This window comes from Pinus tabuliformis, chromosome 3_2, assembly GCF_031772625.1.
Source record: "Pinus tabuliformis cultivar Carrire ecotype Pingquan chromosome 3_2, CPIR1, whole genome shotgun sequence".
NCBI classification, from domain to species: Eukaryota; Viridiplantae; Streptophyta; class Pinopsida; order Pinales; family Pinaceae; genus Pinus; species Pinus tabuliformis.
The window spans coordinates 935,993,791-936,065,879 of record NC_142302.1 but is presented as its reverse complement, the minus strand read 5'-3'; the positions used below and the strand labels follow the sequence as shown (position 1 = coordinate 936,065,879).

The 72,089-nt window shown below is 40.7% G+C and overlaps 1 protein-coding gene across 1 annotated transcript; it reads right to left on the bottom strand.

Annotated features, from left to right (window-relative positions):
* Positions 1-25,486: 25,486 nt before the first annotated feature.
* LOC149183720 (type III polyketide synthase A-like) lies at positions 25,487-26,675 on the bottom strand. Its single transcript, XM_089418788.1, has one exon. It carries the CDS (start codon positions 26,646-26,648, stop codon positions 25,707-25,709), a length of 942 nt encoding a protein of 313 aa, XP_089274914.1. The 5' UTR covers positions 26,649-26,675; the 3' UTR covers positions 25,487-25,706.
* Positions 26,676-72,089: the final 45,414 nt, after the last annotated feature.

Sequence of the window (72,089 nt, the reverse complement as noted above, 5' to 3'; positions counted from 1 at the left end):
TTTATATGTTGATGCCGTGTCATTCAGATGACAAGGAAATGTTGATGGTTGTGCCAACATGTATATTAACTAATAATTGGAATCCTTGATTGCAAGATTGAGTATGTACTCCACTTAGCGTTACGTTGATCAATGATACCGTAAGGGAGTTCGGTGGAGTAGAGAAGCTCTGATGATAATATATTTGATAAATCCATGACGCTTGTTGGTTGATCATCGCGAAACATAATTCTAATGATAACACAACTGAGAAACCCATGAGGCTTGCTGGCTGATAATCACAGAGCAAGCTCAAGTGATAACCTAGTTGAGAAACCCAAGAGGCCATTTGGTTGATAGTCACTAAGCAGTGGTTGTGCCTTATGGGGCTGATAAATACACTAGAGACTATGTTGGTTGTCAATTTTTGAGGTTGAGGCACCCAAGACTAGTGGGTTGATAACACCTTATGGTAGTTCCATGGGGTTCGGTTGAGAACACAGGTGGTAGTTCCATTAAGAAGTTGCTAGACAGTGCACTCTTATTCCTTCGGGAGTAACACAACTGATAAAACCTCTTCACTATTAACTATATATCTCTCTCCAAGGTTGAACTAAGTCTCTCTATGCTCTACATGAACCACTGCAACAACGAGGAGCCATTGTGGTGTAATAATGAGGAGTTGTTGAGAACGCTTGATATATGGACTTTGTTAAAGACATGTGTGTGAATGGCTAAGTAATGATCCAAACTTAAACAGGAACACAACAACTGACATGTATAATAATAAACACAGAGATGCAACAGAAAAAGTCTTCATTTCATTAATAGAAAAATATTGAACTATGCTTACAAACAAAATGGAAATAAGATAGCTCGATCGATGGTAGCTTATATCTGAGAAGAGATGTGGCGGCTATATGCCTATGAACTATGTTACAATTAGGCTCAAGGGCCTATTTATTATTGGAAAACATGAGAAAACCCTAAACAACCAAAACCCTAACCCTAAGAGATGTAACACCAAGAGTTTGTGGGCCCCGTTGGGGTTAGTTGGGCAACCAACTTCTCAGGGTCTTAACTTGGTCATATTATCTCTATTTGGCACGCACGATACCTTGTTGGAAAGGTCTCACCAAGTACTATAGGTTTTTCCGCAAGCACCTGCCTATGGCCACGGGCTTGTTGTGGACCCCAAAAAATGTCATTTAGGGGGGTCAAAATTGCTCCGGAAGTTCAGGACACGAAAAACTGCTAAAAATAGTAAATACTGAAATGAACAAGGATACAGATGAAATTGACTAGGGGGTATAGGTGGAATAGGCGGGTGGCCACCAATATCCACCTAGATCATTCCTCCCCCCTTAGGAAGTAATGGTTCCCATTACGTGTAGAGCCTCCATGAGGTGAGGAAATTTTTGTTGAACCTAGTCCCTGGTGAAGGAGTTGGCCTGCTTTGACAACTTGATATAACTGCATCCTCTGTTGGCGAGTGTTCTTAATTTGTGTGTCCATGATCTTATCAGTTGTGGCATGTTCCATGCAGTTCGAGTTGAGCTTTATTGGTGTGAGTTGTTCTGCAATGTCATATGTGTCCAACAATGGTGGAAAGTATGGTCGAAGGTGATCTACATTGAACACTGGGTGGATACCAAGGAATGGTGGGATGATGAGCTCGAAGACATTGTCACCGATGGCTTTGGTGATGGTGTATGGCCCATATTAGAGTGGGCCAAGCTTGCGGTGGGGTCTAGCAAGGTGCTCCTTCTACAGATGTAGCCAAACTTTTCTGCCCACCTAGAACTTGTGCGATACTCGATGTTGATCATGGCGCTGCTTGTACTTAGCATTGGCTTTGTCCAATATATCATGGACCTATTGGCAGATGTGTTGAATGCACTCAATGAAGTTGTTAGCCCTTTCAGCTTTGGACTAAACATGAGCCGAATCTACTTGAGTGGATGCAAATGGTATGGCCACATCAATGGGGCATAATGGTTGAAATCCTAGCCCTACCTGAAAGGGGCTATGGCCTGTTGAGTTGTGGAGAGCTATATTGTAGTTGTGTTGGACATAGGGGAGAATTTCATCCCATGTGCATGGATGCTTCGAGTTGTACATGTGCAGAATGTGTACGATCATCCTATTGACAACCTCTATTTGGCCATCAGTTTGGGGATGGAAAGTCGTGGACTTAGTAAGTTTTGTATCCAACATTGACCAGAGACTTGACCAAAATGCACTCAGGAATTTGTTGTCCCAATCTAAGACAATGGACTGTGGGATCCCAAAGTGTACCCACACTCGCTCAAAGAAGATCTTAGTAGCGAACTCTACTGTGATACTCTTCTTGCAGGCCGTCATGATGGCCATCTTAGAGAATCTGTTGACGACCATAAAAACACAATCGTTGTCATGGTCAGTATAAGGAAGGCCCGACATGTAATCCATGTAGATAGATTCCCAAGGCTGGCTAGGAGTAGGTAGAGGAGTATACAGGCCTTACTTCTTGATGGTTGGTTTGGCAATGGCATAGGTGGTGCAGGATCTAATGGACTTCCCAACATCATGATGAAGTTTCGGCCAATAAAAATACTTCTGCAATACTGCCACTGTTTTCTCTACTCCAAAATGTCCATTGTCCAACAACCCGACTATAGTGCGCCTCCCAAATCATCTTGGCATGCTCACTTGAAGGAACACATATGTGTCCCAGGTGGCATAATAGTGCATCCTAAAGGTGAAAACTTGGAACTTCCTTCCCTTCTAGGAGTGTCTAGTATATGATGTCGAATTTTGGATCGCCCATGTAAAGATGTGGCCAGCTTGATGTCTCGTGCCCACAGGAGTTGAGCACAATGATCAGCGCCATGACCGGCGATCGGCTAAGGAAATCAACAATGTTGTTGGTGTTTCCCTTCTTATACTTAATGTTCAAATGGAACTATTGTAGATAGGTGGACCATTTCTGATGGTGATCGTTCTGCAACTTCCTTTATGTTTGTATGAACTGTAGAGGTCATTGGTTTGTGTGGATGACCATTTCCTTCCTCAGAATGTAATGCTTCCATTGATGGCAGGGCTGCACAATGGAATACATTTCTTTGTCATAAGTGGGGTACTTTCAAACTATGTCTAAAAGTGTCTCACTATGGTAAGCCACTGGATTGCCATGTTGAGTAAGAACCCACCAATATCATAGCTGAAGGAATTTGTCTCAATCTCAAATGGTTGTTGCTGGTCTGATAATGTGAGAATTAGTGCAGAATAGAAGCGATTCTTTAACTTGGAGAACGTTTTTTGTTGGGTTTCCAACCAAAAAAAAATTGTTTTCTCTCCACCCTTGGTGACTTGAGTTAAAGGCCAAGTGATATGAGAGAACCCCAACACGAACCTATGGTAGAAATTGGCAAGACCTAAAAAGTTGCGGAGCTCTGTTAGAATGCTTGGGGCTGGCCAATCCCGAAGGACTTGTATCTTGGATGGATCCACATGTACACCCTGCTCATCAATTATGTATCCCATATATTGAACTTGGGTTAGGCCAAAGATGCATTTCTCCAAGTTAGCACACAACTTGTGTTGTCGCAGGGTTTGAAGCACTTGTCGAATATGGTGGAGGTGCTCTTCCCAACTCTGGTTGAAGATCAAGATGTCATATAAATACACCACCACGAATGCATTGGTGAAGGGCCGCAAGATGTCATCCATCAGTCCCATGAAGGTTGTAGGCACAGTCGTCAATCCGAACGACATGACCGACCATTCGAAAAGGCCCTCCTTGGATTTGAAGGCAATCTTCCACACATTGGAGGGTTCGATAGGCACCTGGTGATAACCTGACTTCAAGTCAATCTTGCTGAAATATTTGGCCCATTTGAGCTGGTCTAGAAGGACATTAATCTGCGGGATTGTCTACCTATTCCAAACAATGATATTGTTTAGCGCCTGATAGTCAATATAGAGCGTCCAAGTCTCATCCTTCTTTTGTACCAATAAAATTAGGCTCCCACAAGGTGATGAGCTTGGCCTGATGTGCCCTTTCTGCAATAGTTCTTGAATATGCCTCTTGATCTCATCGTTCTCTAGATCAGAGCGTCGATAGATTGGTCCATTAGGCAGCAACGTGCCCGGGGTCAGATCGATGGAGTGCTTGACCTGATAGTGTAGAGGTACGCCTATGGGTGAGGCGAAAATGTCTCTGTACTCCTCTACGACCTTGTCCATCTGTTGTTTTTGTGCAGAGAAGCCTTGCCTGGACGTTGTGGCCACAACCTTCTTCTTTCCTTGGGGCCAAATCATAAGGAAAACAAAGTTCCTGGTCTGGGAAATGATCTTACTGCATTGCTTTGGCAGTGATCAAAGAGATGGCGGTAGGCACGGCTACCTCTGGTATCCTGTACAACTTATTAGCTAAAGTAATAATCACAGAGTGAGGTCTATACTCATATACAACATGTCGCTTCCACAAGTATGGTTGTCTTAAAAATACATCACAATCTTCAAGAGGAGCAACGTCACACAATACCTAATCCATGAAGGGCTTAATGATGTAGGGAAGGCAGCACTGCTGGTTGACATGAAGATCTTGTCCTTGGTGAAGCAACCCGACGATGTATGACTGTGGATGTGCTATAGTATTTAGGCCCAGCCCCTTCATGACCTCTACTGAAATGAGGTTCTTTTGGCTCCCACTATCAATAATGAACTACAACAGAGAACCCTTCACACACATTTGTGAGTGGAAGAGGTGTTCCCCCTCCTATGGATATTCAAGCTCAATCTTCTGGATCTTGGTGGTGGCCACGGTGGCACTGGGCTCCGCATCAATGATTTTCTTCCCTTTGTTAGTTCCCTTATTGGGTTCTGATTCAGAGTCGAGACCTGCGTATGATTCGGAAGCCTTCAACTCGGCCACCAATGACTGCTTGGCCCAACACTCACTTGTATTGTGAGTGGAGCTCTTACGGAACTCACACCATTTTCTCATGTCCTTCCTCATCTTCAGGGTGTTGTTTCTTTGCTTGCGACTTCAACAAGCTAGACTGAGTAGCATCGCCTTTGCTTGGTCCTTTGTTATGTGGTTTGGGGGCACCTTTTCCTTACTTTGGATTCATTGATCCAAATTCTCTCTTCTTATGTTTAAACTTTTGCTCAATCTTAACAGCATACCAATACGCTATGCCAAGTGAGGAAATGTCTAAGAACTTCATCTCGTCCTGGATGTACTTGTGTAGACAGTTGTGGTACTTGAGCACCAAATTCCGCTCAGTATCCTTGATACCCAGCTTTGTGCGAAAGGTATGCAAAATATTTGTGAACTCTGGCACATCTTGGTCCCTTCCCTGCCGTAGGGTGGTCCACTTTATGTATTTGTTTTCATAGCTCTCGACAGGGTAATGCTGGTCCTTGATAGCATCTCAGAAATAATTCCAAGTGGGTGCGGCTGAAAACATTGAGGGTTCACTCTCGTCCTTTTGTTCACAGTAGGTTTCCCACCTATCCTTGACATGTGGGTCGACTTTAAGAAGTGAAAAGGTAATATTTTCCCAATTGGAAAATTCATGAACTGAAAAATATCCTTCCAATAGATTTAACCATTTATCTATGGTGTCTACATCTATCAGGCCTTCGAATATGGGAATATCAAATTTAACTTATACCTTAAAAGGAGTGGCACCTCCAGAGTGGCTGCTGGATGAAGATGCCTTGCATGTGGGTAGTTGTCAAAGGATCTGGGCAAAGTTATCCATCATCGCATCCCTCTATCGCTTGAGGGATTCCTCGAGCAACATTTTGAAAGGATCTCTTGCTCCCTCATCTTTATTTTCTTCTTCCATGGGAGGTCATCGGGTTTTGTGAGGTTGATTTTGCAATGGTTCAACCAGATCAAGCCCTAACTCCTTATACCATGACCTCGTTGGGGACATGCAAAGAAAAACAGAGAAAGAGAAGACCGCTCTGATACCACTGATCCAAACTTAAACATGAATGCAACAACTTACAGATATAATCATAAACACAAAGATGCAATAGAAAAACACTTCATTTCATTAATAGAAAAATATTGAACTATGCTTACAAACAGAATGGAAATAAGATAGCTTGGGCGATGGTAGCTTATCTCTGAGAAGAGATGTGGCGGCTACATGCCTCTGAACTGTGTTACAATGAGGCTAAAGGGCCTATTTATTATTGGAAAACATGTGAAAACCATAAACAACCAAAACCGTAACCCCAAGAGATGTAACACCAAGAGTTTGTGGGCCCCATTGGGGTTAGTTGGGTAGCCAACTTCCCGAGGTCATAACTTGGTCATATTATCTCCATTTGGTGCGTATAATACCTTGTTGGAAAGGTCTCGCCGAGTACTACAAGTTTCGCCATATGCCCTTACCTGTCAGGCCAGGGTAACTCCAGCAATTAATGAGCGCAAGACAGAACTGGTGATTTTATTCATTAGACAAATATTATTTATACAAATACAAAACGGATCAGTTCATCTTCTAGATGACTGTCCAGCTTCACCTCATCCGTTTCGGATTAGGTGTCAACATTCCCCCCCTTAATCTGAAGGGATGTTGGTGAGTCCAAGCATCGTTCTGAATCTTTCAAGCTTTTCTCTTCCAAGCGCTTTGGTGAAGATGTCTGCAATTTGCTCATTTGTGGAACAATGACGGAGATGGATTGTTTTGGCCTCAACATGATGTCGGATCAGATGATATTTAGTATTGATGTGCTTAGTACGATCATGGAACTTTGGATTCTTGGCCAACTTTATTGCAGATGTGTTATCAATCATGAGTGGAGTAGATTGTATTTGTTTTACTTGCAAATCTTCAAGAATTTTCCTGAGCCACACAATTTCTTTTGTTGCTTCAGCTGCTGCCACGTATTCTGCTTCTGTTGTGGAATCTGCTGGTACTGATTGTTTGCGTGATCTCCAGGAGACAACTCCTGATCCAAGACTCATAGCATATCCTGAAGTAGATACCCCAGTTTCTTTGTCTCCATCGAAGTCTGAATCAGAGTATCCAATCAAGTTGAAGTCGTCCACCTGTGTATACTTGATTCCAAGGTCTTGAGTTCCCTTCAAGTACCTTAGAATTATTTTTGCAGCAGACCAATGTCCCTCACAAGGCTTTTGCATAAACCTGGAGAGGATTCCAACAGCAAATGAAATGTCTGGTCTGGTAGTAGTGAGGTAGATGAGACTTCCTACAAGCTGTCTATACTTTGTTGCATCCTCAAATTCCTTTCCTTCAATAGATGTGAGCTTCAAGTTTTGTTCCATTGGAGTAGAAAGGGGATTGCACTCTGTCATGCCAAATCTGTTTAACAAATCTCCAATGTATTTCTTTTGAGAAAGAAATATGGACTTTGGATGTTGGGTTATTTCAATGCCAAGACAGTAATGAACATAGCCCAAATCAGTCATTTCAAAAAATTTTCCTAATTCTTTCTTTATGGATGCAATATAGCTTTCATTGTTCCATGTCATTAAAAGATCATCTACATATACCACAAGATATACAACTATTTTGCCAACTTTCTTGACAAATAAAGTTGCATCATCAAGATCAAAATGTTTGAAGTTGAGTTTCAGAAGATGCTCAGTTAGTTTTTCATACCAGGCTCGTGGTGCTTGTTTGAGGCCATACAAGGACTTCACAAGTTTGCATACTTTATTTTCATGTCCTTTCACAGCAAATCCTTCAGGCTGGGACATAAAAACATTCTCTTTTAGATCTCCATTCAAGAATGCAGTTTTTACATCCATTTGATGGACTTTCCAACCGTTCTGAGCAGCTAGTGCAAAGAGTGTCCGGATGGTGGCCCATTTTGCTGTGGGAGCAAAAGTTTCCTCATAATCGACCCCTTCCTTCTGTGCAAAACCTTTTGCCACAAGCCTAGCTTTGTGCTTGTCAAGTGAGCCATCAGCTTTGTACTTGTTCTTGTAGACCCACTTGCAGCCAATTGGTTTGGTTCCAAATGGAGGATCAACCAGCTTCCAAGTGCCATTCTTTATGAGGGCATCATACTCCTTCTGCATCGCTTCTTTCCATTCATCACGAGAAGCAACTTCTTTGAAGGAAGTTGGTTCAAAATCTATAGACAAGTTCAATTCACAATCATAAGTAATATCCATATCAATAGGTGAATTAGAGTTATCTACATCACCTCCATCTTGTCGGTTTGTATTTTTGGTTCCTGTTTTTCCAATTTCATCAGGATGAACACTTTCAAGTGTCTTTGTGAGCCACTTTGGGGGACCTTTCTGAGATGGTCCAGGTTGTTCTGTTGATTGAGTTGGGACTGAATCAAGATTAAGTCTCCCAATTCTATCAATTACATCACTTAAAGCATCATCCGTTGTTGGAGTGTCATGCAGGGGAGATTGTTCTTCAGAAGGAGATTCCACATGTTGATCTAGTATAGGAATCCCCCCTTCAAGATGTGGAATCTGATTATCAAACTCTTGGAATGATTTCGGTTTTGTGAATCTATCCAAGCGATCAAGTTGCCGCTCAACAACACTGTCAGATTTGGATGATTCAAGAAAAATGACATCTCTAGATAAAACAAACTTTTTATTTACTTCATCATAAAGGCGGTATGCTTTAGATGTGTTTGAATACCCCAGGAAGATACACTTACAACTTCTAGCACCAAGTTTGTTTCTATGTACCTTTGGTATTAAAGCATAACAGGTGGAACCAAATATCCTGAGATGTTTTACCGAAGGAACATGTCCATACCACAATTCATAAGGAGTCTTGTTTCTTATATCACTAGATGGACATCTATTCTTTATATATGAAGCACATAGAACAACATCAGCCCAAAACATTGTCTTTACATTTTTGAAGAAAAGCATGGATCGTACCATATTCAAAATTGTTCTGTTCATTCTTTCAGCTACACCATTCTGTTGAGGATTATAAGGCACAATTGTTTGATGTTTAATCCCATGTTGGCGAAGATAGTTTTCAAATTCATTTGATGTATATTCTTTTCCATTATCAGTGCGAATAGACCCAATATGAGATTGTGCATCATTTTCAATCCACTTATGAAAATTCTTGAATGTTTGAAAAGCATCAGATTTGTTCTTCAATAAGTAAACCCAACACATTCTGGTGTAATCATCAATAAATGTCATGATATATTTATTTCCATTTGCAGAAGGAACAGGCATTGGACCGCATAAATATGAATGAATAAGTTCAAGCTTCCTATGTGCTCTTGAATGTGAATCATGAAAAGACTGTTTGCTATGCTTTCCTAGAATGCAAGCATCACATTGTTTATGTTTTCTAGGAATTGTATGCAAACCAGCAACACCATTTTTCTTCAACAAGCGGAGACTATCATAGTTTAAATGTCCAAATCTAGCATGCCATAATAAACTTGATGGAAGTGCACCTTCTTCATGATGAGAAATATATGAGAAATGTTGTGCATGAGCAGAGGTTCCTTGCAGTTTAAGGAGTCTTTCTTCTTCTATACCCCTCATGACAAGTGAGTGGTCAGATGCCTTTCTTACCTCAAGCTTGCCATCAAACATGTGAATGGAGTGACCTTGCTGGCGGATGTGGACCAGGGACAGCAAGTTTCTCTTCAGCTGTGGGAGATATAGAACATGATCTAGAAGAAAGTCTGGAAGACCAGGCAGTTTAAGCCTGATTGTGCCAAGCCCTGATGGCTTGATTTTTGACTGATCTGCAAAGTATAATGCTCCATCAACATTGTTAGTGAAATCTTCAAAGAAATCTCTCCTATGAGTCATATGACAGGTTGCTCCTGAATCAAGCAACCAGTCATTTTTCGAAGAAGCAAGTGAAGCATTAAACAAATCTTCATTTACTCCAATGTTACATTGTGCCTCAATATAGTGAGCGGATTCAGGTGCTTTACCTTTTTCTGTGTCATCAGTTTTACCTTTCTGCTGATTTCTTCTCTGCTTAACCTTGTCCCATGGTAGCTTGCATGTAGAAGCATCATGTGATCCATTTCGTTTGCAGCGAATGCAATGCAGATCTGCCTTTTCTGCTTGAGGATGTCTGCCCCCCCTGCCTCTGAAGTATCTTCCTCTTCCTCTTTGTCCACCTCTTCCTCTTGTAGAATCTTGAGCAGGATGCTTTTCTTTATGAGCAAGGCAAACAGTCTCTTCAGAAGATTCAGGGACTGTTTTCTTTCCAAAGGCTTTCTCTCTTTCAGCAAACTTTTTCACAAGAGTGTCAAAGGTTATATCTTTAAGATTTCCATTTGCTTGTAAAGACTCAAGATAATTAGAGTAGGTAGGATAGAGTGCTTTGAGAAAGGCAATAAGAGAGATATCCAGCTCAACCTTAGTGGATTTAATATCATGCACTATAGACTTTATTTCAGATGCAAGAGTAAGAGGATCATTATTTTTCAGTTCAAGAGTGAAGAGTTTAATCATGAGCTGAACAACTTCAAGTGCAGAATGTGTATCATAGAGTTCTTTCAGCTTTTGTAAAGCTTCAAAGGCAGTGGAATAGGATGAAATATGACGACTTACTTCCTCATTTACAGATGCTGCGATCAATGCAAAGGCTTTGCTGTTCTTGTTTTCCCAAATGGCGAGTTCTTTGTCTGATGTGGGCTGCACAGGGTCTTTGTCTTCTTCTCCGACACACACTCCTTTCCACAGCTCATTGTAGATAAGGGTGTGTTTTACCATTCGAGACCATTCTGAATAGTTCTCCTTGCCAGTGAGAACTATTCCTACCATAGAAATGATTGAATGCATTCTGTAAAAAAAAATATCTCTGCCAAAAACTTCTGTTAAAAAAAATCCTTATATCATAGCCTTATGCATCAGCATCACCATTTCTTATATCACTGCCACACTACTGTGTTTTGAGAGAAAAAAAAAGGCGCTAAGGGATCTCTTCAACATATATCACTTCAATATATATCAATGCATATCATGTAATACTACAGATGCTTTAGACCCAAAACTGCTCAACCACAAACTGCTATCATCACATAAAACTGCTCAATCAAAAAAGGCTGTGGAATATTTAAAGGCTGGTGCTGCCAAATCAACAACTCATAAAAAAACTTCAACGCTTACATATACTGATGACAATACTCTGCTCATGTCATAGCAATTCCATGGAAAACGCAGTGATACCAAGCAGCGATACCACAGTCTTTACAAGCAGCGCTTCAATAGAATCTTATATAAAAAAATGCAGCGATACCACAGTCTTTACAAGCAGCGATACCAATATAGCTTTATGGATGCAATACAAGCATGCCCTCTGATACCACCGTTCTACATTAAAAAGCAAAATTCAACCATTTATAATGCACAGACGATAGAAGACAAAGTAGTGAAGGATCGAGCACGAGGGAGTGCGTACAATATGCGGACTCATTCAATAGACAGGTATTCAGAGTGGAAGCGTTGTCAATGTTGCAGTTAGACTCGTGGAATTGTGTGGGTTTGACTCAGAAGCCCACTTGCGTCACCCATTCTCGCGTCAGAAACTTCACTGCCCCGGAGGATATCAATCTCATTAGAAAAACAGATCATCTGCATGCGACCGACTTGGGCACTATTACAGAGGGTTTTCACCTTCGGCGGATGCCTCTAAAGACCGTGCTCCAAAAAAAACGCAGTCACACATTTACCAAAAAACGCAGTCATCAAAAAATGTTATAGAGGCAATTCGGCATAGCGTTATTGGTAATCAGCTGTATAAGAAATGATATTACGATGGGGCAAACGAAAAACCCTGGTTTTCAATACAAAGACAAAATATTCGAGCTTTCAGAATGTGAGCTCAATGCTCCTTCTTCACATGCTCTCGCAATAGCAATAGATGCTGCTCAAGGCCGAGGCAATGGCAGTCACAGTATCGGTCACTGTCTCAGCCTCGCAGGAAGAACCAGAAGTGGAACAAGAGCAGAGGCGTTGTGTGCGCAGTGGCGTTTTCGAATGCAAATGGGTTGATGCGTTGGAATATGGACAGAACCATGTCAGGTCAAGTCAGAACCATGACAGATCAGAGGCAGCGCTGGTGCGCCAGAGAGCAGAGGCAGGAGTTACCTGAATGAAACGCATGATAGAGGCAGCGTATTCAGGCAAAAATGCGCAGTCTCTCAGAGAAAACGGATGCCCAGTTTCTCAGGACAGAGGTTTCATGAGGCAGCAGAAACCTGGCAGAGGCAGGAGTTATTTCTGGGACCTGTGCTCTGATACCATGTCAGGCCAGGGTAACTCCAACAATTAATGAGCGCAAGACAGAACTGGTGATTTTATTCATTAGACAAATATTATTTATACAAATACAAAACGGATCAGTTCATCTTCTAGATGACTGTCCAGCTTCACCTCATCCGTTTCGGATTAGGTATGGCCACGGGCTTGCCGCGAACCCCCAAGAAACGCCATTTTGGGGGTCTAAACTGCTTCAAAAGTTCAGGACCCGAAAAACTGCTAAAAATAGTAAATGTTGAAATGAACAAGGAAACAAATGAAACTGACTGGGGGGTCTAGGTGGAATAGGAGGGTGGCCACCAATATCCACCTAGATCAAGTAACCATTCAAAGGACAAGACAATAGGTATAATTTATTTTTTGCAAATTATTAATGATGAATCTCATGAGAGATTGTTGCCATGTTACAGGAACACATGGGAATTTCCCAATCTGGGTGAATGGAGCTGACTAGAAGGAGTACTACAACAACTTGAAGATATCAAAGTGCGTGAAAAAAACACCAAGAAGACTGTAAAGGAGCCACAAAAAGTGGTTGATCCAAGGATAACTTTCATGTTTATTTAAGTTGTTGGGTAAGCAATTGTATATGTGAACTGCAATTATAATTGAGTTGTAATATAAAACTCCAAATCATTTATGCTTGGGTTAAGCATGTTTTCTTTGTGTTTGGGAATGAGAACACCAAGGACGGTGTTCCTCTAAAGGGGTGGGGATTGTGACATACCCTGCGAGTTAATTCCCCTTATAAAACACTTTCTTTTTAATTATGCAATTATAAAAATTAAAATTGTCGAGAGAGGGACACAGATTCCATTGTTTGAGGAGGGAGATTGCTTGAGGAATGGGTTGTTTTAAATAATAGTCTTGGTTGGCTGAGTCGTTTTAAATGGGTGAATATGCAATAAATTTAATTGAAAATAAGAGGACAGGTCCAGGTATCCTTTAAGCACCAATAACAAGCAAGAAAATGACAAAATATTAAAGGCAGCATGGGCTACCCTGTCTAAGGCATTTTGATTGCGTGGAGCATTGGAAAGAGACAAACGGTTGTTTTGTGGGTAGGAAAGGAAAAAAAAAGTCTATGAGAGGGAGAACTCATTCACATTTGCGTAGTGGAGAGGAGAAAACCCACTCTCACACATACACAAACAAAGAGAGTTAGCAGAGCAATAATTAAAAATCACAGTGATAGAGCTATGGAGAAAGTGAACCAAATGAGAAACCTTTAAAGATGTTGGGTGCGGGATCCCCCAAGGGTAGTCTTGGGGCTAAAAGCCCATATTTTGGTCAAATTTTGTAATCCAAGTGTAAAGACTCCGCATTTTGTGGTCGCGGAGCACGTAGGTGTTAAAGAGTCATAGGGTTGTCTGCCCTTATTTTGGAAATGTAATTTCGGTTGTAAAAGATCTACCCATGGACTGCGGACCATGGGATTGTATAAATAGAGCTAAGTTCTAAGTAGTTAGAATAAGGAAGCAAGGATTGAGTCATAGCTTTAGGACAAAACTCTAAGTTTAGGTCGTAGCATAGGTAGAGGCTCTATAAGTTGAGTGTGCAGAGGCCTAGAAGTCCGCAGCTGAGTGCACGGACCCCTACAGCTGAGTGCGCAGGGCGCGTCGAGTCTGTAATTGTCCAGAATTGCCAATAAAGAGAAATATTCTACAATTTTTGCGTCTTTATTTCCTGTTTTTGCATCTTGTTATGTTGGGTACGAATTTCACTTATAATGCTTATATGATGCGTGAATATATGTAAATGTGTTGGTTAAGTGAATGCAAGTAAGAACATCTGTTTACGCGAAGCTAACTAAGATTGGTTAATAAGATAAGTAAAACACTTAGCCTAGTTTGGGGGATATCGCATTTCGCTGCCCTAGCAGTGCGAAAGTCCTTGAGCCGCAGGTTAGGGTTGCGCGAAAACCAATTGTATCCTTTTGCGAAGTACTGAAGGGTGGAACAGAGGCTTAATCAACCTGCGCGGAGGTAGGTATAGCTGGAATAAATAGACATCACAACCATCTCAAGGGTGCGGAAACTTGGTTCCAGCATTCCCCCATACTGCTTCGGGTGAGACTTCAGTCTGTGCTTCGCGGGCTGATGCTGAAAGGGCCAATAGTGCAGGGATTTGTTTGGCTAACTAACGCTGAACCTGGGTAAGGCCCCCTCAAGCCAACAAATGGTTTTGTTGCCAGGATCGGAATCTGCATAAGAGATGTGTGATATCGTATCACTGGAATCCAACTGAGAAAGAAATCAAAGGCTGGTTGGACAAAAGGATCCACGAGATTGCGGCACAAGAGAACAGAAACCCGCGACTGTCAAAAGAATAATGGCTGGACTGATACCTGTATATGGAGATCCACAAAATCTTTTTCGCCTCCTTTCCTACTGAGCTATACGAGTGGATTGCCAAGCTAGCAGATAGCCAAGGAAGGTGGAAACTTGATGGTCTTATTGTTTGGACCCCAGAGCTAGTGCGAAGGTTGGAAGCATCAAAGAATAAGATCACCTACGTTATCGATCATTGGATCGATCGTGTCATAGGAGGATTTGTGATTGAATTTGTTGTCGACACCTCAGTCAGCTATAGTGAGGCGGAGCGATGCTTTTTCAAAGTACCGTGAGGTAAGTACGTAAAATATTTGAATACTTGGATTAGAATGTTGTTGTGCGAAAAAAATGGGTTATGCAGCTACATTGATGTTTGGGACTACGCTAAACGAAAATTTTTATAGAAATGAAGGAAATAAGGGTTTGGATGATAGCTCCTTGATTTCACCTCTGCGAAGGGACGAAGTAGCGATAGCGAAGGTTTCTCTGTGAAGCACTATTCAATTAGTAAGACAAGGATTCCCACGAATACCACCTTTGCCCACACCATCTCCGACTTCACCACCATCGCCTCCAACTTCACCCATACCACCTCCACCTCCACTGCGATTCAATATGGCAAATACAATGAAGTTTCCTTTGTTCAAAGGCTTGGGAAATGAGGACCCGGACCAATTATGGTTCATTGTGAGGGCTGTATGGGAAGCTTAATGTGTTACAGATGATCACATAAAAAAAGGCGACACTGGTTAGTGCTCTGCAAGATCGCGCGCTAACCTGGTATATTAAGTACCCCAACGATAACTCGAATGCTAGAGTAGGGAATTTAGCAGGCCTAAATTTGAAGCGTAGTTGATTGTGGGATTCAAAGAGATCTCGATGCAACCAGGCGAGACGCCTTGGGAACTGGATCAGAGGCTGAAATGTACAATTCATGAAGCTAACATGAACTTGACTGATGGACAACATCATGAGTGGTTTGTGGCTTCGCTACTACCACACTTAAGGAGTACATTGTTGCAGCAAAAGATAACAACTCAGGCAGAGGCCTTGGAGATTGCCATGAGACTGCATGAGATTCCAATGCAAGATCCTAACGTAGGAGTCCAACAGATCCATGCGCAACTGAAGAATCTGTGCCTTGAGATGCAAAGTCTGAAGCAGGACGAGACGGTTCGGCCAGAGGTACGCGAGGAGGTATGGTGCTTAAAATGCAAGAGTCAAGGTCATGACAAAGACCATTGCCCGGTCTTTACAAATTGCTTGTAGGAGGAGGACCGATGCCTTTAAGGTCAGAAACTCAAGCAGGACCTAGCGCGGCGCCTGCTTTATGGTGCGCTATCTGTCAGGTAGCTAAAAAACATGCCACAAATAACTGTCACTTGCTACAGAAGTATGTGCAAGCATCGCAACAATTATTCTGTAACTTTTGTAGGTCGATCGGGCATGATGAGTGTACTTGCAGGAGCTACGAATTGATGATGGATTGAACTCCCGCCTACCAGGTTCAAGCCGAAACGCGACCCCTTGACCAAATTGTAGGGATGGCGCAGACATGATTTTAGCGGCGCGGATGAGGTCGAGGCAAAGGAGGACCTGATAGAGGTCAAGGACAGTTGATTTTCTACAATTGCAGAGGACCAGGACACTATGCCCGCGATTTCACTAATCCAACGTGTCCGTCGTGCAAGTATTGCACATTATTTGATCATGAAACAGAAGATTGTCCTACGCTGATAGCTATGATACGTGACAAAGGGGCACTACCGCCTCCCTTGACTCGGAACCTGCAGATGATGAGCTCTGAGTTGCGCGAGGAAGATCCAGATGTAAATATAGTGCTCCAGAGTGGAATCGCAATGGGAGATGACAAGGGGAAACATCCAGAAGATAGTACATGGGTACGCAAGGCCCCGACAAAAGAGGATGAGTTTTATTTGGAGTGCGCTCAGGAAGCCTTCATGTAAACTAAGAAGAGCTTCGCTGAGGCCTCTACCTTAGGAAGCAAGAATAATCCTAAGCCAGAGATGGACCCTTCTATGCTCACAACTTTCCTGGAAACCTATATGAAGTTACTGTGTGACAATAAGGTTGTGAAAGGATTACAGAAACTCATCAATAGATATGTTGGGACCATGCCAGGTGAGCCGCGTGTAGTACAAAAAATTGGCAAGCATAAAATGAGGATGGGACGGGAGATGAGATTGACCGCACAAATAGGAGAGTATGAAATGGATCGAGTCATTTTAGACCTAGGGTTAGATGAAAATGTCCTACCAAAGCAGACTTGGGAGCGAATGGGGAGACCTGCGCTGCAATGGTCTCTGATTCAGGTAAGGATGGTGAATCAATAGAAAATCATACCTATGGGGTAGCTGTAGGGGGTGACCATGGATATTGAGGAAGCGAGCGCACTGGCAGATTTTGAAATAATAGAGATAATAGATGATAACAATCCCTACCCTGCACTCGTGGGAATTGAATAAGCTACTGATATGAACGGGGTAATCAATATGAAAAAGCAAAAGATGGTCTTTGAAAAGAAATCATTGTGCGTAATAATACCCCTAGATCCTGCTGAGGGATCGTGCTATACTGAACTAGTCCGCGATTATGAGAGCGATGATGATCTGGAATGCATCTATAAGATAACAGCGTGAGACCAAGACTGGGTGAATCCCATCGCAGATGGACAAATTACATGGGAGCGTGAGAGTTCTTGCACTTCGGATTCCGACGAAGAAATAAAACGCTGACAGAATCGGTTACATGAAGTAATTACGCTAAATTCAAACATGATGACCTGGTCGCTGCGTTGTGTGTCTTAAGAGGAAAAAAATATGCCTATTTATGATGGTTTAAATGAGGTAGATATCTTTTTGGATGCATTTGAAAGGGAGGTGCCAGAAAAGCAGCGCTTCCAGGCCTTGGACTGGGCACTGCATGCTACGCCCGCAAGATGGTGGGGTATGCACAAGGGAAGCTTTGATGATTGGCGCGAATGTAGAAGGATGATGAGAGCACGATTTGGGAAGCCTAAGATGCGACTGACAGACAAGTACAATGGACAGAATGATCCGCACGTGCATCTGGCCAAATGGACGCAGGCTTATGGATAAAAGCCACAACCTGAGTGGGTGCACCTATTTTGTCATAACCTGGATGTTATCCCAATGAATTGGTATATAAGAACAGAGCTTCGCCATGGGACAGGTGAATGGGATATCCTGCGCGAAGGATTGATGATTACATTTAGTTTTGAGGACGGGTTTGACAATATTGATGAAGCGTTGCAAGAGGTGAAAGCAACCATCTTTAGGATACCACAGGATCCTTTAGACCTGATTTAGCCTGAATGGGCTACTCAGCTGAGTCGCGCACTGGAATGTTATAATGTAATTGCTGAAGAGGAGGACGAGGATCTGCGAAATATTAACATTCTAGAAATAGAAGGCCACCGCGAGGTTTAAGGACCGCAGATTGAGAACCCTGATATAACCGCACCGATGAAAACTAAACAGGTGAACATTGGTACGGAGGCAGAACCCAAATTCACGAAGATTGGAGACTACTGGGATGATGCGACGGTGGATAAGGTCGCTAAATTACTCCATGAATATCAAGACTTATTCCCTACCAAGTTTACGGATTTGAAAGGAATAATCAGAGATCTAGGAGTGATGAAGATCACGTTAAAACCTGACGCGAAGCCAGTTAAGTAGAGGCCTTACTGCCTAAATCTGAAATACAAGGAGAAGGTCCACTTAGAGCTAGAAAAAATGCTAGCAGCAAGCATCATTGAGCTTGTGGAAGAGTCCGATTGGGTAAGCCCAATGGTGGTGCAAGAGAAGAAGCAGAAGGATGAGATAAGGATATGTGTGGATCTCAAAAAACTGAATGGCGCTTGTGTGCATGATCCTTTCCCAGCTCCGTTCACTAATGAAGTGTTGGAAAATGTAGGTGTCCAGGAAGCATACTCCTTCATTGATGGGTTCTCTGGGTACCACCAAATCAAAACCGTGCTAGAGGATAGGAGTAAGACAACCTTCGCGACTGAGTGGGGTTGTTTTCAATACACTATAATTCCATTTTGGTTGAAGAATGCGTTTGCTATCTTTTCACGCATGGTTGTCGTGACATTCAAGGAATTTATTTATAAGTTCCTGGCGGTCTATTTTGATGACTGGATTGTATTTGGGCTGGTTAAGCGCCATGTAGTGAGCTTGCGATTGATGCTGGATACTTGTCAAAGATACCAGATCACGCTTAACCTCAAGAAGTGTTTGTTTTGCGTTCCTTTTGGGAACCTATTGGGGCATGTGGTTTGCATACAAGGACTGATGGTTGACCACGCGAAGATCGTGGTGATTCTAAACTTAGAAGCACTGAGGAGTGTAAACAACTGCGTGCTACTCTGGGACATACGGGATATTACCGAAAGTTTATCAAAGGCTATGCCCAGATCACTGCGCCGATGGAAAAATTGTTGAAGAATGATGTCTCGTTCTGCTGGAACGATGACTGTAAGAAAAGCCTGGCTATATTGAAAGGAAAGATGGTTACCACGCTGATTCTAGTCTTCCCGAACTGGAAGAAAGAGTTTCATGTACATGTTGATGTGTCATGTATAGCGTTGGGTGTAGTACTAACACAAGATGGTGGAGAAGGCTTGGACCACCCAATCGTATTCGTAAGCCACAGATTATCCAAAGTAGAGAAGAACTCTTCTACCACTGAAAACGAGGGGCTAGCTATGGTATATGCACTCAGGAAGTACCGACACTACTTGCTAGGAGGCCACTTTAAGATGTACATGGATCACTCCGCGCTAAAGTACCTGGTCAATAAGCCCGTGTTTAAGGGGGGGGTGAACCTGCAGATGGCTCTTACTGTTCCAAGAGTACAATTTTGATGTTGTTGTGAAGCCTCGATGATTGAACGTGGGACCAAACCATTTGTCGCACATTGAAACAGGGGAGGAACCTACTAACTTGGAAGAAGGATTGACTGACGCGTAGCTATTTGCAGTGCATGTCACAGATGGTCATTTTAAGGATATAATACACTTCCTAACAACAAGAACTGCACTGGAAGGATACTCTGTCCAACAAAAGAAGGAATCCTATCCTATTTCAGTCGTTCTGTTGGTCGAAAATCCTCAAAATCACTCCACCTCAAGCATTGGAATCTGACTTGGGGGTAACAACTACAAGTAACTATGGTTGTAGATTTTCTATGGTTGGGTGGAGAGTTAAAGTCCCACTCTAAGTTGCTAGGTCTCTTATAAGATAATTTCACTCTTATGTTTTTTGTTGGAGCTCGTTATTATGTCTTTGTTATTTGCATGGAAATAATATCATGCTAATGTTGAATAATGTTCTTCTTGCATAAATGAAGAATATAAATGAGTGTGTGAAGATCCCGTGATTTGGTTCATTACTCGTGGAAGTGGTCATCCCGAAATAAGTTAAGTCTTCCTACACATGAAGGGATTGAAATCTCTATAAATTGATAGCTTATTTGTGTAGACTTGTTGGTATATTTGGTCTCTATGTTATTAACTGGCACATGTTGACAATAAGGAATGTGATTTCCCGTGCAAAAGTGTTCCATGAATATTCTCTTAGGAATGGTTTAATTTGCATAACTATATGAGTCTGCAAATTGGTCTAAGTGGCCTATGTATGAAGAGATAGTGCTAGTCATATGAATATATTCTTTAAAAAATTCTTGGCTACCGGGTAGGTTTCTGCCCATAACCTCAAGAATGATAACATTACTTATATGATTAATGTATATAATATATGTGCTGAATGGGATGGGTCAAGCCATGTTAAAATCTCAGGAGGGATAGCACACAATTATATATGTGCTTTACAGGCTGCAGGCCAAGGGGCTTTATAAAATTATATGTATATGAAGTCGAACTTGGAGTCAAACTCCCAAATTCATAACAAAACCACTGCAACCAAGATCAACCAAGATCAAGACTTGGACTAAGTATTAACATATATATATATATATATATATATATATATATATATATATATATATATATATATATATATATACATATATGACAAGCTCTAAGGGAAGATTCCTTTGAAAACCATTGAATCCAAGTCTTACATATATTTATATGCAAATGACGCGGGGATGGAAGATTAGGGCCTGGAGGAGCTAGGAGGCTCGATTCTATTAGACCATACATTCAAGCGTTATAACCAAGCATGAAGGCCAAAGAAATTTGGATAGTTGAACTAAGTTGAGATTTTGCACTGTCCACGTGTCCCATTTTTTTTTTCTTGAGAGGTTTCAAGTAGAGGCACTGTGGAAAACTCTTGGGATTTTATCTTCCCGATGACATGGCAAGGTGGGCCAGTGGATGCGTTATATTAGCGCAGGGAATCCTCATAGCCTTATTGCATCATCCCATAAGTTTAAAGAGGCAAGGAAGCCTCATAGGCTGACTGCGTCATCCCGAAAGTTTAAGGAGGCTAGGTCGGGGGTTGGGCAAGTAGGACGATAAATGTAACTTGGCGTGAGTTGACACCTGACTAAAGAAGTAATGTTGAGCTAGTTGGGTGGGAACCCTAGTTAGGTCCCAAGTGAAAGTTGAGTTTGTTGTGTGGTTGTGGGTTGGGGCTCCTATCTAAATTGCGATGGTATTTTCGCCAGAGTAGGTCAACTCTTAACTACATAGGGAACTTGCTCATACACATGGATTCATCCATGGCAGAAAAATAACTACGGGAGTGCAAGATTGATTAAATTAGATTAAAAGAGAATAAAGCCCCCATTCCATTTATATGGTTTTTTTTTTAATATTTTTTTATTTAAATCTTTGGTCTTGACCCTTCCTCTTAACAATTGTTTATATAATCTATTGACTTGATCCTTTCTCTTAATAACTAATTATATATTATTCTTTAACAACTACTTTCTTTTTTTAATATTATTTTTATCGACTAATCCTGGATGTCTCCTTCTATTAATGGTTTCACAACTCTCATTTGTAATAATTCTATTCTCAAAGTCCCCGGTGATAAGTGGAGTGTCCACCCGAAACGTTGGACAATATTAAACATTTTCCACAGAGTTTCATTTGAAAAAAATTGTGGTCATCCGACATGGCCAACAACACTTGGCTACCCGTGTTGTTCTCCTCTAATTCCTTCGCCACGCAGAGCCCCGTGATGTCATCCTAGCAACAGGGGAAGTAGAGCATGACCCGACTCATGTCGCTTCGTAAGGCCAACTTGATGGCCAAATACAAATCTTTGCCCGACAGTCGATCTCACTGGACAACACGTAGATAAGGTGCGTGATCTCGCTTAGTAATTGACCCCTCTCTTTGAGGTAGCCACAACAAGAATCCACCGCCATGTTGGTCACCGCAAGGTTCAAGATTTCGAGTCGTTGTCAGACAATGGCCGACCTTCCACTGCCAGCGTAGGATGCTGCGCCAATGTCTCATTCGAAATCACCACATATTGCGCCTTCACTATCGTCGTCTTGCATGCAACAAAGCACGAAAAACATCGTCCAACATTGAGAATGACACAAAAATTCAAACTTCATTATATATGGTTGCACTAGCTTTTATGTCAATAGATGTGTTTATTTTGGCACAAGGCTTCCATAATTTTAATTTAATTATCAATAATTATTAAAAATTAATAGTAAGGATTTAACCTCCACAAGAGTTCCATATTTTTAATTTAACTATCAACAAATATTGAGTGGATAACATGGATTTAACCTCCAAAAAATATTTTAGAATTGATAAAAAAAATCCCCACAAATAATTCTAGAATATTTGTAGTAGTGTTCGCAAATCAAAGATTGATATTTATCTACAAAATAGTCATGCCCTTTTATTTAAATTGATTAAATAGAAAAAATGTAATATGAACAAGTGTCATATGGAATGAGTTATGATTTTTTGAGCATGTGGTATTAATAAGTCATGGTATTATAAGGAAACCTATCTATAAATTAAGAATCTCCATGTAAAGTTTGGGTGAACTTTTATAATTACGAATCTTGTTACATCTTATTTTAAATGTATATATGTTTAATTTACATATTAATTATTTTTATAAATAATAATAATTTAAAATGAAGTTTGTTCCTTCAGGGTCAGCTCAGACTCGTGATATGCCATCTCAACCTTCAAGAGAGGAACTTCACCCTTCGATAAATATGAACAAGATTCAACCATGATTTTTATATCTTCAAAGAGTGGCTACAAACACACCCACTAATAAGATCCCTTAGATAGTGACAAAGAGGCAACAAATATGTCACAACACTCGACAATGGAAGCATCTAAAAACAAGTTGTTGTCTCAAGAGAGAAGTTGTCTCATCTCCATTTGATCTTGACAATCCCTTGATATGGTTAGACGTTTGGAAGAGCAAGGGAAAGAGAGAAAAACCAATGTACAATCCTGGAACCAAAATCCAGGAAGGAAGAAAAATGTTGTGTGGTTTGCTTAGGAGAAGATTGATGTAATTTGATGTTCAAAGGTAATACATTTTTTGTTTTGTTTTTGTAAACTGGGTAGAACTCTTCTATTTTATTTCAAAAAGAAGACATGAATACATACAGATCCAACATATGTTAGATGGCCTCAACCCGTCCACTGGGAAACCAGATTTGTTGGCCATCTAACTGCATGATAAGCCATCCAAAATTCAAATGTTTTCAAAATGTCAAGAAGTGTAATATAGGTATGAATATCTTTAACAGTCCTAATATCTAAATAACTACAACAACAAGTAACTTTATGAGAATCTAAACTAAACATTACTCAAAATTTCCAAACATAACAACTATGATATTCTGACCATTACTTATCTGAAGAGTCCACAGGTGCCAAAAATTTGGCATTGGAACTCGACGGCTTAGTCTGTGGAAGACACGAGATATGCTACTCAATCAAGCTAAGATGAACATTTTGAAGTTGGATTTGACTTTGAATCAACTGAAATTCCATGTGAATTTCCTGGAACTCGGAATTGGGTTTAGATAGACCAGCTGAGTTGGACCCTATAGCTTTTGCAACAATATTCTTCATAATCCAGAATAAGTAAAATGTCTGCTCGAATTGGGTGTATCTAACCCTGGAATTACCTGGGTCCTACATTAAAGATAACCACTCTCTAAAGTCCAGGCTAATATTTATAGCTTGCTCCTTTACTTCTGCTTCCCACCCTTGTATCAATTGACGAACATGAGGAGGGGTGTTGCTATAATAAACCTGGGCAGCATTTCAAGCTTGTCCAACTATTCCCCAGCGGCCTCTGCCCTTGACTGATGGAGTCAGGGTCTGCCTTTCCCTGCGCCCACGACCATCGCTTCAACCTTGAACATTTTCGCCTTGGTTAGAATTTCATTTGGAGGAGGTAGGGCGAGCCATAGTACTACAATTTGAATAATCCCAATAACCACTAGATCAAACATAAATCAACCAGAAAAACACAGAGCCTGGACAAGTAATAATACCAGTGCTAATGAAACAGAATTTCGGCCAAGCAAACACTTGTCTAATGAGCAAACTGAAAGGCACAAGAGAAAAGCCTAGTCAGAGGCAAAAGAAACATGTACATAAACGAGGGCATAGTACAAAATAAACATAAGCAAGAAATTCAAAAAACCATGTAAACTCGCTGCCTTTAAATCAACCATAGCTTAGTGGGCTAGCCTTGTTTGCCGACATAGTCTAGAATTTGAAAGAGGACAGGGATATCTACCATGCAGGAGTCCCCTCCACCCAATTTAGCCAGTCTGCGTGGAGCAGCTGGTGCTTCCTTAGGTATCACGCATCATTGAATACCCAACCCTCCATTACATTAAAAATGAACTCAACCTTAATTTCAACATTCAAAGCCATCAAAGATAGAAAAAATCCATAAACCACAGAGAAACTGACAAAGCACAAAGGACAACCTTCGCCTTTCATGCTAATAGTCTCAAACCCAAAGCAGATTGCTTCAAGACTTGTCATAAACCACAGTTTAGAGACAACCGATTAAGCAACCGACCAGGGACACATAAGCAGGTTCAAGAGGAGGGAATTAGGGGAAACAAAAGAAGCATATCCACACTAGATGCTCGCCTTCTAGAAGCCACAAGTACGCTTCTGTCTCCTGTCCACAACCAAGCTTGCAACTTGAACTGAGCTATTGGTTCTACCCGATGAGTGAATACACAAATTGCAGCAAAAACACCAAAGAAAACCACATCGCCTTCCTCCACAACTCCCAAGATATCTTCCCTTTACCGATGCCACCTTACACATGCAAATGATTAAATGCAAGCTGTCAACCGACCACCTTGCCTTATGAGCGATCCTGCCTTAGTCCTTGACTCAGATCCCACCAAGTTCAATGCCCTATCTCTCACCCCGATCGAGGATCAAAAGTAATACAAATTGATTCACAAAAAATATATAGTTTAAAATGAAATTATAATTTAATTAATGTTTGTGGTTTTTAAAATTTTAACAATATGAAACGTATTTAACAAGTGTTTTTATGCTTATTTTTCATTTAGTAAATATTTTTATGTTTATCATAGATTAATATCTATAAGTATTTAGTAGCCATTTAATTTATAATTTATAAAATTTTAAATAGATAATTATTACATAAAAATACCTTAAAAATATACCTATTCACAAATTCTTTTACTCTTATAAATATAAATATATATATTATTAATTAAATTTATTTATTACCATTATATAAAAAATCTATTCACCAACTATTCTACTAAATATAAAAAATAACATCTTGAAATCAACATTGAACCATCATCAAATTTTAAAATCGTTATCAATTCAAAACCGTAGTCTATTATCAATGAAATAGAAACATATTTGAATAGATATGTAAAAATTTATTATTGAATTGACAGTCTATTATCAATGAAATAGACTGTATATTTGAAGAGATAGGTAAACATTTAGTAGTATTTTGCTTGTTTTAAAGGCAGACCTGCGCAAGCAAATGCACAACTCATGATACTAACGGCCCGCATAACTTGGCCTTATGAAAATGGACAGACAGAGGAAGCAGCTATATGAAAAGGAAGTAACAGAGCCGAGCTGGCAGAAAAGAACATCCGACACGTCAGACGAGGCTGCGCGCTAGAATTCCTTCGAAGGTAATGCCAGGGCCAAAGGCGAGAATGAGTCCCCACTCGGGACTCTGCTTCTCCCCGCCCTTCAACTGCCGCATGGCATCGAGCACGTACACAATCGTATTACTGCTCGCGTTGCCGTAATCCGCCAGCGCCTGGCGGCTGTAATACAGCTTTTCCGGGCTGAGGCTCAGCTTTTTCTCCAGCCGGTTCAAGATCGCCGGCCCGCCGGGATGAACGCCCCAGAACAGCTCGTTGTAGTCGTCCACACCTGCCCTGTCCATCAGTTTCCGGCAGAAACCCTCGATGTGGTCCTCGATGATCTGCGGGAGCTCCCGCCCCAGCTTGAAGTTGATGCCCTCCTCCGTCAGCCGCCCGTTGATCGTGCCGTGCGTGTCCGGGAGGAACTGCTGCACCGCCCAGTCGAGCTCCAGGAACCCCTGCTCGCCGGCTTCCGGCCGCGGGTCGGTGCCTAGCACCATCGCCGCCGCGCCGTCGCCGAAGAGGGCGGCGCCGACGAGGTCGTACGGTCGTTCGGGGTTTGGCGGCCGGAAGCCAAGGATCGTGGTCTCCGACGTGGCCAGCAACACTCGGCTGCCCGGGTTGTTTTCCGCCAGGTCCTTGGCCACGCGGAGCCCCGTGACGCCACCGTAGCAGCCGAGGAAATACAGCATCACCCGACTCACGTCGCTCCGCAGGCCCAGCTTGCTGGCCAAATACAGATCTCCCCCCGGCAGCCGGATCTCGCTGGACGACACGTAGACGAGGTGGGTAATCTCGCTCACTGGTCGGCCCCACTCTTTCAAGCAGTCACGGCACGCGTCCACCGCCATGTCGGTCACGGCCACGTTCGAGATCTCGAGTCGCTGTCGGACGGTGGCCGAACCTTCGACTGCCAGCTCAGGATGCTGCGCCAATATTTCATCCGACATCACCACGTATCGCGTCTTCACCGTCGTCGTCTTGCCTGCAACAACGCACGACAAACATCATCAGACACGACAATGACACAACGACACAGACTTTGACGCCGACAATGACGACAAACATCATCAGACACCAACAATGACATAACGACACAGACTTTGACACCAACAATGACGACAAACATCATCAGACACAGACAATGACAACGATACAGACTTTGACCTCGACAATGACACAATTGGACATATTTAAAAAATAACAGTTCGACAATGACACAACGACACAGACTTTGACGTCGACAATGACACAATTGAACATATTTAGAAAATAACAGTTGAAAATAAATAGCTTGTCAATGAGCATTAAATGAGAGACTAATTAGAATTTGACAGACCAGTTATTAAACGCTTGTCAATGAACATTAAATGAGAGACGCTATATGTATATAGTTAGAATTTGACAGGCCAGTTATTTTTAATAGTGTGCATTGCTTATTCACACTACTTATTTATTGTCAACGCAAAACTATATTTGCCCACCTTTAAATTTAAGCAATTACATTATCAAACAATAAACATATACAACCCGGCACATTAACTACCCAACAACAAACCAGTTATTTGTTGATTTGTTGCGGACTTTGAGAGAGACCCCGATTTAATCAAAATTATAAACAAAATTCTAAAATTATAAACGTGATTATGGCAATTTTTTATTTTTTTCATACAAAGCCTTTCGAGCTTCTGGCGGAGGACGGGGTCCTGGCAATTCGTGTTGCGGAAATATCCATCGACGAGGAACTCCTGCATCACCAGCTGATCTGGAAACGCCCTCCCGAACGCCATGGCTGTCGTTTTCCCAGGTCTGTGCTGTCGGCGAGACTTGACTGCGACAACACCGTTAGTTCCGTTCGATGCAGACATCCTTCTGGAGCAAATTACTCGCAAAGAAAATCGTTGCAGAAGCTCTTGAAAGGCTCTGATCTGCGTTGAGAACTAAGCAGGGCATTTGGCCATTTTATAAGTGGAGGGAATAATATTGATATTCATGTAAAATCAGAGTAGTTGGGCGATGCAAGATGTGTGAGTAGGGTCGGGCCTGGTGGCTGTATGGATTTGGTTGCACGTGCAGGGAGCATGTGTGAAGTCGGGTGGGCATGCAACAATTTAATTCATTTGGAAATCGACATCGAAGGCAGTTTATTGGATCGATTAGAGAAATTAATTCCGTGGATGCAGGGAACGTTGGTCGTGTGAGTAATAAAGCAAGCGTGCGATGTGCATTGCATGATGGAATAATCGTCATAATCGTCTATCCGGACCTTTTCACTAACCATCAGCTTCCATGGCCTTTGCATGCACTTGTAGGCAGCCATTTGAAACGGGTGACAATCTTTACTAGGTTGGTCCAAATTACGGGCACGACATGCATCGTGTGCCTGCATACTATTGTTATGTCAACCTTCCACAACCTTGAGTCAACTTAATCCCTCTTACAAAAAGAGCATGGTTTTTGAAATGAAAACGTAGGGTATTCTTTCAAATTCGATAATGCTTCTTTTCACCTATTACTTCCTATTTCCTAGGAAACTCCGTGCTGGTTCCATTCATTTGAAATTTTCAGTTGGACAATAGATTGATTTGGAAATAGCCTATATTTTTGATTTAACTTGAAATTCATATGATTGTAGGGAGAGGTGCTCCCTAAGCTCTCTAATCGTGGTTAATTTTATGGTATTTATGTGGAATACGAATTATTTAAAGGCTAAAGACTTTACTTGACTTTACTTAATTTTGTCTTTTGGTAGTTTGATTGATTTGGAAATAGTCTAGAATTTTAATTAATTTGAAATTCATATGATTGTTGGAGAGGCACTCTCTAATTGAGGTTACCTTTGTGGTATTCATATGGAATACAAATTAAAGGGTGAAAGGCTTTAAGTAATTTTGTCTTATGGTAAAATTGGGTGAAAAATCAAAATTTGCAACCCTTATTTTGTGTTTTGGTGGGTAATCTTTTAAAAATTATCATAATAATTTTTTCCATATCATATATTTAAGAAATTAAACTAGCCTAGATCCATCTTAATTCCTATCAAGTGCCGAGAGGGATCAAATATACAAACCTCTTTTTTGAGTGCAAAAGGGATTTGATCCCTCTCGATCAGGAGTTAAGATGGATTAGGCCGCTTTAGAATGAGATATGTTTTATATATTATGTAACTATAACTCTTTCGTATATTCATAAACAAGTTGTAGAACTTGCGTTTAACTAGAATGATAAAAGAATTCAATATATAAGATTTAAATAATACGTGCTAAATAAAAAATATACTATCATGGCAGCATAAATGGTTCATCAATGTCAAAAGGTTGAGTATCACTTAAGTTCCTTTTTACTCATAAATGGTTCATCAATGTCAAAAGGTTGAGTATCACTTAAGTTCCTTTTTACTCATAAATGGTTGATCAATGTCAAAAGGTTGAGTATCACTTAAGTTCCTTTTTACTCCTAGAATGTAAATAACATGTAAATATAAAACTAAGTTTGTGAGCCGAGACATCTTAAATAGGTTAGGACAACTTTTGAGGGCTATAATGCCTAGATGAATGTGTGTATATGTGTTATGGGGGTCATTGTGCTTGTGTGCGTGAATGTGTTGTGTTTGGGGTTGGTATGCTCATGTACACATGTTTTATATTTTGAGGTTAGAAGGCATGATAATCTAATTATGTAACATATGCATGTTAATAAAATAAAATGGATGTAGATTAGAAGACGAAACGAAAATGGGGGCCTAAGAATCTATGGATGGGTAAAAGAGGCACTTATGATTTAATAATCATTAAAAGGAGCCCATGCAAATAAGTAAGCCCATAAGGTGGCTTAGGTGAATGCCAAGTGACGAAAAAGAGGCATGCATATACAAAGAAGCATGCTTGACACTATGAAGGGGCATTACATAGAGGATTTTTTAGCATTGTGAAAAGAGTATAAAATGGTTCCTGTTCACGATTCTAAAAAGACGAACATGGAAGCATGGTGACAGTGTCAAAATGGAAGCTTGTAAGGGTACCTAGAAGACTCACGAGGACAATGGAACTCTTGGAAGCCACATGATTGTTGGTTGGAGGCTGACAAGCTTGGTGCCTTCGTTGTGTGAGGCCTGGAAGGGTACTTGGAAGGCTTGTGGAACTCTAGGAAGGAATAAGATTATTGGTTGGAGGTTTTCGGGTTTTGTACCTATTGATATTTTTTCTTGCTAAGGGAAAAAGTCAACCTCTTAGGGCCTGAATGCATGCCCCTCTACAGTTTTAGATAGGTGGTGCTCCTATTTATGAACACACTCACATAAACTAAAGTAAGAGTAAAACATTAACATATGAAACTTGTCAGTGGGCTAGGTGTTCTCTCAAGAATTCATGGAAAGAAATAACAAAAGGCATAGAAGTTAAAATTTTAAGCATGATATCCATCCATTCCATCACAACAAGAAAATATCATTAAAGAATATCAAAGGGTAGACACAAGATAATGAAGTTCAGATATCAGAAAACTATAACTTAGTTTCATTCATGTAAAATCATAATTAGAGCATAGGAAATACATTCACAAGAGTCATACAACATTAAGTAAGTTTCTGAACCACAAATGAGATGCTCTCCCAAAAAGGATCTCTTTGCGAGATTCAAAAAAAGTTTATAGATCTGAGTTTTGAAAATGTTTGGTGCTTAAGGATCTCAACCAAATCCTAATACTTAATTGCAAATTAAAATGCATTCGTCCAGAGGGGGAATTGGGATTGGGTTCCCGTGAATCGTAACATAAATAAAATACTTGGAAGAAAAAAATGAGGTGAAGTCAGAGATAAGCTTAAATGATACAAAATACAATCAAGAAAGTTGAATGATCAAAGAATAAGAGGAAAGAATGTACTTCTTCAAGAATTAAAATACTCACAAAATGTGGAAGGATGAAGTCTCTCTATGTTGAAGTATTTGTTGCCCTTTATTGCTGAAGATGAAGTCATTGTAATAACCATTTGATAGTTACTTGGGATTAACGATTTCTTGGAGCGACTGCCTCAACTATTCTTCAATGTAATCTTTTATTGGAGGAATTGTGATGTCCATTTCAACATGCTAATTAAATATTTCTTCCTTGATTTCTTGGGCATCCTCTTGCAATTGCGCAACTAGGGTAAATTAATCTTCATTCACATTGATAAAAGTAACTAACCAATTTTTAATTTCCTCTTCAGAAAAATCAATTACATTCTTGAATTCTGACCCCATTAACTCCTTTACATCATTTAACTCAGCCTTCAATATGTCCTTTAGAATTAATGTGCAGTCTTGTATCATAGAGGACCATGTATATCATCAACAACTTTGATTTCCTCGAGAAAGGCATCACATCTTCTATAATTAATTTTATTACATTCATAAATAATCTCCTCTAGTATATTAATTTTTATAGACCACCCAACTTGGATCTTCTTCAGTTGTTTAGTCTAGGGATATTTTTTTCTTGATCTACATAATTCACTGAGTGAACTGATCATTTGAACAAAGGTAGATAATTCATTATCTACAAAGTGTCGATCATGCTCTGTTAGGTCCCTATACTACTAGTGTAACCCCTTACTGTTATTAGTGCAACCCCCTTATTATATTTTTGTGCTCACATAGTCCCCATATTGTTATTATTGTGCCCCATAAAAACCCACTATTGTTATTGTTGTGCCCTTACATTATTATTGTTACGTCGACTTCGATTATATTATGACCCCTTAGACTCCTATATATAAAAAGGAGGTCTTGTCATTTGTATCATCGAAGAATTGCTCATTTGTGTAATTTAAAGGAGGTTTCCCCCTCGAAGAGGCTGATTTGAAGTCGTTGATCTATATTTTCTATCTTTTTGTGAGTTGGTTTCATAACATTTGGTATCAGAGCTTTGGATTCTAGGGTTTCACTGCTCCAAACAAGTCATCGTGGAATTTTCGCTATAACTTTTTCTCTATGAAGTTTCAGAAGCTAAAAAAACCCATTTGAGACGAAATATTTTTGAACCTCGAGTCCAAATTTCATATCTTGTCTCGCTATAGTTTCAAAGATATGATCTGAGGAAGTTAGGGTTTTTGCAAGCTCCAGAATTCCATCTCAAACAGATCATGATGGCATTTTCGCTATAATTTGCTTTCTACAAAGTTTCAGACTCTGAAATTAAAACCCATTTGAGTCGAAATCTTGGTGAAGCTCGGGCCCGAATTTTAGAGCTTTTTTCGCTATATTTTCGGAGATAAGGTCCAAGACATTTAGGGTTTATGCATGCTCTAGAATTACATCCCAAACGGGTGACCTTGGGAAAATCGTCATAACTCTCTCTGAGCATCAGATTGAAATTTCATATGAAATTACAGAAAGAAGACAGACAATACTTTTCTGTGTATTGTTTTTAGGTCCGAAGGTCGAAGCAATGACATGTGACACTTCGTACAAGTTCACTCTACTGAAAAGGTATATAATCAAGTCATCTTGGGAGATTGGACATAATTCTTTCTTAATCCAATTTCGATCAGACTAGTGGCATTAGAAAGAGGACGTAGAGGCCTACTGCAGGTTGCAATTTTAGACCTTGGAGATCTGAAATTTCTGAGATACAACAGATTCAAGATCGAGCTGCTAAAAGTAAGAAAAAGAATGACTCGAATTAAGAAAATAGAAACACCTAGTAAGCAAAATTGGATGAATGATTTGAAGAATGAGATTGAAGCTAAGATAAATAGTTTTGTATGTGCCATGGAAGCTAATATCGATGGTAGGAAAGAATATTTGAAGAAATGCATGGAATATTTGAAGAAAGACATGGAAGGTTTGAAGGAAGGTGGGACAGAGGTGCTACAAGAAAGGCCTCCTAATGATGAAAAAGTAGTAGAGGAAACTCATGATGAAAAATAAATAAATGTTAATCATGATTTCATAGAATCTAATAACATGGATACTGCATATGGAGAAATATTTTGATCTACATGATGTGCAACTGTTACAAAAGGTATGTATTGCATATTTATATTTAGAACTGAATCAATTTTTATGGTATAAAGGTCTTTGTTCTCGTAAACCACTTGTCACTTGGTCAATTTTCACAGAAGACATGATAGCACATTATGAGGATACAAAGAGAAACACCTTCTTTAGCCAATTGATAAATATAAAACAAAAAGGTTCAATGGCAAAGCACATTGAGGACTTCCAAAAATTGAATATAATGGTAAATGATATTCCAAAGAAACAGAGGATTGATGTCTTCATAGGGACTTTAAAGGATAACATTCAACATGAGGTTCATCTTTGGGAACCTGATTCATTGGAGAAGGCATTCAGGTTGGCAAGAAAAATTGAAAGCAAAATTATGGCAATAAGAAATCCTACCACTCACAATTATAAAGATGGAAATGTTTTTTCTCCTAGCCTTCCACAACCTACAAGGTTTACACCACAACAATTGGAAGAAAAAGGAGAAAATTACCTTTGTTACAGTTGTGATAGCAAATACACTAAAGGTCATAAGTGTGCTGAGAAGAAATTATTTTACATTGATTGTGAAGAGGAGGAAGAAAAGGATCAAGAAACATCAAAAGAAGAGGATATACACTAGGAACCAACCCTAGAGAAAGAAGAAATGAATCCGACCATATCTTATAATGCATTGGCAGGAATTACCACTCCTCAAACTCTCAAGATAGAAGGATATATCAAGAAGAAAAAGGATAACCTCACTTTCGCGCATAATCGAATGAAACAATAGGCAGATCAACATCGTAGCGAAAGAATTTTTGACATAGGTGATTGGGTATTTTTATGACTACAACCATACAAACAAATGTCCCTCAAGCAAGCTAAGAAGGATAATAAATTATCACCAAAGTACTATGGCCCTTATAAAGTGCTGCAAAATGTTGGTACTATGGCATACAAATTGGATCTTCCTGCATCTTCCTGAGTGCCCTTGTTTTTCATGTTTCATGCTTGAAGAAGGTTATAGGTGACAAGGTCCAAGTTCAAACAATATTGTCAAAACTTGACGAGGAAGGAAAAATCGTATTTGAACATGAAGCAGTAACGGAAACAAGAATCTGACAGCTATGAAATCGATAAATTTCAAAGTATCTCATCAAGTGGAAGAACTTACCCATTGGAGATTCCACATGGGAGGATGAGAAGTTTATACAGAAGCATCCAAAACTACTCAAGCATTGAGGAAAACACTTTTTGAAGGAGAGGGGCATGTTAGGTCCCTATACTACAAGTGTAACCCCTTATTGTTATTAGTGCAACCCCCTTATTATATTGTTGTGCCCATGTAGTCCCCATATTGTTATTATTGTGTCCCACAGAAGCCCACTATTGTTATTGTTGTGCCCTTACATTATTATTGTTATGTCGACTCTGATTATATTATGACCCCTTGTTTCAGGGAAAACTAGTGTCGATTCGAATTGCTAGTCCCACTAAGACGGGTAGCTATGTTAGAAACAAACAATGAAAGGTTTTCAAGATTTCCTTTAAGTGTGATAGATGGAAGAGAAGAAAAGATGACCAACCTGGATCTTCCGCTTTGATCCTAGCTTGATTTCTCCTTTCCTAGATAGAATTTGTCACTCCTCTCCTACTTGTTCCGCTTCAAAGAGTACCTGTAGAGTCAAAGTAACAACAAAATATCAAAGCATCTCTATCTAAAACATCATAAACAATGCGGAATCAGAAACACATTGACCGTACGATTGCATTCATAAACAATAAGATTCAAAAATACAAGATTATATGGAGGAAAACTCAAGGAACTTTATTAATAGTAATGTAAGAGAGGATTACAACCCAACTGCCTGATCCAACATCATCCTCCCAGTTGTAGAAGCCCTTTTCACCTCATGAACAAGCAAATCACCCAACAATGCAATGTCTCTTCTCACCAACAAACCAACAACACTTACAAAATACAAAATTCCAACCTCTAGATCTCTCAGATGAGGGATCCATTTATAGATGTCGTGCAAGGGTGTGAGTTAGCTCTGGGTTTTTGATTAGTGTCATTCCACTGATAGTTCTTGGTTCCACTTGGAGATTTCATTAATCTCTTATTCATCCCTGGGCGAATTCAGAGGGGCAAATGTCATATGAGAAGTTTCTGGAAGATTCTATGATCATCCACTTAGCAAACTGTCTCTACCATTTGTCTATTCTCGCTCATCGCACCCTACAGAAGGCCTTTTTAGTATGCATCGCACCACCCGTGTGTACAAGGTGAGATGCATCGCACCCTAACCATGGAGCAGTTAGTATGGTCTAGTTTTGGCCAGTTTTGAGTAGTTTTTCAAGTGGAACTTCTGGGAGATGATGTAATTAGTTGACCATGATCCTTTAGGGTATGAAACAACACTTTTAGGGACTAAAGAGCCCTTAGTTTATGGACATATGAGTTTGGGGTTGAAGTGCCCAAATATGTCTATAACAACTGCCCCCTAGAGCATGAGGTCATAAATTTTCTGATGTCGGGTGAAATGCTTTATCATGAGGATCCGAGGTATTCGAACTGGAAGGTGACCTGTATAAGATACAATACAATACATCATCATCATATTATTTTCATGATCTAGCTGAGGCGGGCATTCCCATGCTCAACTTTATAAATTCATTTTCATGTACATAGGACAGACAATCGTCTGCTGTTGTAGACTGGTGATTCTTCGCATGAAGAGTCATCTTCCCTGGCTTAGATGACTATTTGTGCAACTTCTATGTACAATTGATGTCTTTATTTTCCTGAAAATATCGCAGCCCGGATGGATGAAACTAGATCCGGGGTCTTCAAAACTTGCCCAATCTTTGCCTGATGTACAAGTCGATCCATGTGAAAAGATGTTCTGAAGTCGAACATGGAAAGACATCGCCTGATTACCAGCCAATGATGTAAGCTGTTACCAGACGTGAGAGGAGTCATCGATAATGATGATGACCCTCAAGGTACTATAGTACAATTCATGTGGTGTGAATATACGAGCCGATGTCGAACACCACACAAAGTCTTTCGGTCGAAGGTCATTGATGTAAACCTGTCGCCAGAAGTGAGAAACTTGCCATTGAGGCATGCAAGCTTCAAAGTACTGAAAGGGTTGTTTCTAAGTCAACTTCTTGGATAATGAGCTGATGTTGACAAGAAGTGACCTGTCGTAGGAGGGCCTTGATGTATCCCACATCTACGACGCGAAACAGAGCAAATGATTTTTGTGGAGGTGAAAACGATTTGATGATATAAGGTTCAGGAATGGCGGTCATGAAAAATGAAGCGTGGATGTAATGCAGTGGATGAGGCGTTTGCTGGATGGTGAATTCTCTGAATGACTTCTCTTGAACATATTGGTGACACTGATATGGACTGGTAGCGTTAACCCCATGGATGGCACGACGGACCAATGGTGACGGTGAATGAAAAAACCCAACCCAACTCAATCACGGTGATGGAGTGAAAGTGTCATGTTCAAGAGCGACTTGCTACCAATAGAGTTCTTCAAGTTTTCTTCCCATTTTCCCCAGTCATTGCTGACCAGTACCTCTTTATTTTTGACAAGCTTGAGGAGGATAACATATGCTTGGTCTATAATTTGCCCTTTGTGCAAACCTATCGCTTTGTGTTTAGCGAGCCTAGCGTCAGTGAGACTCGTTCTTGTCTGGGTGGACAAGTTTGTCACTATTGTTTTAACGAGTTTAACGAAAAAGATAACTCGGTCCTTTTCATGTTTAGAGAGTTTGAAAAGGGGGGAAAAGGAGACTCCAATAGTCCTTTTTCGTGGCATAATCCCTTAAGTCCGAGAAAGTATAAAATAATACGAAAGGGATGACTTTTCAATAGCTTTAATGAGCTGACAAAGACAAGCGCTTGATCTTTTTATTTAATAATCCCTCAAGTCCAAAAAGATTAAAATATATGAAAGTGATGGCATTCCCTTTACTTTAATGAGCTGGAAAGGCCAATAGCTCGACAATATTTTTATATTTAACGAGTCTAAAAAGAGTTTAAAAGAGACTCGTTTTTGAGGAATGAGTGGTGTTTTTGGGTAGCAGCTGGTTCCAGGTTAGTTTGGAACTTCTCAAAATATGGCTGTGTGAAGAGGGTGGCAATCAGAATCACTCATCGCAGATGTTCCTCGAAAGGGTAAACAATCAAGTGGAAGCGTATGGTCGGCCAAATGAAATGGAGGTGATGGAAGGAACACAACCAAGGTTCAAAAGGGCTGATATCAAAGTGATCACAAAGGTTATTTACCAAAGGCAGGTTTATTTTTTAATGAGCTTGAACCTTGTGCCAACATGTGCTCAGTGCAGGTTGATTTTTTAACGAGTTTGAACCTTGCGGGAACATTGCTCTTAGGCGGGTTTATTTTTTAATGAGCTTGAACCTTGCGGAAACATTGCTCATTTTCATTTTTATGTAAGCTAGGAACGACCAAACTATAAAGCTAAAAAGCTGAAAACGCTAAAAAGCTAAAAAATGAAATTGGTCATTTTTTCTTGTATAAAAAGGTTTTCATGCCCCTAGCATAAAAAAGGTCTTCAGTAACAATATGGAAACTTACTGTGGTTAAGCAGGGTGATTTTCTGTCAATACTAGACAAAACACTTCCTGCACTTTGTCCGCCAAATAGACAAAGGTGAAAGGTCACTTAGACCAATCACATAACTTATAGGGAAACTTATCTCTACAGCTGGGTTTGTCCGCAAAATAGATAAGGGTGCATGCCCCCTAAGCTTCGTTACATTCACCAGATTATTCGCGGTAATTATGTGGATGGAATGAAGGTTCCTTTATGAGATCAAGTGAAAGACTCGACTTGGAACTTTGCTCAGCCTTGTTTCATTTTTTAACGAGCTTGACACAAGACAAGGAATTCTACTCAGATCCTTGGTTTCATTTTTTAACGAGGTTGACACCAGTCAATGAACTATCCTCTGGTGACCTTTGATCACAACTCATAAGGGGTCATGAAGGAAAGATCTGGTTCCAATGCCCCTAGTACATAATGTACAACATCATTGAATTGATCATCAGATGATGTAGGTATGGTAGGGCTTGGAGGCAATACCTCACGATGATCCACACTATCAAAATGGTCAGAGTTCTTCTTGATCTTTGATGATGTAGAAGATATCATATGACAAGTTTCCACTGTGGCCACTTCCGCCAGATTACTCGGAGGCGGAAGGGCAAAAGTACCCATTAAGGAAGGGTCTTTTAGGAGACCTACTCCGATATTTTGAAGCGATTGAGAACTTCCATGGATGAATGGAATGGTTCCGGTAGCTTGTGAACTATTGGGGAAAAAGATTAGTTGGTCAACGATTGTAATTCCACCTTGGAAGGGAAATGCAATCTTTCTAAAATATGTTGACACAACGGCGGCCATAGCATAAATCCAGGGCCTCCCTAGCAAGATATTGTAGTCAAGGTTTCCATCAATGACCTCGACTTCAATTTCTACTGTCTTGCCCCCTAGTTCGACTTGCAAGTTACTTAATATCCCATATGGCGTATATGTTCTTCCATCAAATGCTTTTAATGTCGTTGATGATCGTGATAATGGTGGAAAACCTAAAGTTTTCTAGCAACTCATTGACATGATACAGGTAGATTCCCCCTCATCAATGATTGTTCGATGAACAGTTTTGTTGAGGACTTTTACCTGTATGAGGAAAGCGAGCTGGGACGGTAACTGAGGTTCGTATCCTTTATGATTAAAGGCCACTAGATTAGAATCCGCTGGATCAATCCCACCTATTGCTGATAACAAAGCCTGCTTTTGGGAGGGGCAATTCTGCAGTACTTCAAGTGTTGACATAGCAGATGGCGATTAGGCCAGATCCTCCATTATATTATAATTCTGTGCTACTTGAGCATGAGGATTAAACGTTGATTTATGTACTACTCCCTTTGGCAGCTTTATAGTCAGTTCAGGAATGATGGGCGGAACAACTTTAGGCAAAGTTGTTGTCAAAACACTTGGTTGATCTGTAGCCTTGTTGTTCGACGACTGTGGATTCCCATAATCTTTATTCCTTGTCGATATCAAAGCATCATTTTGCTGTTTCGAGATGGATAACATAAGCACTTGGGATGGGGAAGCATGATCGATAGCAACCAAGTTTGTTTTTGGGCTCGGAAACGGATTAGTCAACACCATTGGGGTATTTGAAGTTTTTAAAAATTTCATAACCTTAGCTTTATGTGGACAATCTTTCGTGAAATGCTTGTCATCGCATATGTAACATGGATAACAAGGTTTCTTTTGCCCAGTAGGGTTTTCAGAATATTTTTCAGGAGGTGAATTTTCCTATTTCTTCTTATTATTTTTCCCTTTCTTCTTGCCCCCTGGTTGGTTTGGATTTTTGTCGTTGTCAGATGACACGACATTAATCTCCGAGGCAAGAGGCTCTTCATCTGCTTTTTGACTAGAAATTGCCCAGGCTTTTTCAGATGTAGCCTTTGCGGTTTTCGTGCTTGTGGTACCAATCACGCCATCGCCGGCATGAGAGTCCTTGTTTGATTTAGGAGGGGGAGGAACGGAAAATTCTGGTCTAGGAGCATCAGGAATTTTGTCGTAGAGCATGCCAGACTGAGTATAGATCAAGTCTAAATATTGCGCACGAGCAATGACTTGCTCTTTAGTGACAACTCCTCCCTTAGCCACATCCTTTGTAATAGAGGGTAACAATGACTTTATAAACCATTCAACTAAAAGCTGATCAGGAACGTACGTCTTCACCATTCTTCGACGACGCCGCCACTCATGAATATGATCAGATATGTGAGTGGCTGTCGTCTGTTTAAAGTTGGTAAGGAGTTCTGTCCCTGTTTTGTACCTTATGGGTAACTGAAAATGGGTTAAAAAGGTAGTGGCAAGGGTGCTGAAGTTATCAAACGAAGCTCTAGGCAATTCTATATACCATTTTGCTGCTGGACCAGTTAGCGTTCATTGAAAAAGGTGAAGCCTAATTGAATCATCGTTCAGGGTGTCAGATGAACACCACAAATGGAATGTCATTACATGATTCAATGGATCTTCACCTGGATTTCCATTTAATTTAGGAATATAAGAGGGAAGTTTATGAGGAATTGCTGGCCACCAAGGGGCATAAGCAATTGGATCATTCATCAGCCGGCTTAGATCTGGTAATTCTAGAGTTGCTACAAAAGGCAACTGTTGATTCAGGTTAGGCGAAGCATACCCAGGATAAGATGGAATCGCCTGAGCAGTAGGTATTTGCATACCAGCATAATGTATCTGATGCTGGTAACTTTGATAAGGTTGATGGGCATAACCATTATAATATGGTTGTTGATAACCATTTTGAAAATGTGGTTGCCCGTTACTTACAAAGCCTTGTTGTTCAGGTCCTTGGTATGACTGCTGGAATTGCAGTTGTTGATATTGCACCAGCCATGGTTGTTGGACCATTTGCTGTTGTCCAATACTGGATGATTGACCAAGATGCGGAGTGATAGTACCTGTTTGAGCCTGAGTCGCTCCAGATAAGGAGGCACTAACCTGAGGTTGTGATTGAATTGTTGAGACGAGAGGCTGTTGTATTGCAACCTGAGAGACTTGAGGTTGACATACAACAGGTAGCGCTTGTACTTGTGATATAGTCACAATAGCAGGTGTAGTGGGAATATTTGACACAGGATGGACTGGTTGCATTGAATATACAACCCTTGGTTGTTGAGGCAGTATTGGTACCCAACCGTTGGATGTAATTCCAGTTTGACCTGAACTTTGTTGTAAACTCTCATATGGTTGTTCTCCAGGAGGGAACAATGAAAAGGCATACTGCCCCCCATATGGTGGCAATCCAGTACTTAAAGGGTAGATTGGCCTTTGAAGACACATTGGATCAACTTGTTGAGTTTCAACATAAGAAATACCAGATGAGATTCCGGATGAAGAAATAGGAACAAACCATGTCGTCGAAATAGTCCCTGATTGGACTCCGGCTTGTTGTTGATAACTAGCCAGGACAGATGGTATACCAGCAATCATTGTAGGAATGGCAACAGGAAGCTCCGCCGTAGCTGTGTCAGTTGACATAGTCCTAGATGTTGATGGTTGCTCAGACATATTTAGTCTATCCAAAAGATTTCCTAGCGATTCGACAGGAACTTGCGATGAAGGATGATTACAAGGACTAACTTCTGTAATAGAAGGATGTAGGTGGATCCCAGTTCCAAAATGCACTGGAGTACTGGGTGGAAGATCCTCTACTATCTCTTCTATGGAAATCAATCCAGGTGGAAGAGGTAGACCGTCAGGTCCGTAAAATATTTCTGGAGCCGAAGAAAGTGTAGCTTCTGCAGTAATAGATACTGGAGGGGTGACACCTTCTGAATTCTGGAACTCAACTTCCAGATGTTCAGGCAAGTGAACTTTAGTTTCTGGATTAGTCCTAGGTGGAGCTGCTTCAGGAATAGAGGTGTCTACCGTTACACTAGGATCAATTCTAATGTCCTCTTGTAACTGCAGAACTTTTTCTATAAAGGCAGATGTACCAGAGATAATTGGAGTAACTGTAGTCTCTGACGATGTTGAAACACAAGTTTCAAATAAATCAGGTGAATTGGACTCAGTTAAATGAGAATGCTTTGTCTAGGATGGTTTCGTTTCCGGGGTCAAAGATGGTTGACTCGCTAGCCTCCGCGAACGATGGGGTTTTGATTGACTTTCTTCCACGATTGCAGATTACTTGATCAACTCAAAATTTAAAGGGGAAAAATGTTATTCTGATTTAAATGAATTTTAAGACACTTTGACGCAACTTGCTTTTTCAATTTTTAAGAGTCGAGAAAAAGCTAAAGGTGAATTTAGTCGCCTTCAATTTTTAATGAGCCTGAAGTGACAAGTGCTCAGATGGACCTTTTTTTTTAAGAAGTCGAAAAGGAACTAAAGTGATTGCTCTGGAAGTCTAGACAGAGGGTTTACCAAACCGATCGTAAAACTGCAAAATACACCTTGGTGATAAATGATAGAGAAATGACCAAAGACTTATGTATAACAGTCAATCTTCCCGAATGCTGTGTTTAGTGCATTACGATCGATAGGGCGGCAGACATGGCTTCCTAAGGATAAATGATATCAGCCTATTATGGTCTCCCAATATATACTTGACGGTATGGGGAGCACAAGTCCGTACTGGCACTTGTTGTCTCAAAGAGGATGAATCACCCAACCTTCGATGAAAACGATAGTTACCAGCTTTTACGATGCCGGAGCACATCTCCAGCGTAGACTTCTAGATGTGTTGTGTTAGGTTCCAAAGCGTTTTTATGTTCATTGAGATTTATTTTAGAGTTGATCTTGCTTAGAAGTTTGTCTTTCAAGGTTCACCACGTGATGTAGATGTGAAATTCCTAAATATGCAATCTAAAATGATAAACAATCGTTTATGTTCTTTTAGCAATGAAAATCCTAGCTACAAAGGAAAGAAGATAATGATTTTCTTTTAGCAGAGAGCATAGAGCACACACTAAATGCACTTTCCTAAATCAAATTTCGCATGCAGTCAAAATGCAGATGCACATGCATGTATTTGTTTTCTGCTTTCTTAATGTGTGAATGCCAAAAAGAAAACTAAGTGCAGATCTGAACTATTTTCTTTCAAAGTGACAGTACTAATAATTTTCTTTTCAAAATGAAAGGAAGACTAAGACAACACTTTTCGATTTCGAATTGAAAACTTATTTTGACACTTCAAATACTAATAATTTCAAAATCAAGTACAATGACAAAAGTACAATCAACTATCTAGAAGAGGAAGACTTTACGACACTCTTCTTTTGATTCAGAATGACAATTATGACACTTGCATCAAAAAAGACAGTTCGATTAGGCTACTTTCGACAAAGGAAGACTGTAAATGATTGACAAATACACAAAAACATTTAGAATTCCTAACTGATGGAGGTTGAAATAATGTGAAGGAAGATGGTTTCAGCAACAAGGTACTGGTCATGAACAACAAAACTACTGAATAAAGCTAAAAATAAGGAGGAAAAACCAAATTTAAGAGAAGAAAAATAGTATAACTCAATCATCGCACCTGAAACACAGGGAAATAGGGATGCATCTCACCTGCAACACATGGTTGGTGCGATGCATCCAGGTTGCATAGTTACAAACAGTGCGATGGGCCAGGGAGCGAAACTGAGCTTGGTTTTTGCTCAAAACTTGCAGCTAAGTTCAGTGATTTAGGTTGAGTAATGATGGACAGTAAACACAAAGCATAAGGGTAAGATCTGATGAGGTTCTGAGCTACCACAAGGGCACTTAGGATGCTTGGTAAGTCAGATGTTCAGTTCATAAACCAACTCTGAGATTGATTGAAGTAACGTTTATCTACTTCGCAATTGCATAGCAAAGGCGTTTCGAAGGCTAGCTGGCTAACTTCAGGCTCCGTCTATAGTTTATAAAGCAAACAATAAATAAACAAAACAAACTATTCGTTCCCTAGCGGAGTTGCCATTTTGTTTCAGGGAAAACTAGTGGCGATTCGAACTACTAGTCCCACTAAGACGGGTAGCTATGTTATAAACAAACAATGAAAGCTTTTCAAGATTTCCTTTAAGTGTGATAGATGGAAGAGAAGAAAAGAGAACCATCCTGGATCTTTCGATTTGATCCTAGCTTGATTTCTCCTTTCCTTGATAGAATTTGTCACTCCTCTCCTACTTGTCCCGCTTCAAAGAGTACCTGTAGAGTCAAAGTAACAGCAAACTATCAAAGCATCTCTATCTAAAACATCATAAACAATGCGGAACTAGAAACACATTGACTATACTATTGCATTCATAAACAATAAGATTCACAAATACAAGATTATATGAAGGAAAACTCAAAGGACTTTATTAATAGTAATGTAAGAGAGGATTACAACCCAACTGTCTGATCCAGCATCATCCTCCTAGTTTTAGAAGCCCTTTTCACCTCATGAACACCCAACAACGCAATGTCTCTTCTCACCAACAAACCAACATCACTTCCTTACAAAATACAAAATTCCAGCCTCTAGATCTCTAAGATGAGGGATCCATTTATAGATGTATTGCAAGGGTGTGAGTCAGCTTTGGGTTTTTTATTAGTGTCATTCCACTGATAGTTCTTGGTTCCACTTGGAGATTTCATTGATCTCTTACTCATCCCTGGGAAAATTTTAGAGGGGCAAGTGTCATATGAGAAGTTTATGGAAGATTCCATGATCATCCACTTAGCAAACTATCTCTGCCATTTGTCTATTCTCACTCATCACACCCTATAGAAGGCCTTTTCAGTATGCATCACACCCCCCGTGTGTACAAGGTGAGATGCATCGCACCCTGACCATGGAGTAGTCAGTATGGTCCAGTTTTGGCCAGTTCTGAGTAGTTTTTCAAGTGGAACTTCTGGGAGATGATGTAATCAGTTGACCATGATCCTTTAGGGTATGAAACAAAACTTTTAGGGACTAAAGAGCCCTTACTTTATGGACATATGAGTTTGGGGTTGCAGTGCTCAAATATGCCTATAACACCCCTTAGACTCCTATTTATAGAAAGGTGGTCTTGTCATTTGTATCAGAATTGTTCATTTGTGTAATGTAAAGGAGGTTGCCCCCTCGAAGAGGACGAATTGAAGTCGTTGATCTATATTTTCTCTCTTTTTGTGAGCTGGTTTCATAACATGCTCGAGGTCCTTAAGCCAATTAATAAGGGAGGAAATTCTTTGTGCCACATTTCTCAAATGGGAAGCTACTTCCCATATGTTTTCAATAATCTTCAATATTTTGCTAATATTATTAACAATATAAGGTTTAAATCCATTAAGGAGGTGGGTTGCTTTTCTGATCTTGTGGGGTGTGTCGAGTATAACACCCTCCTCCCACATTTACCCGAGTTAATCAGTCCACCAGGGTAAATATGTGACGAAGAGTTACTATGATATGGCTCAACCTCCTAGATGACCTAAGGAAGTGGAATCGACAAGCCAAAACCTTAGTGACCTTCCTTAGGAGCCACAAGAGCTAAACCACCCCTCAAGGTGCCCAAACCCTAAGTTAGATTACTTTTTCACAAAAAAAAACCCCATTCCCATACACAAGCTTGCATCCATGCGACTATAGGCCTCTAGTCGCTCCCATAAGCCTGCAAGGGAGAGACTGCAGTCTTTTTCACCCAATTCTGTGCCTGCTACTGCGATATTTGAGCCACTTTTTGAGGACTAGCCTCCAGACTAGTGCCTTAAATTTGATGAAATTGTAACATCCCTCCTCCTAGGTCTACCCAAGCAATCGACTAGTAGGGGTAAACATGCAATGAGAGAGGTCACTATAAGGGATTCAACCTCCTTGGTGACCTTAAGGAAATGGGATCGATGGAACATATCAAAGAAACCCATCCACATCAACAATAACACCCTTAGGAGACATGTCAGCTACTCAAACATATTTTCCTTGAGTCCCACTAATATTTTAAGCCTTTTAACCCCTGCATAGGCATGATAGTGTCCAAAACCCAAAGTCTCTCTCACAGGTCTATGCGCTAGTGTCCCTGGACTCTTTTCAGTAGACCTGTGCCAACGTCCTCGAGATTTGAACCACTTTTCTAGCCTAGAATCCCGACCTCTGCCTATAACTTGTTACAACCTCCAGAATCCATCAAAGAGATGATGACAATATAAACAAATCAAAATTCAACCTCAAGACTAGGCATGAGCATCTCCAACCGGGACTAACATTATGTCAAACACCTGGCATCAATGTAACATACATGTCTAAGATACAAGACAAAGCATGAATGATTGAAAGAACTTATGAAACATAACCAAAACGATCACCACATTCTCCATTGAACTGTTATAACATCAATTAGGTCTTGCATTCATCCATTTAAAAGTTACAAGTAAATACATGAAATAACCATGACATGAACCAATCATATAACCATGCTTGTAACCAGCATAAAACCATATAAATATCATAGATATTGTTAGGATTCCAAGAAACTCTCATAGGTTGTAGTTCAGAGATCCCTGGTAACATATAAATTCAACTATTGTTGCAATGGATGAATGGAAGGAATGATGCTTGTCCAAGCCAAATAACCACTTCTACTTTGTTCCACTCAACACATGCGTGAACACCCCGAGACTACAAGGCTTTAGACCACCAAATACTCACAGTTTATAGATTGGGTAAATATGGAGAATACTGACCACACCAGTAGATGCACAAGACCATGTGATGGCTGGCTGCAACCAGTAAAGAAGCCTGTAAATCTAATCTACTAATGCACAGACAGGATGACAGCTCTCTGGCACTAGATAAAAAGAAACCTGAATAACTTATTCAATGATACATTCAACAATCTAACACATAGATAGGATGACAACTTTCTAGTGCTAAACCTTAAAGATCAAGAACTCAGCATATCAGGCACAACTTAGAATAGAAGAAAATGGAAAGTGAGCAGTTAACAACAAAAGAAGCTTGTATTAGCTAAAAATGAAGACGAGACGCTGCAAGTGACAAAATATCTACAGTCTCCAGAAGTTGAACCTTACATCAAAACATCAACCATCAACCCTGATTACATCTTGTTTCTGGGTATTTATAGATTTACATTACAAGGGCACTTGGCCATTCTAGGTATGGAGGGGTCATAATTGACCACCAACTGCATTTAACTGCCTGATGGAGTCTTTGACTGTGTTTGTTTGCTGCAGTGGATGAATCTGATCTGCTCAGGTGCTGTGCTGTCCTCTTAGGCAATTGGAGTGTTTGTACCAGTGGGGTTCCATAACTGATAAATGTAGTTACAGGGTCGTGCTCTGTCCTTTTCTCCCTTGGCCATGCCTTCTGTTAAATATGGTTGTTGAGGCTTTACTGTGATTGGTACTGGCAATCTGGTCACCTTCCTCCTTTGGGCAAACAGAGTTGTCAGAGGGCGTGGACTGCATGGGCGAGTGGACGAGTTGGATGAGCGGTGAGAACAACCGTTGAATCGGGGAAATGGAGGGCAGAGATGGCTTGGTAGAGGTTATCAACCATGGTGAGAGCGAGGTCAATCGAGGCCGTCAGATCTTCAGTGGATAGTTCGGACGGTGATCAGGCAATGAAACTACATAGGTGTTAACGAGCGGGGGTGGATTAGTCAGGCGGTTTTGGTATTGATCGCACCACTTTTGGGTGCAAAGCGGTAAAAGGATGGGACCACGCCATTCGGGTGAGTTTTGGGCACGATAAGTGCGAAGGCCGTCAGATCTCGGCGGAGATGATCTGACGGTGGGGATTTGTGGAGCAGGTTGCTTTTATCGGGTGCGACCGGGGCCATTGGATCGGCGGGGTGATCAACGGTAGGGATGGAGCGCGATGAGTTATGAAAGTGCGAAGATGTATGGTATGGTTTTATGAAGGATTTGGGCTTTGTGCTTGGGGATAAGGCCAAAAGGGGGTCAATATGTTGGGTTTTAGAAGAAAAATAGGCAAACAGAGGTGATGGAGGGAAAGTGGGATGGAAAGAAAAGGGAAAACGACCCATGAGGGGTCCCTTTGAAGACATCATAGCACAGACCAGATTCTCCTCTGACCTTGGAAAATCGACATTGCATAGCAGAGCTAACATGACTCCTTCTGGGGATGAGATCCTCCTTGTGAGGTCTCAAGAACCGTAGACCATTGCCTTCTACATAAAAACAAGAATATTTCATAGTATTCCATTGGGCATGGAGTCTAATTAAGTCTACACTAAAACCTGATAAAGACAACATATTTACAACATTAAGGCTTGAAGACCTTAAACAACATAAACTTTTAGAAATCGCCCATTTACTGGACCATCAAAACTATCTTTCCTTCCATACTTTGCAGCATGAAAGTGTTGTTCCCCTGGATCTGAGAAATGATAAAAGTTCTAGTCCACAGAGCATTGAACTTCCCATGGTTGCCTTTCTTCTCCTTCAGTGCATCCCACTTAAGCACCAAGTCTCCAACTTGAAAATTGTCCACCTTTGCCTTTCTCTCAAAGGCTTCCTTGACTCTCTTTTGATGTGTTGCAGACCTTTCAACTAGCTGATCCCTGATCTGATGTACTTCTGCTAAGTCAATAATCCTCTGTGCCATGTCATTTTCCTCATTCTGCTCTTCCTGCAAGAACCTAGCCACAGGGAGGGTCAACTGGATTGGGAATATGGCCTCAGTGCGATATACCACCTGGAATGGAGAATATCCTGTGGATTTCTTGGTGGTCACTCTATCAGCCCACAATGCATACTTCAGGTTGGAATCCAAGTTCCTTTTGTTATCCTCCAACAGCTTTTTGATTATCCTTATTAGGTTCTTATTGGATGATTCTGCCAGTCCATTACCTTGAGGGTAATATGAAGTGGAATGCACCGGCTTAATGCCCATTGAGTCACACATGTCCACCAACTCTTTTGCTCTAAAAGCTGTTGCGTTGTCTGTAATCAATTTGTGTGGACAACCAAATCTAGTGAAAATATTTTCTGTTAAGAACTTCATGACCACATGGTGATCAGCTTTCCTAGAAGGGATGGCCTCAATCCATTTAGTGGAGTAGTCAGTGGCTATAAGATCCATCTTTGCTCGCCACTGGAATGTGGGTTAATTTCCTCTATGAAATATAAATCCCATTGCTGGAAAGGGCCATTGGCATGTATTGGCTTAAAGGGCAACGACTTCAACTGCTGTTTCCCTTCAAACCTCTGGCACTTGTCACAAGATTTTACAAATGAGAAGACATGGGAAAACAAAGTGGGCCAATAATACCCAACTCTAAGGATCTTGTGGGCTGTGGTTTTCCAGTAGTGATGTCCTCCACAGATGCTGGAATGAAACTAATGCATGACCTCCATGAATTACTCTTTGTCCAGACATCTTAGAAGGATTCCAGATGGATCCCTCCAACACAGCAGCTCTTCATGGATGCAGAACTTGGCTGCCCTGAGCTTAATAGTCCTGGCTTGGCTTGAACTCAAGTCTGGAGGAATTTCTAGCTTCTGCAAAAATTTAACTATTGTAGAATACCATCCACAAGAAGCTAGATTTTCAGCTAACAACTAGTCATGTCCTAGTTCAGCTGTTTCTTCCCCTATTTTTCTGTCATCTGAGTTTGTGCTTATCAAATTCATGTCCAGCATCCTGCAATTTTCTTCAGCCATTAGTTTGGCAAGGCCCTGACCTCTGACAAGCTTGGTGGGCTTTAATTCTATGTTGAATTCAATGAGCTTTGCAATCCATTTGGCCCTTCTTCCATCAACATCTGGCTGCGTTAGGACATCTTTTACTGAAGCAGAGGGCACATATGCAACTACCTTGGAGTGCAGAACGTATATTTTGAAAGCTTTTAAGGATTTGATAAGAGCATATGCCTGTTTTTCAATAATATCATACCTCAGTTCAACATCCCTTAATGTCTTGCTGAAGAATGCCACTGGATGTTCTGAACCTTCATCATCTTTTTGCAATAAAACTGCTGCAAGGGTGTCACCTGAGGCAAAGGAGAAGATATAGAAATCCTTGCTATAATCTGGGCTGATCAAAGTGGGATCTTCCATGATAGCTCTTTTGATGGCATCAAAAGATCTTCTTGCTGCATCAGTCCATTTGATATCTGACCCCTCTTTTAGCATGGAGGTGATGTGCTTTACCAGTTCCGCAAAATTAGGAATGAACCTCATCACAAAATTTATCTTGCCCAGAGAGGACTGAATGTCCTTTTTTGATCTTGGAAAAGACAAGGTCTGTATCGCTTTCACTCTTTCTGGGTCAATCTTGACACTTGCAGCAGAAAAAATGTGTCCAAGGAGTTTGCCTTCTTTGTAAGCAAATTGTGACTTTTTAGGACTCACTGATATCCCAAACCTCCTGCACTTCAGAAACACTTTCTTTAGGTGCTACAAATGATCTTGATGGCTGTTGGAGTATATTGTTATATCATCTAGGTAGACAAGGACAAACTTATCCTTCTCTCCTACGAACACTATATCCATAGCTCTCTGAAAGGTTGCTCCAGCATTCATTAGCCCAAAAGGCATCTTGGAATACATAAAAGTGCCCCAAGGAGTGGTGAATGCAGTCTTTTCTTGGTCATCTGGATGTACAACAACTTGGCTATACCCTGAAAATCCATCCAGGAAAGACATGACTTTGGCTCCCGAGACTTTCTGCAGCAAATGCTTCGTCTTGGGCAGAGGATATTTGTCTTTCTTAGAGCATTTGTTTAGGTTCCTGAAATCAATGCACAGCCTGATTTCTCCACTTTTCTTCCTCACCACTACCAAATTGGCTACCCACTTTGAATATCTCAGAGGGACTATGATTTTGGAAGCCAACAACTTCTTGATTTCTTTTTCAATCAGGGGAAGGAGCAAAGGATTTATGGGTCTCAGCTTCTGCTTAAAAGGAATGGTGTCTTTCTCCAATGGGATCTTGTGCTGGATGATCTTTTTGTCATAAGTTTTAAGGTCACTGTATTTCCAGCTAAAGACATCACCAAATTGCTTCATCAAGGTACAATATTCAGAACTTTGGGAAGCAGACAGATGGGTGAACAGATTTATATATCTTGGATGATCTAGGCTCCCTATGTTATGCCTATGGACTGCAGATTGATCTTCTTTTTGGGAAGCCTTATGAGGCACATCATTCTAGTCAAACAACTTCTCCAAGGGAACTAGGCCTTTAGGTATATAATTGCTAGGCAACTGAACAATGCTGTCTCGGCCAATTCTGTTATTTAGCTGGGGCTGGGGGCATTCCTCCAAGGCTTCATTCTCTTGGTCAATTTGCATTTAATAGAATTCATCAATGAATTGCAGAAACCTATTTACTTCATCATCATCTTCAAATAATTTCTAATACTGGACATTATCAGGCAAGGATGGTTTATATTTTATCAGGACTTCATAAACCAATCTTGGGGGCATAGGAGGGATGAACATGCTAGCAGACACAGCAAGGGAATCAACAAGCTGATTTTTGACTCTAGGGATATATGAGATACAAAAACAATTAAAAGAGTCATTTAGTCTCCATACCTCATCTCTGTATGCTTTCAGCCTTGGGTGCCTTGCTTGGAACGTTCTGTTCACTTGCTGAATGATGAGATCAGCATCTCCAAACACCTTTATGTCTCTGATTCCTATGTCTTTGGCAGCATTCAAGCCCAATATCAGAGCCTCATACTCTGCTATATTATTGGTGACCTGAAAAGTCAGCTTGAAAGACAGATGTGTGCTTTCTTGTTTTGGAGACACCAGTACCACTCCTGCTCCTACAGTTTCTTTTGAGCAGGCTCCATCAAAGAACATCTCGCAAGCTTGTGTCCCTTCTTCTTCCATGGCCTGGCCTACTGGTTTCTTGAGCTGCACCAAGGCCCTCTGGGATTCTTCAATTTGGAGAATACATGCCCCAAAATCAGTGTCCACAGCGTAAATAGGATGATTAGTGGGATTCTTCTCATCACTGATGATATAGGCCAGCTGGGCTTCCCTGTATAGTCTTCTGCTTTCTCCTCCAAAAACTGGGACAATGGCATAAGATAAATCGTTTTGTAATGTCCCCCCCAACCTTTTAATCCACCCTTTGGACAACAACATGCCAAACTTAGGGGGAACATCTGCTACCACAATATCCATCATCATGCTTTTCATAGGTAGCTGAGTTAGGGTGATAGCCAAATCTTTAATTAATCCCAGACATTTCACCTTCCTTGAATCAAAGGAGAATAAATCATGATAAGGTCTGGTGATGTCAAGGCCTAACTCTTCCATGACAGCTTTTGGCATCAAGTTATGGCTGGCACCTGTGTCTAGCAGACAGTTGTGGAGGGTTTTATCATGAATGGTCAAGGAGACATAAAATGATGGGGATCTATTATCAGAGGGTTCAGTCATTGGGCTAATCACAGCTACAGGTTTATCATCTTGCAAATTCACATAGTCAGTGGAGGGTTGTGTGGCTTTCAACTCAATAGCATCAAGGATAGGCTTTCTAAAGACCTCACTCTTTGCAAGTTCTATCAGAGGTATAAATATTTTTAACTTCTGGACTTCTGATTCAAAGCTGCAAGGGGAAGGGGAATTGACCGAGCCTCTTACCTCTTGAGCTGGTGCTTTGAGGATGACTAGATCAGCTGCTGGTTTTTTCTACTTGTTGATCTGTTGCTCTGTGGGGACAGCAGCTCTTTGGGCAGGATTCTCTTTGACATTACTTGCTCTTGATCTCAAGTTACATCGTTGCTGGTTCTCAGTCTGTAGAACAACTTCTCTGTCCCACTCTTGACTGGTCTGGTCTTCGAGTAATGACTCTTCATAGGCAGCCAATGTGAAAAAGACAACACTGCCATTGTCTTCCATGCAATGAATCTCATCCTCTTCATCGAACTGTTCCTCCTCCATGACCACATTCTGGAAAGGAGTCTTAACCCTTTGTTCTTCATTGGCCTCTTTGCCCCTCTGAATGATCTGCAATTGTTCATTTGCTCTTCTGAATGGATTTGGGTTTCTAGGAGCAAACGTGCCAGGCAGCCTTGCTTTCCTAGAATTCTGCTCAACCTTGAGTTTGGATATTTCAACAGCCAATGACTCTATCATTCTAGTCATTTTATCTATTTTAGGCTCTGAAGATGCAGAGGAAGAAGAAGCCTCACCTCTCTACCTTCTATCAGCATGGCTTTTGAGTTTCTCTGCAGCCATGATATTGGATTCTACCTCCAATGCTGCATCTTGCATTTCAGCCAGAGAAGCACATCTTCTTTCTCTTAACAACAGGCAGAAATCAGAATCAAAGGCATTAGCATAGGTGAGTTTGGCAGAGGTGGGGGTAGGCTTTACTTCAGCTGGTATCTTACTATACATACGATTGAATCTTTTATTAAAATCAGACAATGATTCCCCATTTTCCCTCTTGAGGTTGCCAAACTTAGTATGGTAATATAGCAGGTCTTTCTTATCTCCCCAATGCTTTAAAAACACATCATCTAATGCTTCAATACTGCTCTAGACCTAGGGGCCAGTTCTCTGAACCACTTTCGAGCCTCACCATCAAGGTTTTGGACAAATACCTTCATCCACACATCATCTTCACTGATATCTAGGTTATCAACATAGCTATAAAATTACTCAAGATGTTCTTCAATAGTTACTCCCTCTGTACTAGTAAACTTAGGCATGTATTTCTGGTATTCTCCTGCAGGCATGGCATTCAAAGGAATAGGTAGAACCAGGGGTCCATACCTAGCATCTATGGTTCTTTCCATTTTGGTAGGTGCTTGTGGGCCTGCCATGGCTGGGGTAGATAGAAGAGTACTGGCAGTTTGGAAGGTAGGGAGCTGAGAAATGAATGACAGGGTTAAAGGAATATGATGGACTGGAAGGGAGGTTTTATTTGGACTGAGATCCAAAGGGGAACTTATTGAACAAGGAGCTTTATGAATCTCTGAGTGTATTTCTTCACTAACAGTGCTAGGCTCTAAATCTTCAAAATGAACATACTCAGTTACAAGCCTCTCCTGCAGAGACACATAAGATCGTTTAGGCTTACCTGATCTTGATGCTCCTTTTTGTGATGTCTTTCTCTGCTTGACAATCTTCTCAGGGTAAAGCACTGGGTCAGCTGGTGATTTCTGAGGATTTCTCCGGGTATGCCTCACAAACTGAGCCAGAACTGAGATGTGGAGTCGCCAAAAGGTTGGTCCTTCAGTAGAGTCACCAGATAGATGATTACAACCAGAAATGTGTCTAGACTTTGTCTATCATCAAGGCTGGATTTGTGTCGTTCTCCCAGGGAAGCTGAGCTTCAATCTCCTCTCCCCGGCAGTAGTGCAAATTATTTTAGGATTCCAAGAAACTCTCCTAGGTTGTAGTTCAGAGATGCCTGGTAACATATAAATTCAACTATTGTTGCAACGGATGAATGGAAGGAATGATGCTTGTCCAAGATAGATAACCACTTCTACTTTGTTCCACTCCATACATGCATGAACACCCCCAGAATACAAGGCTTTAGACCACCAACTACTCACAGTTTAGAGATTGGGCGAATATGGAGAACACTGACCACACCACCAGATGCATAAGACCATGTGATGGCCGGCTGCAACCAGTAGAGAAGCCTGTAAATCTAATCTACTAATGAACATACAAGATGACAGCTCTCTGGCACTAGATAAAAAGAAACCTGAATAACTTATTCAATGATTCATTCAACAGTGTAACACATAGATAGGATGACAACTTTCTACTGCTAAACCTTAAAGATCAAGAACTCAACATATTAGGCACATCTTAGAATAGAAGAAAATGGAAAGTGAGCAGTTAACAACAAAAGAAGCTTGTATTAGCTGAAAATGAAGACGAGACGCTGCAAGTGACAAAATATCTACAGTCTCCAGAAGTTGAACCTTACATCAAAACATCAACCATCAACCTTGATTACATCTTGTTTCTGGGTATTTATAGATTTACATTACAAGGGCACTTGGCCATTCTAGGTATGGAGGGGTCATAATTGACCACCAACTGCATTTAACTGCCTGATGGAGTCTCTGACTATGTTTGTTTGCTATAGTGGATGAATCCGATCTACTCAGGTGCTGTGCTATCCTCTTAGGCAGTTGGAGTGTTCGTACCAGTGGGGTTCCATAACTGATAAATGCAGTTACAAGGTTTTGCTCTGTCCTTTTCTCCCTTGGCCATGCCTTCTATTAAATATGGTTGTTGAGGCTTTACTGTGATTGGTACTAGCAATCTGGTCACCTTCCTCCTTTGGGCAAACGGAGTGGTTAGAGGGCGTGCACTGCATGGGTGAGTGGATGAGTTGGATGAGCGGTGAGAACAGCCGTCGGATCGGGGAAATGGATGGCGGAGATGGCTCGGTGGAGGTTATCAGCCATGGTGAGAGCAGGGTCAATCGGGGCCGTCAGATCTCCGGTGGATAGATCGGACGGTGATTGGGCGATGAAACTGCACAGGCGTTAACGAGCGGGGGTGGATTGGTCGGGCGGTTTTAGTAATGATCGCACATCTTTTGGGCGCAAAGCGCTAAAGGACGGTACTGCATGATTCCACTAAGCGGCCAACACATAACAGTGGATGAGAGAGAAAAAATTCTCTCTTCGCGCGCTAACGTTCGGGTGAGTTGCGGGCGCGATAAGTGCGAAGGCCTTCAAATCTCGGCGGAGATGATCTGACGGTGGGGATTTGTGGAGTAGGTCACCTTTATCGGGTGCGACCGGGGCCGTTGGATAAGCGGGGTGATCAACGTTAGGGATGGAGCACGATGAGTTATGAAAGCGTGAAGACGTATGGGATGGTTTTATGAAGGATTTGGGATTTGCGATTGGGGCTAAGTCCCAAAGGGGGTCAATCTGTCAGGTTTTAGAAGAAAAATATTCAAAAAGAGGTGATGGAGGGAAAGTGGGATGGAAAGAAAAGGGAAAACGACCCATGAGGGGTCCCTTTGAAGACACCATAGCATAGACCAGATTCTCCTCGGACCTTGGAAAATCGACATTGCATAGCAGAGCTAACACTGGCTCCTTCTGGGGATGAGATCCTCCCTGTGAGGTCTCAAGAACCGTAGACCACTGCCTTCTACATAAAAACAAGAATATTGCCTAGTATTCCATTGGGCATGGAGTCTAATTAAGTCTACACTAAAACCTGATAAAAACAACATATTTACAACATTAAGGCCTGAAGACCTTAAACAACATAAACTTTCAGAAATCGCTCATTTACTGGACCGTCAAAAACTGTCTTTCCTTCCATACTTTGCAGCATGAAAGTGTTGTTCCCTTGGATCTGAGAAATGATAAAAGGTCCAGTCCACAGAGCATCGAACTTCCCATGGTTGCCTTTCTTCTCCTTTAGTGCATCCCACTTAAGCACCAAGTCTCCAACTTGAAAATTGTCCATCTTTGCCTTTCTATCAAAGGCTTCCTTGACTCTCTTTTGATGTGCTACATACCTTTCAACCAGCTGATCCCTGATTTGATGTACTTCTGCTAAGTTAGTAATCCTTTGTGCCATGTCATTTTTCTCATTCTGCTCTTCCTGTAAGAACCTAGCCACGGGGAGGGTCAACTAGATTGGGAATATGGCTTCAGTGCCATATACCAGCTAGAATGGAGAATACCCTGTGGATTTCTTGGTGGTCACTCTGTCAGCCCACAATGCATACTTCAGCTTGGAATCCCAGTTCCTTTTGTTATCCTCCAGCAACTTTTTTATTATCCTTATTAGGCTCTTATTGGATGATTCTGCCAGTCCATTACCTTGAGGGTAATATAAAGTGGAATGCACCAGCTTAATGCCCATTGAGTCACACATGTCCACCAACTCTTTTGCTCTAAAAGCTGTTGCATTGTCTGTAATCAATTTGTGTGGACAGCCAAATCTAGTGAAATATTTTTTTGTTAAGAACTTCATGACCACATGGTGATCAACTTTCCTAGTAGGGATGGCCTCAATCCATTTAGTGAAGTAGTTAGTGGCTACTAAGATCCATATGTGCTAGCCACTGGAATGTGGGTTAATTTCCCCTATGAAATCCAAACCCCACTTCTGGAAAGGGCCATTGGCATGTATTGGCTTAAAGGGCAAGGACTTCAATTGTTGTTTCCCTTCAAACCTCTGGCACCTGTCACAAGATTTTACAAATGAGAAGACATCAGAAAACAAAGTGGGCCAATAATACCCAGCTCTAAGGATCTTGTGGGCTGTGGTTTTCCAATAGTGATGTCCTCCACAGATGCTGGAATGAAACTGATGCATGACCTCCATGAATTGTTCTTTGTCCAGACATCTTAGAACGATTCTAGATGGATCCCTCCAACTCAGCAGCTCTTCATGGATGCAGAACTTGGTTGCCCTGAGCTTAATAGTCCTGGCTTGGCTTGAACTCAGGTCTGGAGGAGTTTATAGCTTCTGCAAAAATTTAACTATTGTAGAATACCATCCACAAGAAGCTAGATTTTCAGCCAAAAACTAGTCATGTCCTAGTTCAGCCGTTTCTTCCCCTATTTGTCTATCATCTGAGTTTGTGCTTATCAAATTCATGTCCAGCGTCCTGCAGTTTTCTTCAGCTATTAGTTTGGCAAGTCCCTGACCTCTGACAAGTTTGGTGGGCTTTAATTCTACGTTGAATTCAACGAGCTTTGCAATCCATTTGGCCCTTCTTCCATCAACATCTGGCTGCGTTAGGACATCTTTTACTGAAGTAGAGGGCACATATGCAACTACCTTGGAGTGCAGAATGTATATTCTGAAAGCTTTTAAGGATTTGATAAGAGCATATTCCTGTTATTCAATAATATCACACCTTAGTTCAACATCCCTTAATGTCTTTCTGAAGAATGCCACTGGATGTTCTGAACCTTCATCATCTTTTTGCAATAAAACTGCTGCAAGGGTGTCACCTGAGGCAAAGGAGAAGATATAGAACTCCTTGCTATAATCTGGGCTAATCAAAGTGGGAGCTTCCATGATAGCTCTTTTGATGGCATCAAAATATCTTCTTGCTGCATCAGTCCATTTGATATCTAACCCCTTTTTCAGCATGGAGGTGATGTGCTTTACTAGTTCTGCAAAATTAGGAATGAACCTCCTCACAAAATTTATCTTGCCCAGAAAGGACTGAATGTCCTTTTTTGATCTTGGAACAGACAAGGTCTGTATTGCTTTCACTCTTTCTGGGTCAATCTTGACACCTACAGCAGAAACAATGTGTCCAAGGAGCTTGCCCTCTTCTAAAGCGAATTGTGACTTTTTAGGATTCACTGATATCCCAAACCTCCTACACTTCAGAAACACTTTCTTTAGGTGCTGCAAATGATCTTGATGGCTGCTGGAGTATATTGTTATATCATCTAGGTAGACAAGGACAAACTTATCCTTCTCTCCTACGAATGCTATATCCATAGCTCTCTGAAAGGTTGCTCCAGCATTCATCAGCCCAAAAGGCATCTTGGAATACATAAAAGTGCCCCAAGGAGTGGTGAATGCAGTCTTTTCTTGGTCATCTAGATGTACAACAACTTGGTTATACCCTGAAAATCCATCCAGGAAAGACATGACTTTGGCTCCTGAGACTTTCTACAGCAAATGCTCCATCTTGGGTAGAGGATAATTGTCTTTCTTAGAGCATTTGTTCAGGTTCCTGAAATCAACACACAACTTGATTTCTCCACTTTTCTTCCTCACCACTACCAAATTGGCTACCCACTTTGAATATCTCAGAGGGACTATGATTTTGGCAGCCAACAACTTCTTGATTTCTTTTTCAATTAGGGGAAGGAGTAAAGGATTTATGGGTCTCAGCTTCTGCTTGAAAGGAATGGTGTCTTTCTCCAATGGGATCTTGTGGTTGATGATATTTTTTTCATAAGTTTTAAGGTCATTGTATTCCCAGGCAAAGACATCAGCAAATTGCTTCATCAAGGTGCAACATTCAAAACTTTGGGCAGTAGACAGATGGGTGGACAAATTTATATATTTTGGATGATCTGGGCTCCCTATGTTATGCCTATGGACTGTAGATTGATCTTCTTTTTGGGCAGCCTTATGAGGCACATCATTCTGGTCAAACAGCTTCTCCAGGGGAACTAGGCCTTTAGGTATATAATTGCTAGGCAACTGAACAATGCTGTCTCGGCCAATTCTGTTCTTTAGCTGGGGCTGGGGGCATTCCTCCAAGGCTTCATTCTCTTGGTCAATTTGCATTTAAGAGAATTCATCAATGACTTGCAGAAACCTATTTACTTCATCATCATCTTCAAAGACTTTCCAATACTGGACATTATCAGGCAAGGATGGTCTATATTTTATCTGGACTTCATAAACCAATCTTGGGGGCATGGGAGGGATGAACATGCTAGCAGACACAACAAGGGAATCAACAAGATGATTTTTGACTCTAGGGATATATGAGATACAAAAACTATTAAAAGAGTCTTTTAGTATCCATACCTCATCTCTGTATTCTTTCAGCCTTGGGTGCCTTGCTTGGAACATTCTGTTCACTCGCTGAATGATGAGATCAACATCTCCAAACACCTTTATGTCTCTGATTCCTCTGTCTTTGGCAGCATTCAAGCCCAATATCAGAGCCTCATACTCTGCTATAATGTTGGTGACCTGAAAAGTCAACTTGTAAGACAGATATGTGCTTTCTTGTTTTGGAGACACCAATACCACTCTTGCTCTTGCAGTTTCTTTTAAGCAGGCTCCATCAAAGAACATCTCGCAAGCTTGTGTCCCTTCTTCTTCCATGGCCTGGCTTACTGGTTTCTTGAGCTGCACCAAGACCCTCTGGGATTCTTCAATTTGGAGAATACATGCCCTAAAATTAGTGTCCACAATGTAAATAGGATGATTAGTGGGATTCTTCTCATCACTGATGATATAGGCCAGTTGGGCTTCCCTGTACAGTCTTCTGCTTTCTCCTCCAAAATCTGGGATAGTGGCATAAGATAAATCATTTTGTAATGTTCCCCCCAACCTCTTAATCCACAATTTGGACAAAATCATGCCAAACTTAGGGGGAACATTTGCTACCACAATATCCATCATCATGCTTTTCATAGGTAGTTGAGTTAGGCTGATAGCTAAATCTTTAATTAATCCCAAACATTTCACCTTCCTTGAATCAAAGGAGAATAAATCATGATAAGGTCTGGTGATGTCAAGGCCTAACTATTCCATGACAGCTTTTGGCATCAAGTTATGGCTGGCACCTGTGTCCAGTAGACAGTTGTGGAGGGTTTTATCATGAATGGTCAAGGAGACATAAAATGATGGGGAGCTATTATCATAGGGTTCAGTCATTGGGCTAAGCACAACTGCAGGTTTATCATCTTGCAAATTCACATAGTCAGTGGAGGGTTGTGTGGCTTTCAGCTCAAGGGCATCAAGTATAGGCTTTCTAATGACCTCACTCTTTATAAGTTCTATCAGAGGTACATATATTTTTAACTTCTAGACTTCTGATTCAAAGCTGAAAGGTGAAGGGGACTTGTCTGGGCCTCTTACCTCTTGAGCTGGTGCTTTGAGGATGACTGGATCAACTACTGGTTTTTTCTGCTAGTTGATCTACTGCTCTGTGGGGATAGCAGCAATTTGGACAGGATTCTCTTTGACATTACTTGCTCTTGATCTCAAGTTATATCATTGTTGGTCCTCAGTCTACGGAACAACTTCTCTGTCCCACTCTTGACTGGTCTGGTCTCAGAGTAATGACTCTTCATAGGCAGCCAATGTCAAAAAGGTAGCATTGCCCTTGTCTTCCATGCAATGAATCTCATCCTCTTCATCGAACTGTTCCTCCTCCATGACCACATTCTGGAAAGGAGTCTTAACCCTTTGTTCTTCACTAGCCTCTTTGCCCCTCTGAATGATCTGCAATTGTTCATTTTCTCTTCTAAATGGATTTGGGTTTCTAGGAGCAAAAGTGCCAGGCAGCCTTGCTTTCCCAGAATTATTCTCAACCTTTAGTTTGGATATTTCAGCAGCCAATGACTCTATCATTCTAGTCATTTTATGTATTTTAGGCTCTGAAGATGTAGAGGAAGAAGAAGCCTCACCTCTCTGCCTTCTTCTATTAGCATGGGTTTTGAGTTTCTCTGTAGCCATGATATTGGATTCTACCTAACTTCTTATTTCTTATACATAGATAAACTGTAGGGGCATTCACCGGACATGTCACCTCTAAAAAGAGGATGAGTTCCAGAGGCTAACTGGCCCTCTACAGGCTCTGCCTAAAGAAATAGCAAAGTAAACACTTAGAAGTCTTTGACATACACATACTTGAAGGTTAAGGTCTTGCGGAATAAGACAAGTAACTTTCTGTAGCTGAATAAGTGATTATGTGTGTATGCAAGTTATATTTATTTGCTCTTTAATACTTTATATCAGTTTTGTTTAGCATATCATCTTCAGCAAATAAAGACATCAAAATGATAAAGCAGTTCACCCCCCCTCTGGGCTACATCTGCTGGACCAAACCTCTCCAACTAGGCTTGTCCTCTTGTATTAAAATTGCTACAAAGGCTAATACAAGAATATGGGTGTCTCAAAGGACAGATCTGATTGTAAATATAGAATCAGAAGATAGGAATTAGCCAAACATGCTCTTTCCCAAACACTAAACAGTGAATTTTGTACCTTATACAGTACTTTCCCCAATTGGCCCTAGTGGCCCTTTAAACTTGCATGGAGAATTTCGAGGTGAAGATGACCTCAATTGGTTCTGAAACCTCTACCATTAGACTCAGAAGGTCGAAAATAGCAGACATAGGCTTTTTAATCACCAAAAACGGATGAATAGAGCCCCCAAACAGCTCAATCCCTGAAATGGCCCTAGTGGCCCTGAAAGCTTCCCTGAAGCTAAACAGTGAAAAGAATGCCTCAAAAGGAAAAACAAGCTGCAGAAATGGATTCAGAAGGCTGGAAAACTTCAGGAATGACCTTCGTTCCACATTCACTAGTTGCACAATTCCCAATGCAGCTCCCAAACTGATTTGGCCTTGGTGGCTCCTGGAACTTCCACGAAGAAAAAACACCTACAAATGACCTTAGATGGCTGTGAAACCTATTCCAATGGCTTCAGAAGGTCGAAGAGACCCAAAATAAAAAAAAAATTCGTCCAAAACCGACTTTCCTAGCCAAAGTTATGGCCATTTAAAGTTTCTCTAGTTTGCCCCTAGAAAAACTCCAGCTAACTTTAGTTAACTCCAGATAGCTCCGCCAATTATGGCGGGTCCGCCAAATTTGGCGCTCCTGCCAAAACTCGGCCAACTTAACTGCAGTTACATTTAATGTTTGGTGGTTGCCTCGGATTTCGTGCCAGGCGGAATATTCCTTTTTTAATTTTTTTTGAAAAATTAAAATTTCTAATGTTATGGACAAATTATTCTTTTTGCCATAACTTCCTCATACGATGACCGTTTTTCGAACCGTTTGCGGCGCCGGAATCTGGAAGACGAGCACTTTCCATTCATTCAACTTTGAACCAGTTCTAAGCACTTTAAATTTTGAGCATTTTACGACACTTATGACATGAGCACCTGATCACACCTCCCAAATGAGAAGGCTTTTGGTCCCCAAAAGCTCACTGAATCTCTGAACTGAACTGTACAGCACTTGAGGAACAGAAATATCCTCTTCCATTCAACCAAAAGATCATACTGATGCCAAAATGTCCTGCCTTATCAATTGTCGTCATGGCGAATGTTGCTGCATAAACCAAGTACTCGTCGAATCTTGACCAAGCTTGTTCGCCAGACAAACTGAAAGTTTGCAGAAACCAGCAATGAAACTTACTGATATATGAGCTGAAATATTCCCCTGAATATCTGGGCTTGCCAGCTGTCACGATGCCCATCCATGGCACCTCCGCTCCAAAAGAAGAGCTACCTCCCAAATGAGAAGGCTTTTACAAAGATGAAACACCTCATCATTTCTCCTCTTTACAATCTTGGAGATCAAATTAACTTTTTCCAAGTCAATATTACATTACATGCATGGTTAAAAATAAAGTAATCAACCCTTCAAGTTAATCACACATACTTCTTTAAAATACAAGGAAATCATCATGATCCCCGTGCTCATGCATATCATTCTCATGCATGCAGTTTATCCTTCAATTTTTCCTTAAGTACAATCATAAGTACAAGATCCTCGATCACATGTACATGTACTTTCAAAGCTGAAATGAATATAACTTTCGTTGCAATAGAGTGAGTCTCATACTCATCTTTTCCATCCTGCAACTTGCATTCCCTTAACCAAGAAATGCATTCAATCAAAAGACATGCAACTTTAATTGGATAAGAATTCTAACCATTTCTTACCAATCCATTTCAAAGGCGCTTCCTTTAACTGCACATCAATATCAACATGTGTATCATCCTGACACATATCAATGATGGAAACTTCCTTCCCATTCTTGCCATACTCTTTCTCCAGTTTCTTCAATTTTCGTGGAAGCATTGTTGGATTCAGAGCCCAACACCTTTCAACAGTATGTCCTTGCTTATGGCAATAAGTGCAACACATATTCATCTTCTTGACAACATGATTTGCATTGTTCAATGGAACTTTGGCTTCTTGCCTCCTTTCCTTCAAAAGTTTCCTGTATGTTGCCATTCTTTTCCAACATCTAGAAACACTATGGTTAAACAAACCACAAAAAGAACATGCAATTCTTTTCCAATGCTTGTGTGGAAATTTTCCATGCTTTACATGATCAAAGGAAATATGATTGAAATCAGATTTATACCTTTCTCTTTCACCTTCATTACCTTCATGAGGAGGTGAATCAAATGAAGAAGAAGCTCCTTTTGGAACACCATGAATCCTTGCAATGGCTTTAGAGCTTTCACCACTTCCTTGTTCAAGTGCATGCTTATGCACACCTTCTTCTTGCAAGGTATGTTTCAAACTATTGCATTCCTCAAGAATACAATCTTTACAACCTTGAGATAGAGAACTTGAAATGAAACTCCTTCTAGGAACTGTTTCAATTGCCTTCATGGCTGCTTTGGAACTTTCTCCATAAGATTGTCCATAGCCAAGACCCAAATTCTTAGGCCTTACCTCAACCATTATTGGCTCAACTATACCTTGTGCATGTTTGCCCAATCCTTTTCCTTCATATCCCATTTTGGACATCAACTTGGACCCTATGCCTCTGGTATGTTTCTCAAAAGAACCAACATAAACATTCTTATCAGAATTTGAAGACAAACTAGAATTATTTACCTCTTCTTCAAGCTGATACTTGGCTAAGGCTTCTTTGGCAACAAGGAGTTGTGTCTCCAACTCATGCATCCTTTCCAGCTTCATGTTTGCAATATGAAGTTGGCCTTCCATTTCCTGCAATTGGTTAGAAAGCAACTGCTTCTCTTCCCTCATGGAATTCAACTGCTCTTGAAGTCTAGAGCTCTTTCTTTCATCCTCATACATTTCTCTCACCATATTCATCATGATGAAAAATTCTTGCTTCAAGCCTTCATCAAAGAATCTTGTGAAGGAGGACGATTTTGAGAACTCACTTATGGAAGTTGTCATTGTAAAAATGAACAAAAGAGCTTCAGCAACTCAAACAACAAGTACTTTGCGGAATAATAAAGCAGTCAATCTCCAACACTGCTTAAGACACCTTTCAAGCTACACAATCAAGCTAGTGATGTCAGTCAAGCAACCTAGTGCTCTGATACAACTTCTCTGTCCCACTCTTGACTGGTCTGGTCTCATAGTAATGACTCTTCATAGGCAACCAATGTCAAAAAGGTAGCATTGCCCTTGTCTTCCATGCAATGAATCTCATCCTCTTCATCGAACTGTTCCTCCTCCATGACCACATTCTGGAAAGGAGTCTTAACCCTTTGTTCTTCACTAGCCTCTTTGCCCCTCTGAATGATCTGCAATTGTTCATTTGCTCTTCTAAATGGATTTGGGTTTCTAGGAGCAAAAGTGCCAGGCAGCCTTGCTTTCCCAGAATTATTCTCAACCTTTAGTTTGGATATTTCAGCAGCCAATGACTCTATCATTCTAGTCATTTTATGTATTTTAGGCTCTGAAGATGCAGAGGAAGAAGAAGCCTCACCTCTCTGCCTTATTCTATTAGCATGGGTTTTGAGTTTCTCTGTAGCCATGATATTGGATTCTACCTCCAATGCTACATCTTGCATTTCAACCAGAGAAGCACATCTTCTTTCCTTTAACAGCAGGCAGAAATCAGAATCAAAGGCATTAGCATAGGTGAGTTTGGCAGAGGTGGGGGTAAGATTTACTTCAGCTAGTATCTTACTATACATACGATTGAATCTTTTATTAAAGTCAGACAATGATTTCCCATTTTCCCTCTTGAGGTTGCCAAACTTAGTATGGTAATATAGCAGGTCTTTCTTATCTCCCCAATGCTTTAAAAGCACATCATCTAATGCTTCAATATCTGCTATAGACCTAGGGGCCAGTTCTCTGAACCACTTTCGAGCCTCACCATCAAGGCTTTGGACAAATACCCTCATCCACACATCATCTTGTTATGAAACCAACTCACAAAAAGATAGAAAAGAGAGATGCACGCCTTAGAATTCAACCTCTTCGAGGGGGGAACCTCCTTTACATTACATAAATGAACAATTCTTGGATGATACAAATGAAAAGACCTCCTTTCTATATATAGGAGTCTAAGGGGTCATAACATAATCAGAGCTGACATAACAATAATAATGTAAGGGCACAATAATAGCAATAGTGGGCTTCTATGGGGCACAATAGTAACAATATGGGCACTACATGGGTACATCAGTATAATAAGTGGGTTGTACTAATAACAATAAGGGGTTACACTAGTAGTATAGGGGCCTAACATGCCCCTCTCCTTCAAAAAGCGTTGTCCTCAACGCTTGAGTAGTTATTGATGCTTCTGTATAAAATTCTTGTCCTCCCATGTGGAATATTCAGCAGGTAAGTTCTTCCACTTGATGAGATACTCTGAAATTGATCAATTTCGTCGCTGTCGGGTTCTTGTTTCTGTGACTGCTCCAGGTTCCAATATGATTTTTCCTTCCTCTTCAATTTCTGGCAATATTGTTTGAATTGGGATCTTTTGCAACTTTTGAATAAGTGGCCATACTTCTTCTTCCTTCTTCCATTCATCCCTTGCTTCGTTTATCCAATCTGGTTGGATAATAGAAATGGCACACAACAATGCTTCCACATCCTCATCCTTTCTTGAGAGTGCATCTGCCACCACATTTTTCTTCCCTTTTTTATAGATGATTTCAAAGTCATAACCCAACATCTTTGTGACCCACTTTTGTTTCTCTTCAGAGGATAATCTTTGTTCTAAAAAGTATTTAAGGCTATCATGATCTGTTTTTACCTTGAAGTGTCTTCCCATTAGGTAGGGTCGCCATTTCTTAAGTGCATGGAGTATTGCCAACATTTCCTTCTCATAAATAGCTTTGTGTAAAAAATTTCCCTTGATTGGACGACTTTCAAAAGAAATTGGTCTTTCATCTTGCATTAATACAACACTAATTCCATTTCCTAAAGCATCACATTCCACAATAAAGGTTTTTGTGAAGTCCGGTGTAGCTAAGACCGGTGCTTGGCACATTGCCTCTTTAAGATTTTCGAATGCCTTTGTTGCTTCTGGAGTCCATGAAATTGCATCTTTCTTCAATAATGTTGTTAGAGGTGTTGCTATTCTCCCATAATTCTTAACAAACTTGCGATAATACCCTATCAACCAGAGAAATCCTCGCAGATGCTTTATGGTTGTGGGAATTTTCCATTCCTTAATGGCTTTAATTTTGCTAGGGTCTACCTTAACTCCATGAGATACAATATGACCCAGATATTCCACCTCTTGTACTCCAAAGAAACATTTGGATCTTTTTGCATATAATTGTTTCTCCTCCAATAGTTGTAGTATCCTGTCAACATGTTCAACATGATCCTTCCAAGACTTGCTGTAGATTAGTATATCATCAAAAAATACTAACACAAATTTTCTAAGGAATGGTTTGAAAATTGAATTCATCAAACCTTGAAATGTTGAAGGTGCATTGGTAAGGCCAAAAGGCATGATCAAAAATTCATAATGACCCTCATGAGTTCTAAATGCTTTTTTCAGAATGTCTTCAATCTTCATTCTGATTTGATGATATCCTGAATGAAGATCCAACTTGGTGAAGTAAATTGATCCATGCAATTCATCCAGTAATTCATCAATGACAGGAATGGGAAACTTATCTTTAGTAGTGAGCTTTTTGAGCTCCCTATAATCCGGACACATGTGCCATGATCCGTCCTTCTTGTGCACCAATACGACTGGAGTAGAGAAAGAAGTTTGACTTGGTTGAATTATACCAGCCTCTAGCATTTCTGCAACCATACATTCAATTTCACTCTTTTGGGTATAGGGATATCTGTACGGCCTGATGTTTGGAGGAACACTTCCTAGAATCAGATGAATAGCATGATTATGATCACGAATAGGTGGGAGACCTTTGGGAGTCTCAAATACCTTGGAATGATTGTCCAAGACTTTTTGGAGATCTAGAGAAATAGATGATTCCACTGTGGACACATCTAGCGAACATAATTGTGCAATTACACCTCTTTGTTCTTTTTTTAGAAGCTTTGTCATACCGTTAGAGCTGATTATCTTTCTCGGTTTCCCTGCAATACCCCTTAATTCAACTTCCTTTCCTTCCACATAAAATTTCATGAAAAGTTCTCGAAAATTAAAAGCTATTGTACCCAAGGATTGTAGCCATTGGACTCCTAGTACAACATCAGCACCTCCCATTGGAATGGAAAGCATTGGGCTAGTCAATACATATTCTCCCATGGATAGCTTGATATTATGGCACTTTCCCGAGCAATTTATTGTTCCTCCATTTGCAACCATCACTTGACACTCTGGTGCTGGATATAAGAAGCAATTCAATTCTCTTGCTACCTTACAATGAATAAAATTGTGGGTACTTCCTGAATCAATCAACACTATTACCCTTTTCTTCTTGATTTGTCCTTCTATCTTGATGGTTTGAGGAGTGGTAATTCCCACCAATGCATTACAAGATATGGTCAGATTCATTTCTTCTTTATCTAGGCTTTGTTCCTGGAGTATATTCTCTTCTTTTGACCTTTCTTGCTCCTTTTCTTCTTCCTCTTCACAATCTATGTAGAATAATTTCTTCTCAGCACACTTATGACCTTTAGTGTATTTGCTATCACAACTGTAACAAAGCCCTTTTGCTCTTTTTTCTTCCAATTATTGTGGTGTCAATATTATAGCTTGTGGAAGACTAGCGGCAACAACACTTCTGTCTTTATAGTTGTGAGTGGTATGCTTCCTGGTTGCCATAATTTTGCTTTCCATTTTTCTTGCTAACCTGAATGCCTTCCCTAATGAATCAGGTTCCCAAAGGTGAACATCATGTTGGATATATCCTTTAAAGACCCTATGAACACATCAATCCTATGCTCCTCTAGAATATCTTTTACCCTTATGTTCAATTTTTGGAACTCCGCAATGTGCTCCATTATTGAACCCTTTTGTTTGAGACTTATCAATTGGCTAAAAAAAGTGTTACTTTTTGTATCCTCATAATGTGCTATCAATTATTCCGTAAAAATTGCCCAAGTGATAAATTGTTTACGAGAGCAAAGTCATTGATACCATACAAACTGATTTGGTTCCAAATATAAAGTTGCAATACGTACCTTTTGTGTGTTTTGCACATTATTGAGATCGAAAAATTGCTCCATCTGTAATATCCATGTTGCGGGGTCCTTGCCATCAAACTTCCTCATATCGATTTTTGGAATATGGTTGGTCTTTGATCCAACATTAGAGTCTATGGAATCATGATTAACATTTCTTTTGTTCTCATCATGAGTTTCCTTTACTACCCTTTCACCATTAGTGACCCTTTCTTGTAGCAACTTATTCATATTTATCTTCAATTCTTCCATGTCTATCTTCAAATCTATCTACAAATCATCCATCTTAGCTTCCACATCATTCATCTCAGCTTCTACACCTTTGTTTAAACAATCCATCTTAGCTTCTATGCCTTTCTTTAAACCATCTATCTTAGATTCTGTTCCTTTTTGTGCAAGGGACAGTTGTTGCACTTGGTCTTGTAATTTTGATATATCATGTTGCATTTCTTCCTCTTCTTCATGAGTCATGCTAGAGATTTCAGGTTCCTTACTAGGTGTTTGCATTTTCTTTCCTCGGGGCATCAGTTACCGATAATAATGCTCTATTATGCCCTTTGAATTCCTTCAAAATAAATTTTCAAACCAAGCTTAAGCAAAAATTTAAGAAAATCTACACACCTTTTTTCACTTTGTAGGAGCTCGATATTGCCTCTGATGTATCTCTGTACTTTCCAATCATCTAGATTTGAATTTGTGATTTGCAGTAGCCCTCTGTGTCCTCTTTCCAATGCCACAAGTCTGACCCAAATTTGATTCTCCAAGGAAGAGTTATGCGAAATCTCCCACAGTGACTTGATTATAGACTAGTTCAGTAGAGCGAACTTGTATGATGTGCCACGAGTCACTGTTTCGACCTTTGGATTTGAAAAATGCATACAAGAAACTACATTTTGTCCTCTTTTTGTACCTTCTCATGAAATTTCAATCCGATCCCCAGAGAGAAAGTTATGATGCTTTTCCCCAGGTCACCTGTTTGGAATATAATTCAGGAGTCTGCAAAAAGACCAACTTCCTCAGGTCATATCTCCACAAATATAGTGCGAACAGCTCTGAAATTCGGACCTGAGGTTCATCGTGATTTCTTCTCAAATGGGTTTTTTTTGCAACTTCTGAAACGTCGCATAAAAAACGTTATAGCGAAAATTCCACGATAACCTGTTTGGAGCAGCGAAACCCTATAATCCAAAGCTCTGATACCAAATGTTATGAAACCAGCTCACAAAAAGATAGAAAAGAGAGATCCATGCCTTAGAATTCAGCCTCTTTGAGGGGGAAACCTCCTTTACATTACATAAATGAACAATTCTTGGATGATACAAATTAAAAGACCTCCTTTCTATATATAGGAGTCTAAGGGGTCATAACATAATGAGAGCCGAAATAACGATAATAATGTAAGGGCACAATAATAACAATAGTGGGCTTCTATGGGGCACAATAGTAACAATATGGGCACTACATGGGTACATCAGTATAATAAGTGGGTTGTACTAATAACAATAAGGGGTTACACTAGTAGTATAGGGGCCTAACACATCTTCACTGATATCTAGGTTATCAACATAGCTATAAAAGGACTCAAGATGTTCTTTAGCAGTTACTCCCTTTGTACCAGTAAAATTAGGCATGTATTTCTGGTATTCTCCTGCAGGCATGGCATTCAAAGGAATAGGTAGAACCAGGGGTCCAAACCTAGCAGCTATGATTCTTTCCATTTTGGTAGGTGCTTGTGGGCTTGCAATAACTGGGGTAGATAGAAGAGTACTGGCAATTTGGAAGGTAGGGAGCTGAGAAACGAATGACAGGGTTAAAGGAATATGACGGATTGGAAGGGAGGTCTTCTTTGGACTGAGATCCAAATGGGAACTTATTGAACAAGGAGCTTTATGAATCTTTGAGGGTATTTCTTCACTAACAGTGCTAGGCTCTAAATCTTCAAAATGAACATGCTCAGTTACAAGCCTCTCTTGCAGAGACACATAAGATTGTTTAGGCTTACCTGATCCTGATGCTCCTTTTTGTGATGTCTTTTTGTGCTTGACAATCTTCTCAGGGTCAGGCACTGGGTCAGCTGGTGATTTATGAGGATTTCTCCGGGTATGCCTCACAAACTGAGCCAAAACTGAGATGTGGAGTCGCCAAAAGGTTGGTCCTCCAGTACAGTTGCTAGATAGATGATTACAACCAAAAATGTGTCCAGACTTTGTGTATCATCAAATCTGGATCTGTGTCGTTCTCCCAGGGAAGCTGAGCTTCAATCTCCTCTCCCCGACAGTGGTGCCAATTACGTTAGGATTCCAAGAAACTCTCCTAGGTTGTAGTTTGGAGATGCCTGATAACATATAAATTCAACTATTGTTGTAATGGATGAATGGAAGGTGTGATGCTTGTCCAAGCCATATAACCACTTCTACTTTGTTCCACTCTAGACATGCGTGAACACCCCTAGACTACAAGGCTTTAGACCACCAACTACTCACAGTTTAGAGATTGGGTGAATATGGAGAATACTGACCACACCAGCAGATGCACAAGACCATGTGATGGTCGGCTGCAACCAGTAAAGAAGCCTGTAAATCTAATCTACTAATGCATAGATAAGATGACAACTCTTTGGCACTAGATAAAAAGAAACTTGAATAACTTATTCAATGATACATTCAACAATCTAACACATAGATAGGATGACAACTTTCTAGTGCTAAACCTTAAAGATCAAGAACTCAGCATATCAGGCACAACTTAGAATAGAAGAAAATGGAAAGTGAGCAGTTAACAACAAAAGAAGCTTGTATTAGCTGAAAATGAAGACGAGACGCTGCAAGTGACAAAATATCTATAGTCTCCAGAAGTTGAACCTTACATCAAAACATCAACCATCAACCCTGATTACATCTTGTTTCTGGGTATTTATAGATTTACATTACAAGGGCACTTGGCCATTCTAGGTATGGAGGGGTCATAATTGACCACCAACTACATTTAACTGCCTGATGGAGTCTCTGACTGTGTTTTTTTGTTGCAGTGGATGAATCCGATCTGCTCAGGTGCTGTGCTATCCTCTTAGGCAGTTGGAGTGTTTGTACCAGTGGGGTTCCATAACTGATAAATGTAGTTACAAGGTTGTGCTCTGTCCTTTTCTCCCTTGGCCATGCCTTTTGTTAAATATGGTTGTTGAGGTTTTACTGTGATTGGTACTGGCAATCTGGTCACCTTCCTCCTTCAGGAAAATGGAGTGGTCAGAGGGTGTGGACTGCATGGGCGAGTGGACGAGTTAGACGAGCGGTGAGAACAGTCGTCGGATCGGGGAAATGGATGGCGGAGATTATTGGCCATGGTGAGAGCGGGGTCAATTGGGGCCATCAGATCTTCAGTGGATAGATCAGATGGTGATCGGGCGATGGAACTGCACAGGCGTTAATGAGTGGGGGCAGATTGGTCAGGCGGTTTTGGTATTGATCGCATCGCTTTTGGGTGCAAAGTGGTAAAAGGATGGGATTGTGCAATTCCACTCAATAGCCGACACGTAGCAGCGGATGAAAGAGAAAAACCACTCTCATCGTGCGCTAACGTTTGGGTGAGTTGCAGGCACGATAAGTGTGAAGGCCGTCAGATCTCGGCGGAGATGATCTGACAATGGGGATTTGTGGAGCAGGTCGCCTTTATCGGGTGTGACCGGGGCCGTTGGATCGGCGAGGTGATCAACGGTAGGGATGGAGCGCGATGAGTTATGAAAGCGTGAAGACGTATGGGATGGTTTTATGAAGGATTTGTGCTTTGCGTTCGGGGCTAAAGCCCAAAGGGGGTCAATCTGTCGGGTTTTAGAAGAAAAATAGGCAAACAGAGGTGATGGAGAGAGAGTGGGATGGAAAGAAAAGGGAAAATGACCCATGAGGGGTCTTTCGAAAACACCATAGCACAGACTAGATTCTCCTTTGACCTTGGAAAATCAGCATTGCATAGCAAAGCTAACAGATATGACAACCATTAAATACACATATAAACAAATGAAAAATTAAAAGAACTTAGATTTTATTAATCATAGGAAAATAAGACCAGGTTCAGGACTTCCACGTACCACCCGACCATAGACATG

What these genes read in the sequence shown, in the direction of transcription:
- LOC149183720 (XM_089418788.1), bottom strand. Translation starts at nt 26,648, where the DNA reads ATGTCGGATGAAATATTGGCGCAGCATCCTGAGCTGGCAGTCGAAGGT.